Source organism: Spea bombifrons, chromosome 3 (assembly GCF_027358695.1).
Source record: "Spea bombifrons isolate aSpeBom1 chromosome 3, aSpeBom1.2.pri, whole genome shotgun sequence".
NCBI lineage: Eukaryota > Metazoa > Chordata > Amphibia > Anura > Pelobatidae > Spea > Spea bombifrons.
Genome location: NC_071089.1, coordinates 89,791,607 through 89,863,695, shown reverse-complemented (window position 1 = coordinate 89,863,695; position 72,089 = coordinate 89,791,607). Strand labels below are relative to the sequence as shown.

General features: G+C 39.1%; 3 protein-coding genes across 3 annotated transcripts; 2 read left to right on the top strand and 1 right to left on the bottom strand.

The window, feature by feature from the left end:
* The first annotated feature begins 6,204 nt into the window (after positions 1 to 6,204).
* Positions 6,205 to 25,021, top strand: SKIL (SKI like proto-oncogene). The gene is made up of 7 exons (XM_053459759.1): positions 6,205 to 6,345; positions 8,233 to 9,818; positions 17,903 to 17,997; positions 18,599 to 18,843; positions 22,037 to 22,197; positions 22,866 to 23,090; positions 24,253 to 25,021. Exons 2-7 carry the CDS (start codon positions 8,772 to 8,774, stop codon positions 24,412 to 24,414), a joined length of 1,935 nt encoding a protein of 644 aa, XP_053315734.1. The 5' UTR covers positions 6,205 to 6,345; positions 8,233 to 8,771; the 3' UTR covers positions 24,415 to 25,021.
* A 10,811-nt stretch (positions 25,022 to 35,832) lies between these two features.
* CLDN11 (claudin 11) lies at positions 35,833 to 47,350 on the top strand. The gene is made up of 3 exons (XM_053459534.1): positions 35,833 to 36,181; positions 42,066 to 42,230; positions 46,998 to 47,350. The coding sequence occupies exons 1-3, from the start codon at positions 35,956 to 35,958 to the stop codon at positions 47,231 to 47,233; spliced, it is 627 nt and encodes a 208-aa protein (XP_053315509.1). The 5' UTR covers positions 35,833 to 35,955; the 3' UTR covers positions 47,234 to 47,350.
* A 7,871-nt stretch (positions 47,351 to 55,221) lies between these two features.
* Positions 55,222 to 69,020, bottom strand: SLC7A14 (solute carrier family 7 member 14). The gene is made up of 7 exons (XM_053460773.1): positions 68,609 to 69,020; positions 64,117 to 64,353; positions 61,679 to 61,896; positions 60,384 to 60,530; positions 59,052 to 59,260; positions 57,886 to 58,763; positions 55,222 to 55,757 (listed from the first exon to the last, which is right to left on the bottom strand). Exons 1-7 carry the CDS (start codon positions 68,910 to 68,912, stop codon positions 55,438 to 55,440), a joined length of 2,313 nt encoding a protein of 770 aa, XP_053316748.1. The 5' UTR covers positions 68,913 to 69,020; the 3' UTR covers positions 55,222 to 55,437.
* Between the last annotated feature and the right edge of the window lie 3,069 nt (positions 69,021 to 72,089).

Here is a 72,089-nt window from a genome sequence, read left to right as displayed (position 1 = left end):
GCGTTGTAAAAGAATTAATGATGAGAGGCATACATCACTGGATTTCATGTGAGAGGGGTATGTAACAGAAAGCAAAGGCTCCTTTCCTTAGTACAGCTTGCAGACATCCTTTGAAATATTTACAAAACCAAATGTAATTCTATGAACACAGTCAAGAGAATCTATACGGTCTCCGTTTTCTCCGTTGGCTGAGCGTCCTCGGGAGTGCTGGAACCTCAAACATTCAGAAGATGGTGAATAATACTGACTTTGATTTCATAATAGAACAGGCACTTGATGTTGATATAACTGTTCCAGGTTCCTCCTGGGGTAATCTCTTCACATATTTTACATACAAGGTTGAATTTATAGGAATAATAAATTATAGTAATACAATATGAAATAAAGAATATCTATGCAGTGGAAATATGATGTCTTGTTTTTCCTGCATGGAGGTTTGATTGCAGGAATGTAGTACGGTTGTATTTGAGAAGGTCCAACATCCATCCATGTCAAAGGGGTCAGGTGTAGAAGTGTCAGGTCAAAGACCTTTTTACTATATCCCCATTCTTTTTTTTTAACATGTCTTTTATCTAATGTGTCATGGCTGAGAAATCTTAATACATTCTTCAGTATCTTCTGTTAAAGGGTCTGTTGAATTCTAATTAAATACGTGGGCATGAGATGCTTATGGCAATGGTCAATGTCTTCTATAAATGTATATATCTTTTTATTATATTAAAAAATGCTCTACAACTGAAGATACTACATTAGCGTAAACTGCGCCATTAACTTGTGCAGGAAATCTGAATGATTAGGATTGAGGAGTAAGTCTCCTGCACAGCTGAGGGATGTGGAGTCTTGAGGGAGTGGAGCCAAGGCTATAGTCAACTGTCTCCAAGGTACATAAGGGTTTTCTACCCCACAGATTAATGCCCATGGCTCCTGATTAGTGAAAGTCAGTTCAGTGCTGTTCAAGGCTGCTTCTTGGAAAGACGTGATTCATCATAATCTCTCAGGTGTTGGCATGTAGGAAACGTAGTATTCCTTTTAACAAGCAAGACTCTAGGAAGCACTGTAGGAACCATGGCGTTACTCGATAGCTTCAATCCCGAATTCTATGCAATTGTTATGCTATGTACTTCTTGTTATGTGTCCTGTTTACCCATTGTACAGCTCTGCGGAATATGATGGCGCTATATATATCAATAAATACTAATAATAAATATTTTGAATAATGATACCCCGCAGGCGAATAAGGAAAATGTTCAAACTATTTCATATGAGCTCTCACAAAACAGGAAAGGGAACAAGAAGAAAAATGCACTTCCTCATAGACTAAATAAAACACATCCCCTGCTTGCCAAAGCTCGCTCGCTCCCATCTAGTGCTGGCTCAGAGTTCCAAGTGGTCTAACAACACCCCCACTCTACTTGCCGCGGAGAGGGCACTCCCATTGTTTTTAATGGGAACACTTTCCTGCCACTGAACCACAAAAGGAGCGAAGTGGTAAAGACAAATAAACGCTATCAGTTTCATTTGATTTGTTATAGAAAACCGGCACACGTCATTTTGAATTAACTAACCAAATAAGAGCAATATGCATACATATAGGTAGAACGCACATACTGGACATTTTTAGGGTGTGCAGGATTTTAAAGGTGCTGTTCCACCTGCTTAACATTTGTAACAGATTACAGCATTAGACACTTTGGTGTTAGTACTGTTGAAAGCATAAAGAATTATCAGGTGATGCTTAGTCTCATTCTGGACATGACTCATGAAGTGTCATGCGTTCATAGTTTGTTGGCATAAAAACTGAAAAAGCTTATTAAAAAGTGAGTGCTGTTTAAATGTTAATTATTAATTTAAAATAACTGGATAACATAGAACAAAAGTAAAGCACATCTTCTGCCGATACAAGTCTACAGCTAAACATTAACCACTGCTCAAGGGTAAGCAAGTTGGAGACCCATCCACAGTTGCCATACATTTCAGCCCCCCATGCGGAGGGTAACATATGCATTATAAAGGGAAGGGAGAGTTCCCATATTAACCAGGGGGTGGGCATCAGACTGGCCTTATTACATGTATAGCCCTTATTACATGTATAGCCCTTATTACATGTATAGCCCTTATTACATGCCTAGCACCATCTTGAAGCTTTCCTCTATGAGCAACCAAGTGCATTTGGAGGAGATATAGCTTGCCTACGGTACTGGAAACCCTTGGGCTAGCCCTGGGTTGTCATACATCTACAAGACAACAAGCAGGTAGCAGAGAGGGGCAAGTCTCTACAAGTGTTTACCCTCATAAGCCCCTTGGGAAGTGTGTAGCTATAGCACTGCTCTCGCCAGGCTTACATAGCTGCTGGCTGCCTCTATAGATTGCCTGTTTGGCATCTCTTAGCCACATCATATCCTTCAGAGGCAATGGTCTGAGGTTTTCTACTTGTTGCTATATTATTTCTAAACACTACATGGCCAGACCACCTTCCTTTTCTCAATAGCTATTTTCTTTCCAATTTTTAGAGTGCTTTGGTACTCTCACGTTTTGAATGATTATCACCTAAGCGGGGGTTCTGTTGGTGGATCATGTCACGGCTTAACGACTTTGACACTCATACACATGTCAGTCGGGGTTATTAACAGCTGTAAACAAAAATATTTAGAACTCAAGATGGGAATGTTTATACACAAAATATTAGACACTGGGATTTCAGTTCACTGAAGTGGCGTAGTATTCACATAAATCTGTATGACACCTCAAAAAGGTCCATGTCACACCTCTAGTAGAGTCCTACAGATCAATGGGGCCCGAAGATATCTATATAGTACAGCCTTCTATTCACTCGTAGCTCTGCCTGTAAGGTCCACTTCACTGTATCCATGCCAGGACTGGGCAAACATATTGGAACAATTGTGGCAGTGAGCCAGATCAGAAAACACGCAGCACATGGGATGTCCTCTCTAGATGACAGCTGGCTTCATCCCACAATTGTCCCTTTTCTCCATTGTACCTACTATGACAAGACAGAGGACCAGCCGCCCAGTGAGTGACATGGTATGTCCAACCATTATACAGCCATGAATGAGGAGTGCTGCAGCTCTCTGTATAAGGGGTTAGCTATATCAATTAAAAGCTAATTATTTAGCAAATATTAATTAGAAATTTTTTGTTCAAGTATCGTCGTATTGTGCTCCTTGAAACATCCACACCGTCTTTTCCTGAGTAGCCTGTATTTCTCCTGAGGTTACCTGTGGGTTTTGTACCCAGAACAATTCTTCTGGCAGTTGTGGCTGAAATCTTTCTTGGTCTACCTGACCTTGGCTTGGTATCAAGAGATCCCCAAATTCTGCACTTCTTATTAAGTGATTGAACAGTGCTGACTGGCACTGACAATGCCGGGTCTACCCAGTGACTAGCGCCCACAAACTGCAATATAATTTTCCTTCTGTGGTATATGGGATCCCCTTATCTCATTCATGTACAGCCACGGTGAACAATGTGCTTCTGAGTAGTTTTCCGGACTTGTTTTGCATCTGTATAGAATGATGTTTACATCGCAAAACCAATGGCCTTAAGGAAATGACCACAAGATGCTATTACCTGTCCAGGAGAATACCGAGTGTTACGCGTGGACTGTATGTATGGAGTGTTACGGGGTTTGAAGGGAATACAGACGTGTTAACAGGTAATCCATATGAGTGATATAAGCCATGTTTAGTTGAATGCATATTTTATTGAAGTTCCTTAAACTAATCATGCCAATTATTACATTTTCTGCTGCTTCTTAGTTCTTTTTTGACGGCTATAACATTAGATATATAGGTACAGGGCTGGCTTTTGTCTATATCGGGCACCTTTTGTATACAGACACTGGTATACATGTCCCCCCGTGAAACGTGCCATTGATGAAATCCTGGGAACATGTAAACAATGAAATCTGAGATAAACCAATTAAACTGATGTCTTGTTTATTCAACCTTTTCTTTGGGATTCAATTTGGCTGCCGTGTCTTAATACACATATTTTACTGTCTCGTCTTCATGCAAAAGAAGGACGCTGGTTGTGTGCGCCGGGCCACCCCGCTGCTTCTGTTTGTTCTTTTTCTATCCTCCGACGTATTGTTTGCCATTGTGTCTGTATTTGCCTACGCGCTTGTCACTCTTTGTTTGCATTTATTTTGGCCTTAGCGCTTGCACCTTTTGTCTCCCAACCCGGAATGTCAGTCATTGTAGACTAAGAGGTCGCTCTGTGATTATGTGTCCATCTGTTTGCGGTTAAATCCCGTGGGCTCGTTCGCCAACAAACATAAGCTGTGTGCTGTCGCGTCTGTAGCCCTTTAATTCGTTTATACGATTCTTGCTCGGTGACGTCCTCGTGTTCCAGGATGTCGAGTGTCTAGATCGGCCTGTGTGTTTGTTATCGGCTTGTATCTGGGTTACTCATCAGCTGGGCGAGGGCACGCGCTTGTGTATGTCGCTCTCAGATAGCAAAGGGCAGACAAAGGGGACAAAGGCTTACACATGCACAGTCACACACACAACACAAACAACAAAAGAGACACAACAAAGGCTGCGGAGAAGACAAAGCAGCTGGAGTTAAAAGGTCTGTTTAGGCAGATGCCAGACAGACACACCTTTGGGGAAAGATCTCAGATAGACGCTTAAGCACTTATTTCACCCCTTCTTTCATCTGCTCTGTATTACTCACCCCTTGGGTGGTGACAGGTAGACAGAGTGTAATAATTATTTGAATATCTTTTGCTTATTGTCTAATACTTTTTATAGGGCCTATATATCACATTTTATTTAGTGGCAAGAAAGCCAACTTTGGTTTCCTAACGGTAGAGGTGAAGATATAATGGTGGAAGTTCACAGATCCATCTTGGAGTTTGGGGAGGGCATCTGTGATTAGCGGGGTACGGTTCTGGGGTCCTGAAAAAGAGTGATCATATGGCAACACCGCATCAAGCAGTGGTGTATTCTGGCCTAGGCTCTCCTGGCCGATCAGGCACCACCGTTCAGAGGGCCTGCTAAAAGGGAAGTCACTGGTCTCCCCAACTGGCCCACTAACACTATGGCACAGTCCTCCACAGTTGGCCTCTGCCAAGCGCGTCCTTAAACAGCAGAGTGCTGAGATATGATGTCATAGCCTGGGCTCACAGGTAAGGAAGGCAGTGCCCAGGTGTGGGCACTGCCCTGGGCTAGGCTGAACATACGCCACTGACCACAAGAGGCCACGTACAGTATATCAATACATATAGCCAGCCGAAAGACACAATTCTAATCACCATAGTAATCTATTACTCGGTCCTCTCGGTGGCCCAGCTGGGCTTGGCTGCTGTGTGCCAGAGCGGACCCCCACATTCCCCATCGCCAACTGCCTTGTTACTGCCCATCAGTGAGATAACAAGTGGAAGCCTCATAAACATTTTCTCCCAGACTGCAAGTAAGTCAAAGGTTTCTCTATAAAACCATAAAACTATTCATACGGCATATTTTCCATTCTAAAAAGAAAACCACCCGCAGAACCATCATCATTTATTTAGGAGAGTTTAGGGAAGAATGACGACTTTTATTAGTGAATAATTACAATCAAATATCAGACAGGAGGTAAAGACGCAATGTGAAGCTGCATTCTCTTTGTCGATGAGACGCAACAGGCATTAAAGAAAATATTGGGATAGCCGAGGCAGTTGCGTGATATTCGCAACACGTTGATGTAAACACATCAGCACAAATTGTATTTAATTATTAATATTAATAATTATTCATTAATTCCTGATACAAAGGCTCAGACCTTAATAGGTTCTTATTTTAGTGTTAAATTCAGGACAGCTTAATGCTGTTCCCCGCTGAGTTAACCTTTACCACCTCTGCTCGGTAGCTGTTCCATTTATCTACCACCCTCTCAGAGTTTCCTATAAGCACAGCTAAATGGAAAACCCAGTCCATATGAAGCGTTTTACTACTAGTGACTTTTAAATAATAGTAATTGGGGTCGCTGTACTGGGAAAGTCCATGATGTCTGTGCCTCCCCCAGACATTTATCGCGGCAGCGCTCGGCTCCCTGACACTTCCAGTCACAGAGACGCAGCCATACACGTCACGTGACAGACCCGTCTGCCCTCTGCTCACCCCTCCCCCTCTCCGCCCCCTCCGAGCGACGTCACTGCTTCCTGCGCACCGTAGCCCCGCAGACAGAGCAGACAGAGCCGACAGACGGCAGGAGGGAGGCGGCTCGTGTGCAGCGGTGACGTCACGGGCCGTGTACAGGGAGGCTGGGGGGTGGGAGGCTGGCTGACACCGAGCCAGAACGGCATCGGGAACGAGGGGAGAGCAGTCTGACTCGAAATGCAAGGTAAATGACGTCTACGGGGCTCTACAGTTTGATTGCGGGGCAATGAGGCTCTTGGGAGATGGGTATAGATCATTGGGGGTAACTAAAGGACCCCGTGATTGCTGCCATGCCTCTTTACCTTGGCACTAGGCATCGGTCCAGAGAGTTCAGGTGTTGGGCAAAATACCTCAGATGGCCACCAGCAAGGGGCAGAAAGAAACCTATGGCAGGTGGTTAGTAGGGAGTGAGGGGCAGGTGAGTGGACACTTACTGTGATGTCAGTGAGATGTCACCAGCAGGGTGGGTACACATAGGGCACTTGTGGCACTGATAAATGGGAGGGCACGGGGTAATGGTGCGAGGACACTGATCAGGCTTGGAGTGCCAGGCTTGTGGGGTTACCCCAGTTCCCGGGCGTACGGATATTTCTCGCGGGTAGAATTGCACCGCGGAGCTGGCGTAGCGGCTGGCTTCCAACGAGGAGATTAATAAGGGCACCAGCTGTGTTATTAGTTGCTGGAAGGCACAGACCATTGATGATGGCATGAGCCATATGCAGATTCCTGGGCATTAACCAACACCAGGCTACGAGGATGGATCCGTCGGTCAGAAACAGAAAGAAGGAGCCCCTCAACTGTCTGCCCAGTGAGGGGCTTCTGCATATTTTGTTCCTCCCCTGTAAGGGCGATCTCGATTAACGGTGTAAACAGCGATGATTGAATGAAATGCCAGTGATAATGGGGATTCCCTCGTCCCATTGTTCCCTTGTCTTATTAATGACACAGTGTGTGCTGCAAGCATCCTCGCCGCTCCTGTTCAGCGCTGTTATGCCAAGATGTCAATTTTGTGCGTTGCTCGTGACCACCAAACGAGACCGTTTTGCTCAGTAACGGTGATATTAATGAAGCACTGAATTTAGATTTGAAGTGAAGAACGGCCGGTCAGCATCGCTTGCCTTTGTTTTTGTGCATAGCTTAGCGGCGCCCCTTAAGCAGCCGTGTTTAGATTGACCGTATATTTCTGCCGTAGCAATAATAATAAACATATCTTCTAACCCCTGGATGCTGCCGTTACTCCAGAAAGGTGTGATGCGCATGCATAGCCTGGGATCGTCTGCAGCGTTGGCAATTAATGTGAATTATTTTAACTAATAAATGGAATTTTTTTTCCTTAAATCAGCCTTTTGGAGGGCAGAAGCAGATCCTTAATGATTATTCGTATCCGTTGTGTTCGGAGGCTCTCGTGGGTATTTGGAGTTGTTCGAGCACGCGAATGGTTAACAGCCTTGGGGGTAGTAGAGGCAGGGTGATGTTTACAGTTGCACTGTCAGGCAGGGATAGCGGAAGCTTCTGGGGTCAGGCAGTCGTCGTGTCTCTAGCTGAGTTATCAGCCTCCTGCTGGACTGCAGTGAACTGTTAGCTGTCTACACAAAGATTATCACATGACGGCCTTCAGGGAGATTTCCGCGTATTCTCTCGCTCTCCCTCCTCCGTTATTGGGGTTTTTCCAAGTATCTACGCTTGATATTCTGCCATTAAAAGGAAGTTTTATTGCATCCTGGCGATCGATTATGCGGCGCCCATAGTGATGCACAGCATGGCTTCGATTACCAAAAAAACGGAGGCTTGGCATATGACTTGATGATGTGTAGATAATGTAAGCTTATCACAAAGGAGATATGTCATGACCTTCTATAACAACAACGTCTTAACATATTTTTAACCCGTGAACCCGTGATGCGCGGCTGACTGTGAAAACGGCAGCAGGCTTCTTTCTGCATCACGTGTGTTCGGTGGTACCCATAAAAAGCACGTTTAAAGGTAGACGTCTTATGTTATAACAGTGTGACCTTGAGCAAAATCAGGAATATTATCAATGTATTTTTTTTATTTTTTTTCTATTTTTCAGATAAGTAAATGGCAGACTGGATTGTAACGTACCACGAGAAGCCGAGCGCTGGTTTATCTTCCTTCCGCATGTAACTCACGTTAGCCGGTGCTTGAAAACACAGTCGCCATTGAAAGATCCTTTTTTCCTACCGGCTTCGTTCTGCTCGCTGTATATATTAACGTGGATGCAAGTTCGTAACATTGTGACCAAAAAAAAGCCGCTACGCTTCAGATCAAAGGAGAATTAACTGTACCTGGGCACTTTGTAATATATGCACACCGCACTCTTTCAAGTCATATAGATTTCACGTGTTTTGTTGAACAGGCGATTAACATTTTTTTTAAAATTATTATTTATTTTTACATTTTCTTTGTCTGGGTTGGTAATAGGAAATGGAAGTTGCATGTTAAAGAAGCCTAATATCTATTAGTTGCAATGTAGTTCCATAAACGGAAAAAATATATTTTTTTGGCTAGTTGTATTGTCGCTCCTTGAACGCAAAAGGGGCCATAAACCATTTTCTTTGGATTTTTTTGGGTTTGTAAAGAAATTTAAACATGGGGGAAGACGGGAGTCCCCCGTTGAAGAAGCTGGCTAAGGACATGGACATCAGCACTGACGTTCCCAATGTTGTAAGTAAGGTTCTGACTATAAAGATGGAGGTAGATGATTATAAAGAATCGCCAGGGGAGGAGAATCGGGACGGTGTTAAATCAAGCGGTCTCCCTGTTTGTGCAGCTTCTGAGCTGAACCCCGGACTCAAGCACACATTGGCACAGTTTAATTTAAGCAGTCGAAGCTCGTTAGGTGGACCTGCTGCTTTTTCTGCCCGGTTTTCACAAGAAAACATGTCCCCTACGGTGTTCCTGCCCCTTCCATCCCCTCAGATTCATCCCGGACCCCTCCTCATTCCATCGGACAGCTCAACGGAACTCACGCAGACGGAACTGGAGGGGGAATCGATCTCCTGTTTTATGGTGGGAGGAGAAAAAAGACTCTGCCTACCTCAAGTCTTAAATTCAGTTCTCCGGGACTTCTCACTTCAGCAGATTAACATTGTCTGCGATGAAATGTACATCTATTGCTCGCGGTGTACTTCCGACCAGCTCCACATATTAAAAGTTTTGGGAATCCTTCCATTTAATGCACCCTCCTGTGGATTGATAACCCTGACTGACGCTCAGAGACTATGCAACGCTCTTTTGCGACCACATACTTTTCCACAAAACGGTAGCTTGCTGCCCGCAAAAAACTCTTTGGCGCAATTGAAGGAGACAGGTAGTGCCTTTGAAGTAGAACACGATTGTTTGGGGAAGTGCCAAGGTTTATTTGCACCTCAGTTGTATACCCAGCCAGACGCCCCGTGTATTCAGTGTCTGGAGTGTTATGGAATGTTCTCTACCCAGACGTTTGTCATGCACTCTCATCGATCTCCAGACAAGAGGACCTGCCACTGGGGGTTTGACTCTGCCAAGTGGCACTGTTATGTTCATTTGAGTTCGAAGCACCTGGACTCGCAGGATGTGAAAAAGATGAAGCTTCTGTTAAAGGAAATGAAAGAGAAATTTAGTAGGAAAAATCAACCTAAGAGGATCCAGCCCAAAGTAAGTCTTGACCCACTTTTGTATTTGCCATGTTTGTCAATACACAATAACGATGCAACGTATGAATGTAAAAAAACAAAAAAATCTTGGCAATGTTTTGGATCTGTTGACACAAGCGGTGGTGTATCTGTACAAGGCTTTTGTTATCAAATTTTAATTTAAAAAGTAGTTTGTAAAAATGTAACATAGGTCAGCTTTGGGCGTTCTAGAGCAGGTCTGGACTGGAACCGGGTGATTGCCTGGTGGGCCAACGTTGCTGTATATTCACCCGGTCTGCCTCTCCAGGGCCAGATTGGGTCCTACAGTGTGTGTGCCCACTGGCTAGATATGCCAGGCCATACACACCCTGAGAATAAAACCATGGCACACGACCTGTCAGGCGCCCTGAGATAACTGGCGGCTGCCAGCCTTGAAGTGCCAGGGCAGCCTCATCGTCTCCAGTCTATGTGAGTTCTATGTGGCTGGTGATTCAGTGGTCAGTGGCTGTGATTTGAAGAACTTTATCTTCACCTTATGACCTGTGGTTCATGGGCCATTATCGAGGACAAGAATGTCACTGGGGTTTGTGCTTCCAACTTCAAAGTTAATGGAAAATCATGGTGCTATATAAATAAAATTAATAATTATATTAATAATAATATCATGTGTTAAAGTCTAACTGCAACTCACCTTTTAGTAAATAAATCTGTTGTTTGTCAAGTTACCCAATTTAAGGGCTCTAGTAAATAAAGTGGTGTTCTACTCATCACACAGAATTAGAGTACATTTTAATTTAGCGTCTTGGACTAATAATTCAGTACAATAATTATTATTCAATCCCTACTTTCTTCTTTCTCCCCCCCCTACTTTGAGTAATGTTATCATTGGTTTAACTGACATTTATCTGGACTGATCTTATAAATATGAAATGTGCAACCACCAACCCATATGTAAGTGTTACGAATGATTTACATTTATCTTCAGGGTTCCGCTTTACATCCAAGGTATTCCGTTGTCGATTTGTTTTGAGTAAAACCATAGCAGACTATAATCTGTCACAGGGTTTCTATGTGTATTACTAATGCAAGATCTTGTCACATGCGGATTGTAAATTTGCAAGCAAAGCCCTTTTTAATCGTGTAAGCGGTGTGTCTCTGTCAATTTGAGTCTGCCGTACCCCCTCGCTGTAAATTCTTGGTGCTATATAAATACATCATCAGAATAATAATGTAACCCGTGGCAGCACGATGTTTAATTAATGCCCTCGCTCTGTGTCAGAGCACAAATGTATTCTACTTTGTTTAGGGATGCATCCTGGAAAGAATCGGATAGCCTCTTGGGAATATCTTGCTGCTGTTCCCATTTATTTTTGCTCTATACAGTAGTTAATTAAAATTGTATTTTTATATTTTTTCCTGGAAATTTTGGAAGATGAACTAAAAAATATGAAGTGGCTATTTCTATGTTGTGTCTTATTGTAAAGCCATGGAACTATTTTCTGGGGGTAATTATCATAACCAAAGCCCATGATGTTATTCCTGCTAATCCATCAGGCGGTGGCTTCCCAGTATGTTGGTTCCTCAGAGTTGGTGCTACTATAGAAGAAGAGTAAGCAGCCTCCTGGGTCCCACACTGGATCAGGTCCACAAATGGGACATATACATTATCTAACTAATAATAATAATAATAAAAATAGGTCATTAGTATTACATTCATCAGTATATATATTTTGTTGCTGGTCACATCTTTGCCATTGAATGTGTGAATTCTCCATTGTTCTTTCTGGTAGGATAGCATGTAGACTCTTCTGAATGCTACATCTGAAAGTTCTATATTTTGCTACTTATGGATAAAACTGTGGTTTATCGTTAAGACTTAGAACAGCTAGCAGCATCTTGATTTTATAGGATTCTCTTGAAATTAAGGAGATTCCTATTGTATCCATAAGGATGAGGGTTTCCACACTGGACGCATTGACAGCTGCCCAGCATGTTGAGTACAGGGGGTTCACAGAGATATGAAAGTAAATGCTGATGGCATCTATGAGGAGGGTTACTTTGACTACAAGTTGGGAGAAGGAGCTGAGGCAACATTTCCCAGGGATGAGCTACGCATGGTGGGCTTGTGGTTATTTTCGTAAACGCCCAATAATATCGCATCTTGGGTCCGCCCTCCATAAATTCAACATTTGCTCAATAAACTTGATGGTTTTTCAAACATTTCTCATAACCATGCGCTAGGAGCACAACTGTTCAAAAAAAGCAAAGCATCCCTTTAGGTGTTGGTGAACTACCGTACATATCCCATTATGCACAGCTTGCCGACAGGATAACCAAGCATCCTGGGGAAAGTAGTTCAAGTGGTAGAGGGCCACTCTTTGCTAACCCCACTCATGTTACACGCATTTATCAGCCCAGTATATAAACTTATCAAAGTGGAACAGTAGACCATGAAGGTTAATGGCTTTCAATACCATCTATCAAGTTGTATTATTTAAAGGGCTTTTGAAAGCCAGTCTGTAAGTGTTTGCATATAATATAAATGCAGGGTATGTGGTGTGTTTATATGTATGCGCCACTCTGCCATCACCCGGCCAAAGTAAAGCAGGCAGGGAGCTGATAATGTGCAGCTAGAAAGCTTGGCTGCGTTGGTTTGATTGATGAATGCTGGCCATAGGCTTTTCTTCTGTGGAAACTGGATTAGAAGAAAGGAAGAAAAACCGCCATTGGTATCATAAAATGTTACATTACATTTATTTATATAGTGCCAGCAGATTCTGTAGTGCTGTTGCAACAGTCGGTAAAAAAAAAAAAAAAATCCAAATCCCAAACTGTAACAAACTGCTACAAAAGCAGAAGAGGGCTCTGCTCTTGTGAGCTTACAATCTAGTCGGTGGTTGAGTGGGAAGTGAAAGAGTAGGAGAGGACTGCTTGGATGGGGGTGGGTTGGCCGAGTCAGGATGATCTGTAGAGGTTGGTGGTTGTTCAGATGGCTTGATTAGGATGGTTATAGAATAGGTCACACAATGTTTTTTTACCCATTTGCAATACGCGTTTATAAAATAAGTTCAATATTTCTACAAACAAATGAGGAAATGAATGTCTGAGTAAAGACACTAACGGGCCTGAAAGTAACTTCCAGGAATTCACGGACGGCTTTTGTCGCGGACTGATGCCAGCTTTAAACCCACATGTTTATGTTAAACAAGAATATTGGGTCTGGTACTAGCTATTCATTAATGAGTAATAATTAAAACGAGATAAAAGTGAGAATGTTTTTCTTGTATCGGCATGTATTAAATCCCTTTGTTGTATTGGAGAGGGCCTTTAAAAGAATCGGTACCAATGCTGAAATGTGGCTCAACCCGCTAATAATTTATAATTTATAATTGTTAATCTACCAATACAGCCGAGGTGCGCACGCAGCCAGCCTCTTTTACGCGTGTTATTTCTATGAATGTATGAGATCGCGGGCCTCTGTCTATGTACATTCTTACCAACACTTCCAAGGGCAGTCCGGCTGATTTCTGTGACATTGCTGTAAGTCACAGGATATGCACGAGATCTTTTGCGGAAAAAACCCAGCCCTTGTGTGACAGAACAGATCGTACCGTGCGCAAACGTTAGGACAAATAGCAGCGTGTCTGTGTGTGTGTGTATGTATGTATGTGTGTGTGTATGTGTATATATATGTATATATATATATATATATATATATATATATAATCTATCTATATCCAATTAACGTTATGCTGGGCTTCCTCCCGTGTATCGGATGTCGATGTGTGTTGAGAGTTCAGTCCCGAGGTCTTGACTTGGTGCCAAGATATACTTTGCATGCTTGTGTCTGGTCTCGGGACAGCTTGGTTCTGTTTGAAAGGCTACCACCACATCAAAGCAGAGCTGCTTATATAAAATAGTCTATATAATCAGTGCTTGAGGATAATCTACTGTCTGTACACTTTACTTTAAGGTAACAGTGTGTGTCCTTAACTTAAGTGACCCATATTATTTTATTTATATATATATATTTATATAATATATATATACTGTGCCAGGAACACTGGTTATTGCCATAGAAACTGAAAAGGCATCTTTGTACGTGTTTAAACCTTCCGATCTGCTAAGCTGTTTTGGCTTACCATAAATAGAGTGCGATTTATTGTTCCGTCTAAGTGGAATAGCACCTTTAGGTCAAGACGAAGGTAAACATCCTCATGTTTGCGGCGTCTGGAACGTAAAGGGACATCTCCAGCCATCTCATGGACTTTAATGCACGTTAGCTGCCTAGTCATGTTTTCACTCTTTCAAATGACATTACATTTATTTATATAGCGCCAGCAGATTCCGTAGCACTGTACAATTCAGCAACCCCCCCATATGTATTTTTCCTTTTCTCCACCCTCTAGCTAAATACGGCTGATTTGTTCGACCAAACAAATTTATGTTATATGCTTCCCAAAGGGTCAGCTTCGGCACTGGCTTGGCGAATGCTCCCAACGGGGAGTCTGTTTAGACCCGGAGTGCATGCCTGGAAAGTGTTGTTCCTTTGACTTTACGTATTTTGGCATGATCAAAAAAGGGTTTTTGTTTTTTATTTTTCTCTGGATGGGGGTGTTTGAGAATCTGTTGTGTTCAAACGGGGTCTTCCATTTGTCTGTACTGGATTTGTAAATGATGATTAAGAAATGTGGCAGTGCAGGGCGCATCACCCACGTTCCTACACAACACAAGCAGCCTGGGGCTACACAAATATTTGAGGCTTTAGTAATATCTTGTGGCACTAGAGGCTTTGTAATCAAACCCTGCAACACTTTATGCTTCCCCCCCAAAAAAAAAAATATAGAATGGCTGAAAGTATTTTTTTAAATTATTTTTTATTTTTTACTTTTATAGACTGTTTCAGCCACGGTGTTTTTAATACCCAGGTATCGATCGGAAACATCTAACGGTAATTTCTGTGGTCTCTATAAAGAGTTTAGCCCGCAGACAACTGCTAAACCTTGTCTGAGCTTTCCCAGTGATTTAAGTAATTGCTTTGCCAGGCTTGACACAAATAGACTCTCATTTAGATCTTATTTTATTTAAATCCCCAGATCATCGGGCTCGTGAGACTAGAACATTATTTAATAGTTTTATCCCAGACAAACCTTACCAAGACCATAACTGCTGAAAGCAATATTTATTCTTGCAAAACTAAAAAAAAAAAAAGGAATTAAAACCTTGACCTTTACGTTATTTCTCCGTGCCCGACTCACGCCGGTTCCCCTCACTGTTAAATAGGACGAACTAAAGGTCCAAAACATAAAAGTAACATTCAAATCCTATACTGTAAAAAGGACTATACTCTTCTTGTTGATGGCAGAAACATAGCTGGTTTCCTTTTATCTCCCGTTGGATCTTTTTGTTGAGGTACGGGAAGTATTGGAATCATGGAAGTGCCGGTTTCTTGCGTCCCCGAAGGTGGCGTCCGTTACTGTTACGCGGCCCGGTGTATAGAGCTGTCGGGCAGGATCGCTACCCTGTTCACTTCTTATCTGGATATTGATTTAGACTCCAAGACTCTGCCTTGCCAGTTTAATTGTGTAATAAAGAACAAGGTGCTTACAAAGGTTACTAGTTGAGCAAGATTCTAACTAATCTACGTAATCACATCTGATTGTCCGCATGTAATCCTACTCATAAATTAGAGATGTTTCCGACATTTACAGACAACCATATAGGCTGCCCGGCAAACGCATTTGCTTCTGTTTTTTGGGGGTTTTAAAGGTATGCGCAGAGCATCCTCATCATTTGGCATAAAGGGACCTTTTAAGACCATTTGGTCATCTGCATCTGTAAGGTTGTGCTAGGATTTTTTTTGTCCTTTCTGTTAACTGTATCTTCGTTACATCCAAAAGTTGAAGAATGATTTAAATGTTAAAATAAAGCACTAAGAGATAATGGAACTGAACATTCCTTAAGTAATGCCCGTGCACATAAAGTGAAGATTGCAGCTTTCTTCACTTCACCAACTTCTATATTAATATACTGATAAAATATGACAGCAGAATAAATATTAGGCAAGGATAAATGATCATCGGTTGAACAGTAGGATAGCTTTTGGTGCTTCTGAATAACACCTGCAGTTAATCCCTCATCAATAATACAGAATTTGGAAGAATGGCAACTTTTCTTGGTTTTATGATTGTTCTCTGAACCAAGAAGCCTTTAGCTAATCATTTTGGGGGGGAGTTTAGAATCTATATGCTGTTTGGTTCTCCATCTTCTATTGAAGGAACACTTCCACCACTTGATTGTCCTCTGTCCAGTTTGTTTCTCTTTGTACCAAACAAGAACAGATTTGTCTCTGGTCTCTTGAGTTGGATGTTGGGTTCTTAAGACATTTCTCAATTCTGCCTCCTTGGAAGCTCCACTCTGCATCGAGTCATCTGAAACCTTAGCCTGTTATCCTTCAATTTTGTGAGATAAATGGGGAAACTAGGATTTCCACCCAAAAGATGTTCACTGTCCTGAATACTGACGCTGGCTTAAGTAGAGACCCGTAACAGCATATTCTGATACCGCTGGGACACATTTCTTCATATTTTATATATATTAATGTTTGAAAACAAGAGATTCTCTGGCCCATCTTGTAATACCCATAATTGGGTAACAGTAATTGATTTTGTAGTGGCACATTGTTGTCTTATTGTTCCAATTGCTGCAATTTAAAAGAATAAAACCCACTATTGAGATCATGGATGCACAAGCAGTATGGACCATGTAGTGCAAGCCACATGGCAGGTACACTATTAATCATGGTATACTATAGTGTATGGTGGCAGAGGCAAAGTAGACAACTGTAAATCTGTAATATAATCTAGATGAACCCAAAGACCTATGTCTAATAGGCACAGTAGGTACTTTAAAACCTCCAAGTGGATGTCATCAATTAAATCCTTTCATTATTAAGTAGGGTGTCCAACACTACAGAAAAATATGTAATTGTATACCAAGGGGTATTATTCGGAAGGGGCTCTTCCATTAATGATATTTCATTGGGACTTCACTAGCTATGGGATCCTTGGACCAACCACAAAAAAGCATGGTTCTTTTTACCTAATCTGTAAGAGCTAGCTGCCAATTTGATTGTTTGTTTGAATAACAAATATTTTTCTTTTCATAAGGTCTTATTGATTTAAAACGGTCACAGGTGTAAACAGACTCGCATGTTAGACAGCACAAATGTCTGGTCAGATTCCCGCGTAGACCTTTGTTGACCTTAGAAAATCCATTTGATCTCCGGGAGCGTGCAGAATGCAAATTACACGGCGCAATAGTCAGTAGTAACGTAATAAAGCGGCATGGCAATAATGTCACATGTAGTTGCATTGGAATCGTGGGCACGGGGAGAATCTGGGAAGGCTATTTTGTCTGACAGGTGTTATATTTCCAAAATGCTGAATGATCAATGCTGCAATATCTGGCAGAATTTTAAATATATATATATTTTGTATTTAATTCATTATGGGTGCATAATTGACTGTTCTGTAATGTCTGTAATGAGTGTTTTTATTAATTAAAAGGAGAATTTCCAGCTTCCCCAAACATGGATACATATTCAAGTGGGGCACAAGGCTAACGGCTGGGGGAGATGCAAGGAGTACGTGTGTACGATTCTGCTGAGTGCGTCCATGCATTTGCATACAGAAAAAAGTTAATTTAAACCATCCGCTCAGCTATCATGTGCGTGTGAGTGCTGGAGTGTATCTATAATTGCCGGGGAGATTATAAAACTCATTTAAAAACTCCAGAGACTGGTTCTTATGCCATTACTAATGTGCTCAAAGATAAAGTGCCTTAATCTGCATATTTTGATGGATTTTGGATGGGCAAAAAGAGTCACACGTTGGTCAGCTGATGCCTGGTGTCTCCTCAATCTAAGTTCTTCATAACAAGAATCCTCCCCTCCAGTTTAGTACTGTCAGGGGGTCTTCCAGTAGAACCCATGGTGTACCACATCGAGTGTGATCAGGTTTTATATAAGCTTAAAGCCAATGTCTACTGGTGAAATGGAACCATGGAGTAAGTGCCATGTTTGACGCTGTGCTACTATTATTGCAGGTTGAGCATGTGCAGACTTTGGAATTGCCATCCTGGTACCCAGTCATTAAACAAGAAGATGATGTGACAGGCCGACGGCAAATGCTGCATCCAAGGTAACAGAATGATTTTTAGGACTATGTATATACCCTCTATACTGTGATATTATCAGGGTGGGTATCGGGTGTGAAGTGTTGGAGTGCGTTTATATCTGTAGGTGTGGGTATGCTCTGAAAGACATTAATAAGACATAGATTCTGATAATGCTGAATTGGTGTATTACACAACCCAATGATAAAAATAGCATCACGTGTCTCACTTTAACCTTTATTATGTTAAATTATTTGTTAGTAAGTGCGATAACACTTAATTTTTCAGCTGCCGCACGTACAGTTATGCCATTTGGACTGCACTACACAAATGTTTAGGGAATACAATATTATATTGGTTACACCTGCTCATTTGCAGAAATAATCCAAAATGAATTCTTAGAAATAAGAATTTGAACCTCGGGGAAATAGAAATAAAATCGGGATCCAGATATATATTCCACTTTTGCTTAGTAGCTTCAAATTCCGTGGCTAGTTGCATAAGCTGCAAAATCACATCTCGTAATCAAGGTTCGGAGCCCCGAGGGATGCATGCTTTGCTTTCATAAATGGTTTTAAATCCTTCCACTGCAGGATGTGAATGCTTATATGCGTTTTATGTTTCCAGTTACTATCTCTACATGTATGATAAAGTGGTTGCACCAAATGTGTCCCTCTCTGCTGCTGTAACACAATGCAAAGAGGCGAAAGCAGACAGAAAAGAGACGGATGCCAATAAGTCTTTGCCTGCTGAGTCAGGGAAGCAGACTCGGAGTAGCAAACCCAAATCGGCTAGCTCGTATCCTGACCTTTCTTTAGAGGAGCAAGAGAAGGTGGATCTAAAGCTGGGTATACGCGGCAGTAACAGACCACGTAAGTACACCTTCTGATGAACTGTTTTCCCAGGATTAACTTGTTGATATATGCAAATCTCTTTCTAAATGTTGGGGCTTCTGCTTCACATTGGGGTGAATCGTGGTGTATATGAGCATATGGGGACTCCCAATCTCCTATTTTCTTTTTCATTGTGGTTCTGATGGTACTTTTAATCTATATATACTGTATGTTACCCATTGCTTGTCTGCCTTCTGACTAAGCAGGCTCACTTGTGATTTTTGAGCCACTTGGTATTAGGGCACCCGGGTTTGCTCCACATGTTGATGTGGTGCAAATAAGTGCACATTGATGACCTGGGTTTTCTGTTTGCCTTGCGCTTTTAACTTGTTATTCTTCCTACTTAAATATGCCCTGGTGATGAGAGAGGGCCATGAGCTGGGGCCTAAATTGGGACAAAATCACTTCACCTTTGGGTTGCATGTGGTTTTGATTTTTGGTCACTGATTTGTTTGAGACACATTGAAAATGGCACGGCAAAGCTGGGTTCCCAAAGACTTCTTGGTGGGGGAGATCGTTGAGCCTTTTGGCCACCATCCTTCCTTGACCCAGGTCTGGGAGAGAAGAAAGAAGATGATGATTGGAGACCTGATCTTCCTGTGGCCCTGGAGCACTTTGTCACTTTTCTTCACATTGGAAAATTGTAGCATGGCATCATGAGCTTCAAGAAGAGAAAAAAAATAAATCTATATTTGTATATATATCCATGCCTTCCTCATAGTCTCTCATTCATTGAAATAATACTTCCTTTTTTAAGATGGGAGAAAAAAATAAATAAAGCTTGGTGTGCTCTTATCCCGTCTCAAAATTCTGAATGGCAGCATCGCCAATTAGAAGTTTGATCTAAATGGAACATTTCCATGCTAACTCCAACAAAATCTATTTCAAGTTTCATGATGCTGAGAAAATTCCAGATCATGGGTTGGATCAGATCAAAGTATAATTATCAATGAAAAAATATAAGCCCAACGTGCATTCTCAGTACAACACATCCTTCTGCCGGGGCACGCAGGTCATTCAGAGTGACATCATGTAAAACTAGTGTTGTTTTGTACCCCTTCGCCTGGGAGTATGTGCATTTGATGATATATTTCATCGTAGACTGTTGCCTCTGATTTTTTTTCTCTTTAATAGAGGATAAGACGTTCTTTTGTGCAGCCGTCAAACACAAGTTTTTGATGAGAATCTCCTGTTCTTGACGCATGAATTTCACATCTTAGATGTTTTGAGACATGGTGCAGGTGTCTCTGAATATATTGCCTGAGGAAGAACGTGGAAAGTGTTGCAGAAGGAAAAAAAATCCTCAGAAATAATACTAAGAAGTCACCAGGCTTAGGAAGAAAAAACATTCACTTAATATTCTTTTGAAACATTTATATAGCGCCAGCAGATTCTGTAGTGCTAGAGAAGGAGCGGTAGAGAAGGAGAATGGGGCCCTACTTTGATGTGGTAGAGCGGGAAGAGAGATGTTTGGGTGAGGATGAGCTGATATGGAGAACAATATGTGTTAATCTTGCGGGTAGACGTGGCAGATGGTTTCTTTGGCACGCTGGTTGAGGGTATTAGGAGGGAAGGTTCTATGCTTCTCGGAATAGGTGGGAAGGTCTGATAGCACGAGGTAGGCAGTTTCATAAAAGTGGTACAGAACGTGAAAAGAGAGACGTTGGAGGAACAAAGCAGGTGAGTAGAGAGATATAGGGTACCCTGTAGGTCAGGGTCAGTGTATAGGAAGCCATTGGAGTGATTGACACCATGGGGCAGCAGATGAAGAAGGGTGGAAAAATAAAATAAATCCAGTTTGGTTGCCATCTAGCTATTGCAGGACTGCTGGCTGGCTAAGCATTTAAGAGTTGTGGTAACACAAGACCAAGCGAGGAGCTGTAGCTTTGGGCCACTCACACTGCAGCAGTAAAAGATAAACTGCTTTCTCCCAGTATTTGCCTTTTTACTGTTCACTCTATAGTCTTTGGCATAAATTTGAAAAAGATTTAAGCAATCATAGATCATAAAAGATGCAGAGGATATATTACTCCGAGCATTTCCACTTTATTGCATTTCCAATATCCCCTTTCCAGGCAGAACTATGGTTTAAATTGCAATCCTAGTTCATGGTTAGCGCTGAATTATAAAACCGAGCAGAACTAAACAAAATAAAATCTGTAGAGTCTATTCCTTATCAGTGTTGCCTGTTACAATTAAATTACAAAATATACATTATAAAATAATTTGCTTAGCAAATGATTGGGTGGACAGTTTGGCTTGTGATTTTCCCATTCATTGTGTTAGAGTTAACGTCAAAATGTGTTCATCCATCTGTGTGTTTCATCGTAATGCATCAGTATTTACATGTTAATTGTGATCTTTGCGCTCTTCTTAATATTGGAATCTGTCAGGGGGGGATCTTCTATACAAACCAGCGCTTGAAATAGAAGGTCCACAAATTCCTCAGTTTAGTGCATTGCTTGAATGATTAATGCTTGGCATCTGTTTAATTGTCTCAGTCTCGGTCACCCTTAGGGACTCTCTGACTAATGAAAGCCTATGGCGGAAAGGTCTGCATTAGAGAAGCGAGACTTTATTATCATTGCCATGATGAATCAGCTCGGTGGCTTATCAGGAGAAGTCGCCCAAATACCCCATGCCTCAATGATTACAGCTACAATACACATTCCACAAGTACCTTGGAAGCTGAGTAGCTTGACATAAGTGGCTTGACTACCGTTTAAACCGCTATCTATTAACATTATACTTGTACACGACCAATGAATGCTACATGGTGATGCGGGCTCTAAGGCTCCAGAGCACCCCTTTACAGTAAAATGTATTATTATTTATTGTTTTATATAGCGCCAACTAATTCTGTAGCGCAGTACAATGGGTAGACGGTACATGACAAGTAGTATGTAACATAACAAATTGACTAACAGAGACAACAGGTGAGTATTAGGTTTATGCCAGCCTATTTAAACAGATGGTTGTAATAGAGAAGTCAGAATTGTGTTTTAGCACCTAAGACATGATATAGTGCACTGCTTCTCTAATCCCAGACACCTCTGGGGCATTCATGTGTTCTTAAAAGATCTGCTTAGCTGCTGTTAACGTTGATGCCTTTGAAGTCGCGTGAAGCGATGTGTGAAATCCAGCTCTCAGTGTAATCTTGATCTTGTTGCAGAGCAAAGTTCTCCAGATGGAGAGAAAGATGGACCGACTGGCAATAAAGACGGTGTGTGCGAGGATGACAAGGGTCACATTTTGGAAGAAGTGGTGAAAACATTCCTGAAACAACAAGAAAAACTCAACTACATTCTCCAGAAGAAACAGCAGATTCAGATGGTATGTGTGCAGGGAACCGTCTGCCATTCTAAGATTACAGACCAACATTTCATTTATTTAGTTAAGCATGACATGTAGCAGATCCTTAAAATTAGCCTTGCCAAGGTCTTGAGTATCCACAGACTTCTTATTGAGTCTCCTCCAAGCTTCCCCAAGGTTGCATAATTTGGGTAAAATGTCTTGCAGTGCAACCCACAGAAGGTTTCTCTTGTGGACCTCAACAATAGAGTAAAATGAAAATTATCACTTTGGCATAACAGCGCACCATAAGTTATATAGTTATATCAAAACAAATTCATTCTTTACTTGACACCGGACATAGTCACTGCCAAATGAAATTGCCAAATGAAATTTGTCGGGCAAGGCTCATACTAGACCTTAGTAGCAAGGTGAAACTCAGCCCATAACTTTTTTGAGCTGCTAAGGATTTTTGGGGCCTTACACTCCACATTGTTGGTAATCATATGTTACATGGGTGTCATGGACCAAAACCCAATGCTTGGCATTATATTATCATAGAGCAAATAAAAAAAACATTTACCTGTTTTTTTCCAGTGTTTATTACTGTTTTTAATTCCTAGATCTAGAATATGGATGACTAGCTGCAGTTTTTTGATAATTTTGCATTATCGTGTTTTATAATAAGAAAAAACTTCTCTCTCTGGCAGGAAGTGGAAATGCTGAGCAGCTCAAAAACGATGAAGGAGATGTCTGCGGAGCAGCAGAGCTTGCATAGGGAGTTTGAGTCCTTGCAGACAGAACATATGCAGAAAATGGAGGAATTGTATGACGAACAGAGGGACCTGGAGGAGAAGCTGAAACAAGTGAAAAAACAGAAATGCCTGTGCGATTCTACCACAGACCAGGACAAAGAGACACAATACGCAAACCAGGTGAGTGGCAAAGGTGAAAACACGCCAGAGGACACGCTGCTTTGATGCTTTCTTAATCTATGGGAACAGGCCATTCAGTTTGTGCGTCCGCCATTTTTCCATATTGGTGGCCATTTATCATGGAATCCATTGGTACAGTTATTTTTAAGATATTGGAGTTAGAAAAAGAGACTTATGTTGCTCAACTCCTCCTCAACTGCTTTTTCCTAAAGTGGGGACATATACCCCCGTATGCTTCTTGCACATGCGCAGTCGAACTGAAATGTCAATGTAGATATTTTGCTGGCATTCACGCATTGTCTGCTGCTTCATTGGAGTCCATGCCAAATCATGCATTCAAAATAAAATTCCAAATACAATTTGGAAACTATTTTTTTAAATTACTTGCAAGAAATCAAAGGCTAAATGCCAGATATGACATGCATGCATACTATACAAAACACTGATAAAGACATAGTCTTGGTTTACTGCACAGTTCCAAAGTCCAAGTGTGCTGGAAACCTGCTTTCCTCAGGGCAACCATTTTCTCAATTTTATATAATGTCGATTAGTGTTATATTTCGGTCCGACAAACCTTGAGCAGCCGTGTTTAAATTGAGCTATATTGGACCACATTGGGTTAGAAAGACTAGGTCATTGGGGCAAATGAACCACTGTGTGGTATATTGATAATAGAAAGCCACTAATGTGATTTGCCTCCCTCATGGTTGAGTTATTCATTTATATACATAAACACATAGCGTATATATTCATTTTTGTACTTTTTCTTGGTAACCTGGTATATGATAAGTGAAATGTTTACGTTCACCGAAGGACATTGTAATAAGATCCTTGAGATGTTGGATTAATACCTGCTTAGTTGGTTTTCTTAATATATATGGATAGTGGATGATGAATTTTCTATGCTTTTCACATTTCATGTTCTTGCTTAAAAGCAATGTTGTTGCGTTTGTTTACGAGAGCATGGAGTAAATCCGTATTTTACGCTGTCTGCTTCCACCGTGTAATCCTTTAACATATCCTTTTGTCATTGTTGTGGAAACACCTAAATTATCCCAATAATGCAGCGAGCCCATTGCCATTACAATTAACTTGTCACTTGCGACGATGTGATTTTCTGCTCCGTAACCAGCGTGCCTTGTGTCTTTTCACGTTGATTCAGCTGACAGAATTGCGGCAGAGACTGGATCAGGCCGAGGCAGACAGGAGGGAGCTGCAGGACGAGCTCGGGAGAGAGCGGGAAGCCCGAGAAAAGCTGGAGCTGATGATTAAAGAGCTAAAGCTTCAAATTTTAAAATCGACCAAGGCTGGTGACGGTGAATAGAAGACGAGTTCTTCTTCTGCCAGGACCTGGGATGGTTCGGTGGCTTGGACTAAAACGGGAGCCGACCTTCCGGCTGCGTGATAATGTTACGTGATAACATCTGTAAAAGGTGGTGAGAAGATGATGTGCAATTTGTGATACCTTTTGCTGCTGAGGCATCTATCAATGTTTTAATACTTCCAGTTAATTGCTTAAGGAATTTTTTTTATCTTCATCCAACCCTTCTTCATCACACGTATGAAACACGTCACTACTCACCAACCCACCTCACATGAGCAGTCTATCCTTGGGTTCATGGTTTGCAGTGGGCCCTCTCTTCTTCAGAACCATGTCTTCACTGCACTTCTTGGTCCCGTCTTATTCTACTATAATAAATATTATATATAATGTTACTTTTCAATGCCCCTCATTTTTTTTCCACATGATGCTGCTATGACATTTTTTCCTTTATTTTTTTTGTTCTGGGGTGTGGAAACGAGGTATTAACACAATCTCTCCTTAAAACCATATATACGGAAGGATTACGCCTTCATTATATGCTAATCAATTTGAAGACGCATTGGATTCAAATTCAAAATAAATAAAAAATCCTCTGCGAGTGAAAACAGAGGCGTCTGGAAATTCATGAACACAGTGAGAATCTCCCAGTATTTTATGGTTTTTTTATTATTATTATTCTTTTCCCATTTTATCTCCTGAATTAATGTTCGAAGCAGCTATTATCTGCGTCCTGAGATATTGGTTTAATTTTTTTTTTCACTTCCAGAAACTTTCCATTAAATATCCTTTAAGATTTTCTCCCGGCTTTATGAATTATTGAACTGGACATCAAATCAGTATGGATCGGTGAAGGAGATATGCATTGCATATATATATATATGTATGTAGTCCATGTCATCTTTTCCGTAAGGAGTAAATTCTGCTGTGGACTAAGCAGTAAATCAGGGGCCGTAATATTTAGATCACTGCTATTACTTGTCTGCTGTACATGTCCTCTGTGTATAATTTACTAGGTAATCTGATAAACAGGATTTGTAAGAGAGGACATCTGAGCGCATAAATAGACATGAAGAACAATGACAGAGAATGTGCCTCATTAACCCTTTCGAGTACCGTTGTGTTGCTGCAGTACACCTTTCTTCACATATGCCGCATGATCAGCCTGGAACTTATGTTTGCAAAGTAACGTAGGAAAAAAACGGTGGTAAAAACCAACATTACACGGCGGGCAGTACAGCAGACAAGGCATGTTTGGTGTGGCATCTCTCTGACCCTGTCATAGGTCAATATCGTTCACTATTTACCAAGTCATCTGGCTCTCTAGCAGCAAAAGGTATTCTCCTACTTTTCCTTTGTATCCCTATGTATTTCTTACTAATTTATACTTCAGTCGGATTAACAAGATATTTGTTATTCTGAATAAGGAGTCCGAGGTGTCCCCTTTTCCCCCCTGCAATTTAGTTTTCATTTTTTCCTTTTCTAGCATACTGAATTGCTTTGAAATCGAAGCCATGTTTGGGGCCGTTTGCCACGGCCGTGTATGTCATTTTTCACATTTACGAAGATTGACGAGAAAATGGATGCATTTAATAAGCGTTCTTGAAGGTTTTGGCTGTTCAATGGCCAACGTTCTGTGCTTCTGAGATGTATAAAGAGCAGAAAAGCGAGTACCCCGTTAGTTGGTTCAATATTGAATGCTTGGGTTTATCTTACCGGAATATCATGCGAATGTTTAATTATATATGCACAAATAGTATAAAGTAATGGTTAAACACTTTAATCATGTACTTAAGGTTTTCTGAACTATTCCTTCGTTTTCTGCCTTATCAAGCATCCTGCCTCAACTTTATCATATCATATTTATAGATTCCTGCCATACACAGGACACTTGCAATACTGCATATATATACGAACCACAGGGTCTCTGTAGCTTTGGACTGTGTCAGTCCCTATAATGCGATTTTCACATTCGAACGTTGCGTTCAATATAGTTTATCAAGTATCGTTCTGCGCCACTGTTTTACGTCTGAAATGTCAAAGCTCCTATCGCAGAAAAGCAATTTTTTCCCATTAATTTAACATTTTATTTTTTATTTATTACTATATGTTGTCATGACACCCGGCATTTGTGTTTGTTTGTAAATACAGAAATATTTTAAGTTGTAATAGATGATCTGCATAAAACGTATATGCGTTGTTTTATTTTCTACGTATCCATCTGTTAAATCTAGCTAGTATTGCCATAATTTAATTTTAAACTCCTCTTTTTTGGGGTTTAAACTTGTATATATATATTGTAAAGCTGAATCAATGTCACCAAGCTTCACATACCATTGCAGTGATGGCTAATGTGTGCATCCGACATCTTTTACATACCACTTGTAAAGACAATATTTAGATATTGTTACGTGGTGTATTTGTAAATGCATGCCTATTTTGTAAATTTAGTGAACGTTGAGATGCTATGTTCAGCTTTTTTGATACTGCCGCGATTTTTTTTTAAACTTTTTTTTGTTTTTGTATACTTGTGAAGGCCATCTTGTTTCTGTTTTTTTAAATTGATTTCACAAAGAAAAATCCCAGTTGAAAAATCCCAAGCCTTCTGCTAGAAGCGACCATGGAGAAATAAGTGGTATCGGGATGCAGGTTGGAAACTACCCATAGGCCATCAGAGCTGATAGGAAGCTTTAGGCTGCTGAATATATACTATATGTATATGTTTATATGGCAAACTATGGGAAACGTGTGCCATGAGTTAGGGTAAAGCCAAACGAAATAACCTCTCCAACACAGATCCTGCTTACCAAGGCAAGCTAGAAAACAGGTCCCCCATCAGAAGTCTTGGGTCCCTCTGTCCTGCCCCCTTGCTTGGCCAAGACCCGTACACAGATACTGGTCATACCCCCCTGAAGGCTGCCCTGCTAGAAAAAGTAGATTGTTTTCTTTCTTCTAAAGACTTATATTTATCATTTTTTAACATTTTAATGGTTGCTGAATGGTATCTTTTCTGGCTGCTTCTTAAAGGCATGGAAAAGGACTTCACCAATCCCACCACCCCACCACCCCTTCCTGGGTGAATTTGTGATTGATCTGTGAAGGTATTCGGATGCTCCTACAGAATATTAGGATGGCCAAGGTAGCTGCAATGGCAATAAGGAACTGCAGGGATGGGTACTAGAATGCTGGCCAAACTGCAGTGTGCAAAGACTGACTTACTCAGGGATGCAGGAGCCAAGCACTTTGATAATTACGTGCATCCAAAACACAGCCCCTTGAGGCGTAATATATTATGACTATGATGCAGGCGGAACATAATGTGTATTAAATGGCAAAATCTCCTATTTTTGTACAATTTGGTAAGCTATTTCTTGCTAGGTGTAGGTTTAGAGGTGCAATGTGTCTTAAGTAAGAGGATGAGAGATACAGTTTAGCCATAGCCACCTTTTAAGATGAATAAAGGCATTTTTAGTAAAAAATAAAATAAAAAATCTTGTGTAATTAACCCTATAGTTCTTGCTAAGAGTGTCTTGATAAACATTTTAGTGCATCGATATATTGCACGTCCCTCAAAGGGTTAACGTAAATCTGGCTTCACCTTTTTATTTTCTAAACCTCTTCTTTATATGCTGTACTGAATTAAAATACATAGGAATGCACTGGATTTAGAGTCTTGTGCCTCTTAATAATTCCACTTTGTTCCCAGTGCTTTAAATGCAAACTTATGCAGAATATTTGGGGGTGGGGTCCCCTTTCGGTATTCAGCGGTAACTGAATCCCCATATCTGTTGGCATTACAGCCACTATAGGTTCTGTGATATCGATGCAATGCAACTCACAGCCAGTATGGTTTTTAAAGTGACTTGGCAATCATTTTGGATTTATACTTCATTATTTATTAATAAGTCTCCTTAAGTGAATCGATGATCAGTTAATTAAGCAAAATAGCATTGGCTATTAATATAAATACGGTGTAGCCGATCAGTGGAATAAAAACTAAACGTGAATAATATGAGGTTACTTATTGGCACAATGGGTCATTTAAATAGTGGCTTTCAGATTTTTTTTCCAGCAGTTGGAAGACAAGATCCCACATTTTGTCACTTACAGATTGGCTGAGGATCATGAGAGTTGACAAATAACCTTTAACCTTTGTTTCGCCTTGATAACTGGCTAGCAAGGCACTGACTGTTGCCATGAGGTCACCATAGTTCCAACACAGTGAGCTCAGTCGCCTCTTATGGCCACATGGCTACTACCTGGTAAAAGAGTTTTGTTAAAGGAACGGTCAAAACCTAGACGCGAATGTCTATTTATACCTTTAACGACCAAAATATAAGGCTATTAATGTTTGAATCGAGGTGAAGTGGTTAGTCCAGCATTATGAATATTGTGTTAATTATTACTTTTTCAGCAATATTCATTCTAGATTTTAAACACAGCCATTTTTTTGTTGCTATATAATAATCCTCAATTATTACATCATACAGCCCAAAACAATATATTAATTAGTAATTATTGATAAATCTTAATAAAGCCATAAATGTTCCAGTATTTCTTTTGCTTCATTAAGGAACATTTCTTTTTGTACTAGGGCACGCATTATTCATATGAACCATGGAAGAGATACAGAATACAGTGCCCATAGAGCTTTGGAAGTTTGGGTGAATTTTACCAATTATATTTTCACAATATTTGGCCATTAATCCTTTACTTTCTATGTTTTTTTTTTTTTTTGGAGTAAAAAAAAAAAAAAAAAAAAAGTTTGTCCTCCTTTTTGCCCCATAATTTGAAATTATGCTTAAAAAAAATAAAACCCATCACAAAGCACTTTCTTAATAGATGGGACGCAAAACCCGCAGGACAGCACTAAGACCGTAATGCTTACTCGTAAACGCTAATGTGAAGGCCATAAAGTGGAAAATATGGAGGGGGGGGATTTAATAATTTAAAGCTATATCAGATATTTATTATATTAAGACTATTCATGTAATTTTTAAATGAAGAATTTCAGTGGAATTTTTTGGTTTAATATTCTTTAACTTTTTTAATATACATTTTTAAAATATTTTCGACATTTTGTGTGTCACACAACTTATGTTATTTTTTATATATATATAGAAATATTTAAAATTTTACAGTGCAAATCAATTAGCCAGATGACATTCTATTTATTTGCTCACTTTATGAGGCTTTTATCAGTTCCCTTCGAGGCTGAGCATTGAGAAGTTTTCTTGGTAATAAGATGGTTCTGGTGGATCTGACACTTATCTCCATACCAGCGCGCAGGATGTAATGCGAAAGGGCGCGGGGGCAATGTTTTAGCGTAATAAGATGTTCTCGTGCAGTGTTGGCCATGAAGATATCCCCATCCAAGATCTTATCTTTTGAAACAATGAATATCAATGTAATTGCATTCGGGCAGATAATCATACATCTGAAGAGCCACTTTATAACAACGCTCCCTTATACGCCATATTTGTGTTGTTATTCTGAAGACCTTGTTTTAATGAGCAAGTAGATGCAGAACAGACTATAGACTTCACGATAACAACCAGATTGTTTATATCTCTTTTTGGAAATGATTGGTTCAAAGAAAAATAGGTTTATTATAATCCTTAAAACCAGAATATCTCCAACCATGATTTCAGTGGTTGAGTGTTTTCGTCTGATATGTTCTTTACCAGGAACAATAACATAGACACCGATGGGTTACTCTCCTTGTTGTTGACCACGCAGTAGGTATGGTCTTGCACGTACTCATGTTTTTTGCTACCAAGAATATCCTGAAGCCTCCAGGCACCTCTTCTACAGCAGCTTATGTTCTGAGACCTCATTAGATGCTAGACCCTTGGCATACTACTGCAAGAGTACATAAGGTCCCTTTCTTCAAAACATATGCAAACCTTATCCATTAGCAAGTATAACATGCATTTACCCGTATATTTATATGTACAAAGGCAAATCGCCTAAGTACTGTGCACATTTTCTCTAGCTAAAAGCTGCAAGTCAGTAACCAGCATTGCAACAAAAATATTACAATGTGAGTCGATAAAAACCAGCATTACGTGGTACTTGCTTTTCAGGATCCAGAATTTGTAACACTATTATAATGTATTTATACATTGTGCAGCTATGTACAATTCAGGTGTAATGACACTAGACACAAGTGACCCAGAAATCACATTGCACCCAACACTAGACGTGGCTACGGTTTTTAACAAAGTTAAAAGAAAATATATAAAGAAATAAATAATGCTAAAAACCCCATATTGAAAGCCATAATTTAGATTAGTGAAGAACCAATATTCTATGTGCTTTTGTATTATTCCTTCTTTATCGCAATCTTTTTTAACAAAACTCGATTTATAGTCCTTTTTTTCCCTCTTGTACATTCAACCAAGTGGATTAATCATTTTTTGTGTTGTGATTGCCACCCATCAGTCACATTAAGGATGTACAGATGCTTTATGCAGTCGTGCTGAAATACGCTTGCGGTGATAGTGTCGTTTTTTACATTTTCTTTTGTACATTTTGCTTGCCCGGCAGCGCATGAATATTGTCTACTGCTGCTTCCTCACCTTGATATAAAGCCCCCCATAACCTGCAGTTTTAATGCAAATTTGCACAAGTAGTTGGCTATTAGGAAAGAGAGCTCTTTCGGAAATATCTTTGTTACTGGGGGCGTGTGGTGGGGTAAAAAAAAAAAAAAAGAAACATTAAAAAAAAAAAAACTTATTTTTCAGCTGGAGTGATATTCCATTCTCATGCATATTCACGCAAAAAGTTCTTTATGTCGCATGGTAACATACTTTATAATGTGAAATATTGAATAACGAGCATGTGCAAAGTGTGCAGACTTTTGTAAAAAAAAAATAAAAAAAAGTTATTATACATGGAATACATAGGACACTGAGATCTCTTTAGTTGCAATTATTTACCAAAAGGTGTCTCAGTGCCACGATATTTGTGCAGATCATATTTTTAACCTTTTGCGTGCTAGAAAGGAGTGAACAGTGCTTTCCTCGTCCGCCTGGCACCCAAAGGGTTAAGCGAACTGTGATTGTGAATTACACGACTCAAAACTGTCCTCTACCTCACAAGAAACGAACAGGTGTTTTTTTATAGGGTTTGAAACAAAACAAAATGCATATATCTGGTCAATCAGTTTACAAAATGTGGAATAATATATATATATATATATAGATATATATTGCAACATTACATACTGTGCTTTCTGCTTATACCTCAAAATGTATTTTTGTGCTGTTCTTCATTGTCATTTCTTGTAAATAACCAATACAGATGGTGGATTAAAATCTTAATAAAATATATAACGTGGTGACTTTCTGATGTGTTTTTTTTTTACGCTCCAATAAGGCACAAGCAAGATTCCTACTTAAAATAACCTGTGAATAAGGTTTATGTGCCCTTGTTCTGTGTGACGCCAGATGTAATTCTGCCAAATGTCCCTTTTTAGTATATATAGTGATAGAAACGTCTAACATGTTTTTATTGATTAGACAATCTGGATAATACTTGCAGTGTTTCTTAGCTATGCAAAGTGTTAATTGTTTGTGTTAATTGGAGAAATATCTGGAAGGCCTGTTGGTTTCCGCACGCCTTTTAACAAGAGTATACCGGAATCCATGTCAGTGGGAAGAGACGGGAATCTGATGGAAGAAACGAGTTTCTACAATAGACATTTTAGTAATATAATAAGCAATGTGCTGTGCTAATAGTCTAATAAACTAACTGCATAGAGCTATAGGCGAAGCTGAGAATTTGGAGACGCCGCTGGTCCACAGTAATCGACAGAACTTTCCCATTATTTCCAATAACACTGTTTGAACATTTCTTGTTTGTGGGTGATGTTTTCAGACAGCTGCGTATTAGCCATAAGAAATATTACACATATAAACATATTAGCTGTGTTATCTTAGCTCAATCTGTTGGACAAACTTCCCCACTCCTTATCATTGTGCATTGCTGTTAAGTAATAGAAAGGCTCGGTCCCATTCACTCAGCCTGGTGCTCTGACTAACAAAGTCTGTTGAAGAGCGTATTTAATTGGACGAGCAGGTCTTAATTAGCGTTGCCATAAAAAATCAACTCCGCGTGGTGATTGTTTAGGGAAAGTCACCTGCAAAATGACACGACTGAAAGCAATGGCAGCTTCCAGGTCTGCAGATAAAGGACTTTTATTTGAACTGGATGAAACAAACCCAAAATGTCTTCACTGCATTTTATGCTCAAAGAAAAGCTATCCAGAATATACGGTAACTACATGCCAAACGATGCCTTAGTTGCTATACCCAAAAGAACTATTGCCTTATGTATTCCTTAGGACAATAGAATAGAGTCGTGAAGTTCATAAGCACTTCCAACTCTAGTCATAGAATCAGAACCGTTAAGTGTTTGGTTTTAACTTCCATATTGTCTCTGTACAATAATTATAAAGAATGCTCTTGGGGTATTTATGAATGCTTATGCTGCCCCCTTGTGGCTATAACTGGTGTTACATTATATGTCCAATTCCCTAATCGCATTAACTTTGCGTCTACGTGTTGTTTTTACACATTATCACATTTTATTGAGATGCTAAACAAGGCGGGTGGGCTGCACCAGCTAAGCTTAAAGAAATGAAACTAAACTTCTATTCAAAGAACCAGGAACCCACCGCATTTAGCCTGTAGTACTATGCGGTTTACTCAGTAGCGTCAATTTAACATGTCACAATCTTCTCGCTTGTGCTGTTCAACCCGCATAAGTCATCAAAGCAACTCATAGCACTCCTTATTCTCTGCTGACTTTGGATTTGGCCTGGGTGCATTTTAGTTCATACCTACCGTGTTTCCCCGAAAGTAAGACAGTGTCTTACTTTCTTTTTATCCCTAAAAGCCCCACTATGTCTTACTTTCGGGGTATGTCTTATATTGGGAAAAAATTGAGAGTGATGGGAGTTATGATGTACTTTTAGAGCATAATTAGATCATGAAAAAGACATTGGAAATGGTACAGCATAACACCCATCACTCTCACACACTTACCAATCAACACACCTACCAATCCACACGTATACCAATCCACACACATATACCAATCCACACGTATACACAAATCCACACACATATACCAATCCACACACACATACACCAATCCACACACATATACACCAATCCACACACACATATACACCAATCCACACACATATACACCAATCCACACACACATACACCAATCCACACACATATACACCAATCCACACACACATACACCAATCCACACACATATACACCAATCCACACACACATATATACCAATCCACACACATATACACCAATCCACTCTCACTTAATTCTTTCCTACCTTTCCTTTCTTCTTTCAGCTTCTTTTCCTCCTCTTCGCTCCTCTTCTTCAGTTCTGTCTTCTTCCTGGTTCAGAGGGCACGGACAGCGGTGGGCGCGGCTTCAGTGTTGTGCGCCGGGATCTGACAAGAAACCCCGGCGCACAACAGCTGTTGCCGCGCAGATCACAAGGGAGCGGTATCGGAGGTCATTAACAGACCTCCGGCTCCCTTGAGTGATTTTAAGCCGGGTTGAACCCGGCTTAAAATCACTCAAGGGAGCCGGAGGTCTGTTAAAGACCTCCGATACCGCTCCCTTGCGAGCCTGCTCCTCCAGCGGCGGACATTACTGTCCGTCTCTGGAGGGGTGCCGGGTGCCGCAGGTTGGCACCTCCTGGAGTGTGGCGCCCTGTGCGGTCGCACACCCCAAAGGTCGGCCCTGCTCTAAGGGGCCGGCCTTAGGGGTCTGCGGCCGCACAGGGTTTAAATAAAAACATCGGGGGTTTTTTTCAACTTTATTTAACATCCTCCATGTTAAATAAAGTTAAAAAAACTTTATTTAACATGGAGGATGTTAAATAAAGTTAAAAAAAAACCCCGATGTTTTAATTTAAATCCTGTGCGGCCGCAGACACATAAGGCCGGCCTTGGTGGGGACTTCCCGGCCCCTTAGAGTGGCGGACCCGGCAAATCCCCCGTGTTTCCCCGAAAGTAAGACATATGTCTTACTTTCGGGGTACGGCTTATATTAGCCGACCCCTCTGAAACCCCCGATACGTCTTACTATCGGGGGTGTCTTACTATCGGGGAAACACGGTAGTAGTTTGGCAACCCATGACTGTAGCCGGTGACATTAACCTGTGATCCTGTGTGGCCCGTTATGATGATGTATTGAGTTACATTATGTTTCTCTAGTGGTGGCACCAGCAACACATCTGTATCATGATGTACTGCTTGCCACTATTAACAGGGAGTGTGTAAAACTGATGCTTGCTGGCGGTGGGGCACCAGTTGTCCATGTGGTAAAGAAAGGCCTTGTGGGTGTCAGAACTGGTCCTTGTTCTAATAGCTCCCCAGGAAAGAAGTCCCTTTGGGATGACTATAACCCCCTAGTCTAGACACTGCAGGCATTTAAGAGGACCCTGCTGTACCTTCTATGAAGCTGAAAGGCACTGGGGCAGGACAATTCACTAGCAAGTACTGGTTATCTCATCTCCCAGGGGATATAGTATGTGGTTTCGGGAGAGTACTGGTTGCACTCTATGTGACAATAAAAAGGTAGTGTGCAGGTCATCAGGTGGCCGCCTCGACATTCACAGTCCGGCCCTATATATATTTTATATATATATACATATATACAGTATACACACACATACAGATACGTGACTGCATCTGCTTGAAATCTGCTCAAGCGTAGCACACGAAATCAAACAATGTTTTAGGAACGAAAAACATTGCAACAAAACCAGGCTGAAATGTGATAAATTGTGCTTTGGCTCATGCTCAGAATCGTGTCGTTGCACTACTACTAATGGCCACTAGTGGTCACTGTTTGTACGTGTATTATTAACACCATTAACCAGCTAAAACCAAGATCCGCTCTTTGATCATGATATTCTTTTTGCTTTTTAATTAGAAAAGCAACTTTTATTTCCAATAATACATTTTAAGCATTAGCTACAGAGTAAATAGTTTCTGGTCCAGCATAATCATATGTTCTTTGAAATCGTAAATAGACATTTTACCAAGTTTTTGTTTTAATAATGTGACTAATACCAGTTTTTTAGATTGCTTCTTCCCACTGAAAATGATATCATGGAGGTGATGTGACCTCCTAGGATCTAATCTGAGTGAGTCTGCTCCCTATTGCACTAATTGTACCACTAATGCAGTGAAGGCAATCACAGCTTCCAAGAAAGTCCTCGCTGTTGCTCCAAGCGATTGGTTGAGCCAAGCCCACAGTTCATCACTGCTCCCCCTACATTTTTCTGATTGGTGTAAAAGTTTTTTGGGGTTTTCTGTTTCTGATAGTGGGTGGGGTAAAGGATGAGATTTCTGGTGGGGATTGAGGAAGAGATCAGAGCAATTCTTTTCGGAGGTCCTGAGAATTGGTTAAGGTCCCATTCGCAGCAGATCCTGAGCAGAAGAACCCACCAGTGTTCCAAGGACAGCGCTCCAGAGAATCAGAACGACTTGCGATGGCTGGCACATGTCTGCAGTTTTTTGGCTTCATCTCAGGCTTAATTGGCTGGATCGGTGTTATAGTTGCCACTGCCACCAATGACTGGGTACTGACTTGTGAACACAGCATCAACACGTGTAGAAAACTGGATTTGCTGGGATCCAGGGGACTGTGGGCAGACTGTGTCATCTCGGTTGGACTCTATCATTGTAGGCCACTATCTGACATCCTTACCCTGCCAGGTGAGGACTTACACTAACTCAATGAGATATGTCCTATGTATCCCCTGTTGCAGTTGCTTTTTCTGCCCCAGTTATTGGGAAATGCAGAAGACAGAACGTTCTTCTAGAGAACCCAGACTCTGATTGTATAAATTTATACTTGTATAAAGCTTATGACATATACTTGAAAATGTATGTCCTAGTTTGAGGTTCTTCATAATTCTAAAAAAAGATTTAAGGTCATATCACAGTTTTTTTTTAACCAATTCCAAGGGGGGTCTATAAAGTCCAGGCTTCTTAGTAAAGATGTGCAATGCTGACAGGTGCTTTTAAAATGCTCCAAAACACCTCTTCTAATGTTTACTGCTTTTCTGGTTAAAACCTTCTTGACCTACTTATGGGCATTTGAAAAGGTCGCTTTGCCAGCTTTATACAAACACCTGAATAATTAATAAACATCTATTTTATTTATCTCTTCTTACTCAGCTAAGAAAGGGGAAACATTGTATTAGATAAAAGAGCCGCACTGTCAGATAAAGCTTTTATCAGAAAAAGGTCAGGTGAGCACAGACTCCAAGTCCAACAATTACTGTATCCGCCAGTGTTTTGGAATTACTTTTGGTTTCTGGCCATCACCTTGGGTATTAGTGCAGAGGGTCTGATTTGGAGACTGTACAAATGTTATAATATGGAATACATAAAAAATATTGACTTTATATTAAGTTTCAAATCAGTTACATGCTATTATTATTATTATTTTAGTATTTACAAACTATGTATCAGAACTATATTACTAGAGCTGGACCTTGAATGACCTTTCATCTAAAACTGATCCAAACTTTTTTATAAAAATGCTTTACCAAGTTCATTTTTATTCTTAATGTGTAATTTTCTCCCCTGCTCTTTTTTTTCTAAATATCCACATTTGAAAGAAAATATAGAAAATGATTGTGGAAAAAAAGTATAGAAAGGGTAGACGTCTTGTGATGCCAAATTTATTTCAGATAATCTTTTAAGGTGTTGGTATCACTGTTCCTTTAATTTGTGGGGATGAGGAACATCACAAAGATTTTCCTTTCTCCCAATAAATCAAGAAATGCATGACTTTGGTAGCATGTCAGAGAGTCAAAGGGTGTATGAGGGGTGGCTGGGGGATGGAGTTTCATCACATTATGATTTTGTAACCTATAGATACATTTACGCAAAAGAATAATGTCTTTCCTTCCCATGATGTCCACCTTTTTGTAAGACAACTGGGTATGAGGGTATCATAATGTTCTACAGTCCTAATTCATTTATTAACACATTTGGAGTTGTTTCTGTACAGATTTAATGTGACTTTTAGGACTGTAGAACATTATGAGACCCTCATACCCAGTTGTCTTACAAAAAGGGGACATCATGGGAGCAAAAAGGGAAATCCATACATATTGTGAGTTAATATACTTAATTCTATTGTGAGAATAATATAGTACAAAAGACATTTCTTTGAGCAATAGCTTCGTTTTAAGCAACAAGATGAGAAACAGAATTTGACAGCAGAATAGAACCATTCCGTCCGTCTAATCTGCCCATTTTTTCCCTAAATCTCAGATCTTATTCAATCCTTAGTCTAGTCTTAGATTCAGGATAGCTTTATGTCAATCCCATACATGTTAAAACATCTCTTACTGATGGGAGGCTGTTTCATTTATCTATCACTTTCTTTGTAAAATAAAACTTCCTTACATTAGATCTAAACCTATAACCAATACAATTTAGACTATGGCCACTTGTTCTAGAGATGTTCTTGTTCTCATTAAGAGAGAACTATAGATTTGTGGTTCTCAGCTTTTTAGGCATAGCAACCACTTCTTGAAAATGATAAATATGCACCAATGTGTCTTCTTGTGCGGTGTTATCAGTGCTTTTGAAGACTGTTGGAACACATCAACATAAACTTGCAACTTACATTTCCTTTTAACAGTATAAACCTTAAATGATACTTTAGAGATGCTGCCTGCAACTTTATATCCTTACAGTCAACCATAATTGTTTTCTCATATAAGGGCCCACATGTCCCATATTGCCAGTGACAGCGCAGTGTGTATTCACTAACAAAGCACACATTTGCACCAGTTTTATCAGTATTATCAGGGATTCTTCACTTTTGGGAGACTTTACGATTCCGTTGTGTATTGGCGTAACATTTCTGAATACTTCGGTGCATTGTACATTCCCGTCGTATCAACTGGTATGAGCTGGACGGTACAATCAATATGCTTTGTGATTTGTACACATTGTAAAGTACATGTACTTCATTTACGATGTCATTATTATTATTGATAGCATCAAAGTAGCAACCTACGCTCAGAAGACTCCACAATCTCTTTCCTCAGACAGAGAATAAACATTGTGTCACCGTAAATTGATGACATCTCTGTGCATATAATATGATCGTTGTCCATGTCAAGAGAGAACTGAAACCTTCACAGTTTACCGTGTATAGTATAGCCATTTTATTTAGTCGGTATAATTGTTTCAGATATATTTTAAATGCTTACCTCTGGGAGGTTGATATATGTGTCTCAATATGGCACAATGAGCATTATCTAATCAACTAGGTTACCTCTCCCCGCTCTCCAAAGGTTGCTTGTGCTAGTGATCATCAATCAGCAACTTATTAGTAGGGGAGAGATAACATGATGGGGAGGAATAATCAAACAGATCCTGAGAACAGAAAGTAATGTCTGCCTCCACGGTATACACATAAAATGGGTTTTGTAAAATAAATCTGTAAACACCATTACCTACATTTACTTAGAGTACTGAAAAGTAAAATGTAGGCTCTAAGATGTAGAAATGTAGAGTGGCCGGTCTGCTCTATAGCAGCTACGCAAAATACCATGACGTGGAGAGACTGGAAACTTGGAGGTAGCCATTTGGTAGTAAGGCCTTCACATCAAGAATAAAAAATAGCACAAGGTAGAAAAGTGAAAGTTGGGTTAAGTGAGTCCTCTAAATGTAGTTTACGTGTTCATCTCCTAAACTGCCAGTTATATGGGTCTGTAAATTAGCTGGAAACATTGTTAATGAGCTGACCCTCGTACTATTTCAATTATATACTACTAAATCACCCATCTAACACATTCAATACTGTTGGGAATGGCCACCTACATGTAAACTTGGGCGACCAGTATTCTTTTGGGCCGCCTGGAAATACTGATGAGATGGACAGCTTGAGAACCAGGCTTAGCTGTATTAAAAAAACATAATAATAAAACAGAGTAACCCATGGTATACCCATAGTAGATACTGGTGTTGCCATAAAATCCCAATCTACAAAATCTTTTTTTGCCCCAAATGGCAATAGATCCCAATAGAGACCTGGCCATACATGACGGGAAGCCACCAAAGCCAATCTGGATGCTTATTCAGTGTCTAAAATGATCCAGTTCTACCAAGGTTGAACTTTTAAGCCGAAACTAGGGTTGCCAATTTTTTAGTTTGCGTTTAGATCAAATTTATTATTTCAACTCCAATTTGATTTCTTTATTAACTGTTAGTTTTATTTTTTAAGAATGTTCCCAAAAGGGTAATTTTACTGCAGGCCCTTTATGGATCATCTGTGATCATTGACGTATTTATTGATGCTGCCCACCCATCCGCTCTTAGCTATTACATTACAATTACCCCTGTCTATAAAGAAATATTAGGTTTACTGACCACTGTAGCCTTTTAAAGAAATTAAGTATAATTAACTTACATTCAATTGTATCTGTAATAGTGATACCTATATTCCACTCTCTTAAGGCTCTCTCCCCCCCCCCCTCTATATATGTGGACAATTTAAGTCACTTACAAGGCACTCAGATGTTAACAGAAGTTGTGGATTGAGTCTACATTTGTTCAATCTCCTGTTTTGGTCATGAGGTTTAACAGTTTTATTGAAGGACACATTTCATCAACTCATTGTCTTCAAAGTGGGCTTCATCCTCCCTTTGTGGTTCCAGTGTCATGTTGGCTTTTACATTTCTCCCTATATCCTTTTTAGTTGATTACCATGTACACATTATTGATCTGAAGTTTAAAGGGATGGCATCAGCTTTCCTGTTCCTATAAGCTAAGAGAGGAAACACCCCAGACAGCGATTCACATTTATTTCCCTAGGAGAGGCTGAAAGTTTTTCCTTTTTTTTTGTGGTTCTGTTTCCCATAAAGCAGATGTGGCAGGAAACCAATCAAATGGGAAATAAATCAAACGCCATGAACAAAGGCAATTCAAAGGCAGGTAAAAGTGATTAGACACAGGCTAAACAACTATTCCGTGCCATTAGTAATTCTCTGATGACTTTGAAAAACATGAAACGTCCTCCATAAATGAATCCTGGCGCATGATCCTAGCCACGTTCCTGGAGAAAGATGAAAGATGTGAAATGTTTCAATACAAGGCAAGTGGCTTTGGTTGATCATGTATTTTGTGTTGCCAAGCTTAGGAAATGATGGAATTAGTGGGTTTTCGTCTTAGTTGGTGCTGCCAACCTTCTCTCAGCAGGTCCATGACCTGCATCATCCCTCATTCCAAAATACACAACGTGTACCACACCCTATATAATCTGCCATTTCCTATCAGTGCCGGCTACTGGAAAATAAAGGGACTTAATGCTAGTTAATCACATGAGATGCAATCTCATGAGGAGGAAAAGCAATAAAGAAACCAGGATATGACCACCAAAGCCAACCGACTGCAGCAAACCAACCGAGTAATTCAGTGAATTTCGGTGAGCAGTGGATTTATTAAAGTGCTATAGCCTCTGATCGAGAGACACGCACAACGTAAGCAAATGCCTGCTGTACTACAGCCTTTACACAAAGCGATAACCTCAGTGAGGCAGATAGGGACTGGCTGTTACATTGTACTAGTTGCAAGAGATTACTTTAATTTACCGTCCTTCAAAGGGAAATACTAACAATGATTAAATAATCTTAACCCTACTGAGTGTGTAATACAGGTGTAAATAATACTAAAGAATAAAATACTGTATATTGCGTATTCATAACATGGCCTGATACAGATGTGTAAAAAAGAATATAAGTATATTTATACAATCTGTTTTGTATTAAATTGTAGAAAACAAGGTTCTATATTTTATAGTAAGTCTCCACATTACATACATCCAATGCAGACCTACAATCATGTACTAGCTGAGTAATGATTTAATATAAAATGCTAATATATATATATATATATATATATATATATATATATATTTATTTTTTTTTAAATATAATATTATAAATCATTGAAACAACCCTGAAATATTTAACTGACTTCTGGCTACAATTATACTTTCGGTAAAAATATAAATGGCCCAACATTTGTCAAGATTGTTTAAGATTTTTTCAGGACCAGCCTTGGATATCTAGTTTTTCTTGGTATAACATTCCTATGTGTTCCTGTCCAAGACTTGTTTTTGTTGAGCAGGATATACAGAATTTATTCAAATGTAATCTCAAACGGAGTTACTCTAATGGAATATGTTCTTTAAATCATCTTTAAATAAAAAAAAAAGTTTAATTGAATATTTCAGCGATGAAGTATAGTGCACCCATGATTAAATAGCATTGTCCCAAATCAACCAGACCTCTTTATCCATTTATAGTAAAGGATTTGAGTGGAAAGAGGTCTTTCCAAAGGAGGGTTTGCTCATTTCCATTGTTTGTCTTTAAATTCAATTTATAGATAATATTATATGTGCTGTTCAGTAGATTTAACGTTTTGGTAGGCGGCCGGTCATATTTAAGGCTCATCTGTAATTGTAAAGCTAGGTGCATGCACATACATGACGTCGGTGATATGCAGGTGTATGGTCAGATGACTGATTTTGCTTATCACGCTCTAACATGCTTCCTGTTGCTGTTGAAAGCTCACATCCAGGCAGCCCGGGCACTGATGATAACCGGCTCTTTCCTGGGACTTCCGGCGGTGTTCCTGCTCCTCTCCTCCCTGCCCTGCATTCGCATGGGCCATGACCCAGGAACCGAGAAGCACAAGCGCTTTCTGCTGGGAGGAGTGCTGCTAGTCATCCTGGGTAAGTCAAAGAGCAAATGGGTTTACATCTTTTTGGGGGGTTTGCATTTACATTGGCGCAGATAACACAGAATGATCCTCTTCTTCGGCATTCAAAACATTTTGAAATATCCAAACCTGTAAATGCGCCATTCCTCTTTTTGTGCCACAAAAATCACTGACAAAAAATGAAAATAATTTTTAAAGCAATTTTTGTATAGTAGAGCTTCTCCCCATAATATCCTTTTTACTAAAAAAACAAATTTCAGTAAAGAAATATATATATTTTTTTTCATAAAGCTGTTGTGTGGATGGGGAATGAGTAGCGTGTGGCGCATGCTCAAAACTAACTGGCTTTACCTTTAAGCCCCACACCCTTTCCTCCAGCGAGACCCTAAAAAACATGGCATACAGGCCTTGCCTTGCCTGCTTGTCTGGGCCATGGCCAATTTGATTTTGAGAGGGTCTCGGATTATTCACTGGCTTCCAGTGGACCTTGGTTGATCATTGGCCATAATGTGGACAATATCTTTCTTCAACGGAAAACTGAGGCATTTTCAGGTCAATGCGGATCTAAAATGATTTTAAAATAGCGACTTTCATTCAGACGCACTAAAGCTTTTTCCACGTTCAGAATATAAAAATAGGTGGACATCGGCTGTATCATCCAGCCGGCCTAGTAGGTAAATCTAGATTATGTATTTGTAACAGGTAATAAAATCCAGCCAACGTTATGGCATGATTCCTCATGGAAAATAATCCAGCCCGGGCCTTTATAGATACAATGGAACTGTCGGAGATATCGGAGAAAGTGAAAGGAATATTAGCAGGTGATTTATACAATAAGCCTCCGGAGGCAGCTCCATCTTTTGCCAGACATTGGGGGCCGTGTTCGGAAGACGCTGCAACATCTATGATTCCGTCAAACATCTCTCCAGACCCTCATATAAAAAAATTATAGTTGTTTTGATATCTCTGACAAAAGATATAGTAATCCTGTACAAGGGCGCTGAATATCAAAGATAAAACAATTCCCCAACCATCATTTTAATACATTTGTCAGAACGGCTTTTTTTTTACATTGCGTTAGGAATAATTATGAATTTTTATTAAATCACAATATTCCCTCCGGGCCGATGATGTTGCTTTGTCTGTACTTTGTGCGTATGACAAGCTATCATCTAGCTACACGCTGCTGATCCTTCCCGATGCACTCAGGAAAGAGACGAGTAACGCATTTGGTAATATGAAATAGTGACTCATGAATGACTCACCACTCCGCCACTACTGGGGAATTAATACTTTTCCATTTCGGCACAATGTAACCCTCTCGGAAAATTAGCCTAACCCTTTCACTGCCAAACCGTCTACATCGGTTTTCATTTTGGAGGCGGTGATTGCTGCCGGGTTTCCTCTACCGCAGCCCAGCACCCAAACAGTTACAGCGATTCAGTATGAAAAATACATTTCACGTGATTGATGTCAGTCCCATTTCTTCTTAAATGCATTTTTTTTTATTCTGACTTGCATGAATAGGGGTTTTGTGTCGGTGTGATACTATCGTTATATTTAAACCAAATAAATTACTACAATGTACCTTTTCTCTGCAAAAGGCAGCTATTGGCTACAGAATATTCATTCCAATGTACCATCAACCATGTTATACAGTTTGCCTTAAGGAAATGTCACAGCAATTATATATATATATATATATATATATATATATACCGTATTGGCCCGAATATAGGCCGCACTTTTTTCCCCCACTTTAAGTCTTTAAAGTGCGGCCTATATTCGGGGTCTAGCGCCGGGCAGGCAGCGGGGTCAGGATACAGATCCCCCGCAGTGGTGCAGGGGACCTGTATCCTACTGTCTGATACGCTCAGACAGCCTCCCCTGCCAGCACTTCCCACGAGGGGGAGTGCCGGCACGGGAGGCTGTCTAAGCACATCGCGTGGACGTTCACCAGCAGGGGCGATGCGCCGCTGCCGGTGAACGTCCGCATGATGCATTTTACATCCCCCCCCCGACTTACCAGAGCAGACTCCCGGGTGTCTTGCAGGGCCGGCGGAAGACATCTACGCAATACGCGTATACAACTTCTGGTGCCGGCACTTCCGCTGAGTGGCAGCATATCTCGGGGTGGGGGGACAGAGTGGCAGCATATCTCGGGGGGGAGGGACAGAGTGGCAGCATATCTCGGGGGGGGGGAGAGGCCAGAGTGGCAGCATATCTCGGGGTGGGGGGACAGAGTGGCAGCATATCTCGGGGGGGAGGGACAGAGTGGCAGCATATCTCGGGGGGGGGGGAGAGGCCAGAGTGGCAGCATGTTTTTTTTCTTTAAAAAAGCACCAAACTTTTAGGGTGCGGCCTATATACGGGGGCGGCCTATATCCGAGCCAATACGGTATATATAGATAGATATATATGCTAAATCTGTTGCCACCTTCTAAAAAAGAAAAATTCTGCCCCGATTGATGCATGATGCCAAAGGAGTTCTTTACTCTCCACGGATCCTGGTATCAGAGGATAAAGCTAATTCATGTATCCTCTCAGCAGGTGATATAATAGCCAAACGTTTACGCCTGATGGAACCATTTCTCAACTTTCCATGATACATTTCTTTTTAAAAGCGCATCAGTGGAAATTCCACAAAAGCATTTTTCCATGGAAAAAAAATGGTTCTTTTTGTTTAGATGAATATCAACAGCGCCATAGGAAAGGGATTGTATTATCTAAAAAACATAAAAAAAATATAGGCAGCAATTTCCATTAACTCTGCTCTGTTCCTATTGGAACATTTACTGTACATAGCATAGTTCAAGAAGAAAAATAAATAATAATAATAAAAAATTGTAAAACTCCCACATCTGGGAATCAGTACTGTTTTAATACTTTTTGGAGATATGCTTTGAGGCCAGGCAATAATATTACAACTAAGGAAACAAAGAAAACAATGGAATTCATAACATTGCTCTATTGTGGATGTTATTTTTGAGTTAAAGGAACACTAACATTGTGCTTTATTCACTAAATAGAGATATCTTATGGGAGTTTCAACTCCCTCGGTTCAAAATGCATTACGAAGAGCTGGCACGTTTCTCCATCAAGAAGAGCTGAGCTGGACCTGTATAATCAATATGTTAAGAGACTTCAGAGAAGTCACACTGATTTAACTATACATTATACAGGGCCAGTCAAGCTCTCCCCGCAGCAGAAGCTCATTGGGATTGGACCTTCATAATGTATAGTGAAGTAAATGAGCTGAATCGCAACTCTTCTTGAAAACTCTGCCTTTATGGGGAGAAGAGGGAGAGTATTTGTTGGTCATAAAGTCCTAAACTAAAACTAAATAAGACAAAGCCTGAAAACAAATACATCTCTGCTGTTGCATCCGTAATAACAATATGCATTGTTGACTTTAAGTGGCAGAGAGTAACAATTCTGTAAGCAGTTCATCTGTTTTTAAATGGATGATCTCAGTTCTTGGCAGTGTTCTCCTACAACTGTGACAATAAACATTTGTCACAATCACAATCCATGCCAGTATGTAGGCTGGGTGCAGGTGTTAAGGTTATGTAGCTCACTGTTTTAAGATTATATTCCAGTTTAGCTGTGCTAGCACCAGTTTTTCCCATTAAGTACCCATAATAACATAACTTCTATTTTTACAAGAGCACTTTATACGAGAAACTTTTGGCCCATCAAGTGCCCTAAACTTCTTAAATGGTGACTCCAGCCATCATATTAACTTTAATGCATATAGTAGTTGAGCGGTCCCTTTAAGTTTTCTTGAAGACTACCCCTGCAAATGCATGGAGGGATTTTGGAGAACCCCATAGGTGCTTGGCTCTTTCACCACCCCAAGGTACTTGGCTTCCAGGAGATCTGTTCGGCTGGACACATCTTCTGCTGCCTGTGTCCTCGTGTGCTCACCGCCCCGGGCTGGATTATGGATGACTAGGTGACGGTATTAGTAAGTATCTGGCCCTACCAGCCACCAGGCATCTGCCCGGCATGCCAGACGCATTGTAAAATATTCAATAAGTAATGCATTCTTGAATTGATTCAGAATTAATTATTTAGCAGTGCTCTGGGTAGATAGATAGATAGATAGATAGATAGATAGATAGATAGATAGATAGATAGATAGATAGATAGATAGATAGATAGATAGATAGATTTAAAAAAAAGGAACATATTCAATATTTCCATGTGGTTTTACTTTTCTAAGCACATCATTGGGAAAATGTATTCTTGCTTAAGAAGGCATTACAGAATTCTACAGTGAGTAACCTTAAATGATCCTTCTATATACATTAAAGATGAAAAACATAACAATAAATCGTTTTTTTAGGGCTGACATATGCTAGACCAATGAAGATAGAATGAGTAGCTCCATCCATATGTGACCATACTATCTTTTCTCATTCTCCTGGGTCTCCTCATAACTTTAAGTATGTTTAACTATCGCTATATTTTAAGTGGCAGGGCTGTACTAAATTGAGCAACTGGATACAAGCAAATCACCACCATCTGTTCTAATTTCAGGTTGCATTTTTAAAGACGGAAATCAAAGTACTGATAATTTTAGTTTATTTTAGATAAAAAAAAAAATTGTGACTCCCCCCCCACCATCTATAAATCCAGAATGACTTAGTGTTGCTTTGAAAAGTGCCCTCCTACCAAAACCACACCCTTATGTGTAATTGTTTTGTGGTTGTAACTGTGTAGCCTATATGTAGATATCTTACATGCCGTGGCTTTATTTCTCTGTTCTCCTCTGTAGCTCTGGCCACCATCATCGCCACCATCTGGTTTCCAGTTTCCACTCACAAGGAGACCACCATCGTGACTTTCGAGTACTCCCTGTATGCCGGCTGGATTGGGGCTGCATCTTGCCTTTTTGGTGGTATAGTAATTGTGTGTTGCACTGGAGAGTCTCAAGCGTTCATGGAAAACCGCTTCTATTACTCATCTCAAGGTTCTGGATCACCAACCCATGCTAAGAGCGCAAATGTTTAGGGATCCGGTGATCTCGTGTTCTGACTGATTTGAGCCCTTGTTACGCTGTTGCTGGTGGACCAACATAACTTATGTTCCTCTGACTTTTATCTGTGCATGCTGTTCTTGAACATAAAACTAGACAACAGTCTTTATACCCATTTAGGGTGACACGCCTACACCGTCTATTTCATTGGTGCTTTTCATGGATTAAATAGAAGAGGAAAAATAATATATTACTAATTCCCTGCCAGAGGACGTAGCAATACATCCATTAATTTGATGGCTGATTTAGCAGCCACATCCTTAGAAGCAAAACACTCATTCTTTTTTCAGTCTCTGCATTGTATTAGAGTATGTATGCATATTAAATCGTTTTTATGTTTATTAGAAACAACAAAAATGACCTAACTGTGTTCCTGTTGAGTGAAATAGCGTGTTCTTCAACCTGACTGTTACTGTGGCCGATGGTTGATTGATGACGTTTAATTGTGGTTGCTTAAAGTGACAAAGTACATGTAAAACGTGGTAAAAGTTGGAAAAACTGTAATAAATTTGTATCTCTAAATTTTCATTCTTGTATTTCTGTACAAAGCCAAAACCCTACTCACATTAATTGAACTATTCATTTTAATAATTTGGACACCAAATGGATGTACCCATGTGGTGCTTATTATTGTGCCGCTTAAATGGTTAATGAACATTGTATAGCCCTTCATACTGAAACAATGCTTTGTGGTCTCTATTCATACTCAAATAAAGGCGACGTAGTCTGAGTGTGTAAGTTACAATGGCTGTTTTCAGTTCGACACACAAATCTCTCGCCCTGTAAACAAAATAAACAATACCAATATTATGTCAGTTTCTTAAAGAAACAGCATGTTGTGAAAGGAAAATGCATCATCTGTGTATAATGTTATTCCAACCCAGTCCATTGTTAGTGTCTGAGTTTTCAGCCCTGTTGTAAATTTGCGTTTCCCATTTATTGGATTCAATAGATAAAACTTAATTTAGACGATGGATGCGTCTAAGAATGTTCAAAACGAGAAGTTTTTGAGTAGTTTGTCTACGTAAGGGTTTTATCTAGATTTATTTGTTCAAGTTTGATACAGTTGGTGTATGAGTGTTATATACCTGGGATCCTGGGATCCAGAGATTTACAACGTGGCATTGCTTCATATTTGGTAAATAACTTTTCATTTCTAATATGGCTCTCACACACAAAGTATAAAGGAGAACAGTATACTCTATAATAGACACGGAGCATACTGCTTCCATGAGCATTATTTCTTAAAACTCATGGTGCTTAGCAGTTGTTCATATTATTTATTACCCATGATGCTCACACAATCATAGGCATGGTGGGAGTTGGGGTTCGACAACTGCTGGATGCACCCAAGTTGCTAATCCCATAGTGACAAATTGTACCATAACGAGATCTGTCTTTTCATTCATGTACATTTACCTTCTTATTTACATTTAGCATTGTAACCAAATGTCTCATTCATCACATTTTATTTTTGGCACAAAATTGACCAATGATTTCATTTTGTTAAATATGCCAAAAGATCAGCTATGAATATTTTGGTGTTCCAATTTGTCTTCTGAGCCATGATTGGAATAGAGTGATCTTTCTCTACCGATCTCTGTACTTTGGAATATGTAAGGTGGTTCCACAGCAACCCTACCATGGAACAAGTGATGGGCAACGCTCTACCAAACGTACGTATACACTAACATGCACACCACAGAGATTGGCAAGTCGTCCAGGACCTTGGCCACCTTTTTTCGGCTAAGCTTTTGAGACTTTACATTTTCTTGCACTCACAGCTCAGGGGAGGGGATGACTTTTTTTTTTACTATATTCATTCAAGCTAGTAGTGTTAAATACTGTAAATATTATCTTTTTTTGTTTGTATATAACACTTGTTTTATAAGAACTCAGTAATATGTAATTCTTTAATTTTGTACATACTGCTTTAAGGCAATGCAATTTCCTAAGTTTTATAAAACCTGCTTTATGCATGTGATTCTGTCCTTGGTTTAATTATGTAAAAACTCAAAAATCATGTGTTATAATGACAATAGACCAGTATATATATATATATATATATATATATATATATATATATATATATATATATATATATATACTGTATATACACCCACACACACCCTGGACCCATCTCAATATCTTTGGTTTAATTCTTAACCCTCCTTAAAGCACAGCTGTTTGACGTGGCATGTCCAAAGCAGTGAGTTAACTGTAAGTTTTCATGTTTAATGAAATTATGTTTTAATATCTGATATCAGTCTTAAAGGACTGGATTTGATTCCAATTAATCCCATACTGACAATTCTTCAAAAAATGTACTCGCTGTTCAATGATATTATTGTAAAGTAATATTATTGTCTGGATTTTTATAAATAAATAATATTCAGCAGATGACTTCAAGTGTGTGCAATTATGTGATGTAAAAAAGAATGTATATAATGTATATAAAAGCGAGAAGTGTCTTTTCATTGTCACTGCTAATAGAGACTGCATCAAGCATGTGATATCACAAACATATTGATGTGGGGAGAATTATTCCCATCATCCCAGTGATTTAATAGACTACCGCTTTGCATATTCCGCCCGTACTATGACATATGGGCTCTGCCAGTGTCACCATGGGAGTGTACCATATGTGAATTTATGTATATTGCTCTTTATTCCTTGATAATAAATGCTATTATAAAAAACTAACAGACCGCTGCAAAAATCAGGAACCCTTTAAACAATAAATAAAATCATGGAAGGTTCACCATCCATCTCCTCTGCTCCCAGTGTTGCGGGTCAAAGTAGGGGCTGGTAATTTGCCTCCATTGGAAGTACAATTTAAATTACAGTACTATACCATATCATTATAATACACTATTAAAATAAATCCAGGAGGCCCTCACCCTGCTAGCCTTAAGCTAGAATAACATCCCTCCATGTCTTCCATGCCCAAAATATCTACTGGGTACAATACAAATGTATTAACAAACGTTGGAGGGGATGTTAAACGGAGGTAAAATCCCTATATCCTTATTTGCAAAAAAATATCTATGTGCAGCCAGTTCTTTAATTTAAGACAGAACCTGATCTACAATCGTTAAATTAATTATGTAATTTAAATAAAAAAGGCACACAAAAGTTTTATGCATTTATTAAAATATACACATTTTTCATAAACTGTGTTTTTAAATAGTAGTTTTGAATCAGTAGATATAACACACAGTCATTTGAAAATGTCACTCCATGATATATTTATGTTTTTTTTTTGTCTTTTTTTTTAAATTTGCCATTGCTTACATCACAATGTCCCATTGTCCGGTGCACCAATGGGCTTTTGTAAAACACAAAAATAACAAAACTCTTAACAATACAGCATTGTCGGTTAAGACTTGGAGAAATAACACAAGAGGACATCTGCAAGAACGCCATACACAGACAGACCAAAAGAAATTTGAAAGCCGACACTGTAACGGAAAAACAGACTTTTCTACCAAAGTGCCTTTAATGATGCAGAGTCTTATATCGGAGCTCCGAACCCTCGATGACATCAGCAGCTTCCAGGTTAAAGATATCTTAATGCTAATCCATCATAATGTTGAGGTAGACGTTAGGAATCTAATTTCGGTAATTTGACTAGTGCAATATTTTTATATCAGATATAGAAAATTTATTTTAGAATAAATAACTTATTTTTTTATTATGTATTATTATTTGCATTTTTGTTATGCCAAAATGGCACTTCTGGATTATGCAATCATTTAGTAAGAATTGATGCTCATATTTTGTATTAGTGGTGGAGTATATTTAGATTTGGATATACATTTATTTCAGTACACACCACTACCAATACAATAGTGCCCAAATATATGACGATTGAAGTCTTAAAAGTATATTTGTGCTTAATAGGATAACATGGGACACCTATTCTTATTTTTTTACTGTTTAGTGAAGGTGGAAAAAGTTAATAAAGGATTTGTTTTTGTAAATAACTATATCTATATCCTACGTCTACATGATACATTAGAACACTCTACACTAGAGATAGTGCAGTGTGGAATCTTTGGTGTCTTTTAGAAACAATTGTCCACTGCGGTGAGCTCTAAAAAGATCGCCCTATAAACCAATTTATTAAAAATTAGCTTTATCCTGGTATCTAACACAATGCTTTATCTTAATCAACTGAGCATAAAACCATTTATTTGTTCCATGATGGTCAAGCAAGTTTAAAGATATGTTTAATCATACATTTTTTTCCATATTAAAATGATCTTGTGTATATTATTACATAATAAAAAGATCTTGCGTATAGCACTCTTCCCATGCCATATTTCTTTGTAGTCTGCATCTCATCTACATACCTGGGGACTTCCCATGGCTTCCCCCTAGGGATCGCCTCTCGCCTTAAGGAAAATAGCCTTAAAATTGGACATAGTGGTCATAAACTGTGAGAGAAGCAGAATGAAAGGGACAGAAGAGGACATTACCAACTTCAAATTGGAGTTCGAGGTCCGGTAATCAACTCTGGATTGTTAGGTTTAGGGCAGCAAGGAAGATAATTATGTCATGGCCATTACCCTTGAATATAATTTCTTTGGTATAGGAGCCTTATAATGGTTGTAAACAAGATGAAGCATATGTATTTTGTTTTAAACTGCTAATTGTGAAGAAATCAGCATTAGTAATTGCCTGAAAAACTGCTCAGCCACATGCAGCCACTTTTAGTTTTTTATTCTTGGAGTGATGAGATTAATATGGCAACCCATTACAAGTCTCTCTGGAACAGGAATGACTCATTTCAATGCAATTATCTACTTTTGATTTTCTTTCCTAATGAGGCGCTTATACGTATAGATTAAGACACTAATCTGGACCCAACTTCCGTCAGTGGAGTAAACAGGAAGACGAGGTTTAGACACACATTATATAGCACCTACACCAAAGACAGACTTGCTGTTTTATATACAACAATATATATAATTAATTTTTAATTTAGATGTAAATTGATAAGTAAACTGAATCTGGTCCAAAAAATGTAAAGAAAACAAAGCATGAAGTGACATGGTTCTCAGCTCTCGTTTATGAAAAACTACAATCTTAATGAGTAACAATGTTCATTAATGTAAAAGTTTAGACATTGAATTAAGGCATTTTTAAGCGTTGCTACATTGCCCAATATTCACAATATGTAGTCTTCTATTTGACCTCTTCTGTGTTAAATTGCACTTTGGAGAGGCTTATACTCTAGTAAGACACATAAAAATAACATGTATCGTTGGATAAACCGAGATGTATTGAAAACCAATACCCCTTTATATTGTCTGGTAACTCATTTAGGAACGGTCAGTTATTTCTCAACAAGGCGTCTGATCGGAGTGTCATCTTATAACCTATTTAAATACAATTGACTGCAATAATGGTGTCCTTTTGTCTTCATCCACCCAACAGCTGGTCCCTCTATCCTCACGCCTGGATCACATTGATATAATCTATTACTGCTTTATACCTTATTTGTGTAGTTGAGTATTAAGCATGGCAGACACTGCATAACAGTGATATGGAAAAGAGTACTATATACATAGACGTTTGCAATATCAGTATCATTCAATCGGGGTCATTGTTGTCCAGGATTCATGTGCTAAGATAAAGACATCAAACATTTGGAACCATAAGAGCAGAAGTAGAGTACCATACAACAAGTGATAAAGTAACATGCAAATATTACCAGACAAAAGAAAAACTCCAACCATGTAAAAATATATTTAGACTATATATGTGCTGCATCAAAGTGTTGAGCAATGCGGAATGCTGAATAGTAAACCGCTTCTACCACCGCTTTCTACCACAGGATGCACATGAGGAGCGCAAACCTAATCCGTCCGTTTTTCACTGGCTTTTAGCTACAGAGGTAGGACAATAAGCGATAGTTTATCTCCATGCATGCTGGAAGATTGTGTGATCCATCGTAGAGTGACACAAATATTGGTCCAATAGATTATTTTAGAATTAGCTCTACACCTGGACATTACAACGTTATAGGAAAGCATGTACACATCATTATACCCATCCCAAATATAAATGATTTCAAAGGGCACTTAAAGAGGGGCAGACACCCTTTTACAGACCCTCTCTCCAAGCTCTCTACAAACTTAAGGTCTCTTGACCAGGTCCATCCCTTTGTGTGAGCAGCAATCAGGTAAGTAATCTTGCTTCAGTAGCTGTGGATTATAACTCCTATGATATATCTGAGGTTTCCATGTCCGACTATTATTATGGTCTAACATGCTGATGAAGTTCATGACTTCTAAAGGTACCTGATAGGACGTTTATTTTCCTTATTTTATAGTGTTGGATCTTGACCGCTACCTCAATTGCTTCCATGTGCAAAGAGTATATTATCTCTAGACCATTTGGCACACTGAGTTTTTGAACTAAACTAGTATTTTAACCGCTAAAGAAAGCCTGGGCAGTAGTGGTAATAATGCTATGTAACATGGGTTATATTTTAGATCATATATGTATCTATATATGTATATATAACCCAGCCTGGTAATGTTGAGTATATATGAATTAACGTACTTACAGTAATTATACTAACTGAACCACAGAACAATTGACATTCTAACTTTCCCTTCAAAACTCGTGTCTGGGTCTCCTTCCAAGATAACCCTTGGTGTTAGTAATTCGGATGCACTTGAATGGCCCATACCTATGATCAGGGCCGGCCTTAGGGGTGTGCGACCTGTGCGACCGCACAGGGCGCCATGGTTGCAGGGGCGCCTGACCGGGACTTAGATTAAAGCATCGTTTTTTTTTTTTTTTTTTTAAACTTTATTTAACATCATTGATGTTAAATAAAGTTTAAAAAAAACCAAAACGATGCTTTAATCTAAGTCCAGGTCAGGGGCGCCGAGCGGTTGCTCGTGAAGTTCTCGGCAACCGCTCGGCGCCCCTTACTCTCCGTGACTCCGTCGCGGTGCCAGCATCTCATGAGCGCCGGTATAGTCCGGCGCTCAACATGAAATGCCGGCAGAGCGAGAAGACGGATGCCTCCCGCTCTTACCGCAGGACTCCGGCAACAAGGTAAGTGGGGGGGGTTTGAAGGGGCAGAGGGGAGGGGTAGTTTGAAGGGGTAGAGGGGAGGGGTAGTTTGAGGGGGGGTAGTTTAAAGGGGCAGAGAGGGCGGGTAGTTTGAAGGGGCAGAGAGGGGGGGTAGTGAGGGGGGGCGCCAGAGGAGTAGTCCGCACAGGGCGCCACAACGCCTAAGGCCGGCTCTGCCTATGATTCCACTGTGCACTATGGGTGTGCAGCAACAGGCTTTATGGTGGACATTTAAGTAGAGGCCCCATAGACACCAATAATTTTCACAAGTCTTTTCATTGACAAAGGTGTCCAGGTACAGATGCCCTGCCTATCTCACCTGATCACCATTGTATTGTACGCTCTGCACTACATTCCTTAAACCCATATTATATCTCATTTATGGGCCATTCTAAAGAATATACTAATAAAAAAATCACCTTTCCATCTCTGAGAAATCGAATTATTCGAGTTCATGTTATGAGTGCACTTTTTACCGATGTGTACCTATTCACTCAGGTTTTGATTAGTCCTTTGCAAGCCTTCACTCTTCCCCTGATACTCCACTGCCTCATTCCTTACTGGGTGGGACACTTACCCTACGGTTTAATCTATTCTTGTCTGAAGAACTTTTTGTATTTTTTTTCAGAATCACCCTCCTTCTGGGTCTGCCCACTTTGAACCAGTTACCATGTGCCTTTTGGAAGCCTCCACATTTGCTTTTTATCCACCTGATGTACCCCGCCTGTCATATCCAGGCACCTCCAACACATTGATCTAAAATATCACTCACATGCCATTGCATTATTGCCATCACATGACTGACACAGATTCTGAATTAGAACCCTACCCATTGTCCTATAAGTAAAGCAGATGATGACCGCCTAATTTGTAATATATTTGAAAATATGCGAAATATAGAAACAGCTGAATGTTTGAAGGGCTATGAAATTATTCTCATGATAGAAAATATGGCAAACACTCTTAATAAGCAGTATTATGCGGTAGACAGAAGAAAAGTCCCTACACAGCCCAAGAAGCTGTCTTATGTTGGGCCAGAGTTGAGGAGCATCAAACACACACACACACGACAGGTTTGTTTTTTTTACTCTGCAGAGTAGTCAAGCTCATCATTGGCGATCAGCGCATCCGAGTCCTGTTTATGTCTCCCTTTGCTTTTGGATCTGCTGTTTGTCCAGGCGCTGTCCTGAGCCTCTGCAGAATGCTGATAGTAATAACCTTTGCTTTCAGTATTTTCCCAGTCCTGGGTTTTTTCTCCTTCGGGAGCATAAGAGTATCCTTCATCTACGGAGAAGGTGTCATCTACATCATAGCGCTGATAGGTGCTCTGATGAAGCACTTCTTCTCTAGCACTGATTTCTAACGTACTGTTCCACATCCCATAACCAAAGTAAATCAGCAAACCTGGAAATTAAAAAAGAAATGATCAATTTTCAGTAGAATTTAGTAGAGATTTGGGGCAGACTTACATGTCACCTGGTTAACTACGATGGTTGAAGATTGACAAGCGTCCTTTATACTATTTAAAATGTCACTTAGGGTAGATACCTTCTGTATCTAATTACCACATATATGCAACATGAATGATCTTTTGGACGATGTCCACATTTGGAACTGTGAAAGTGCACACAGCAATTAAACTTTAAAAGCCCTTCCATTCTTTTATTTACCTTTCCATGTTTTCTTGCATCCAAATTTGAGAATTTTGAGTTTTTGAATCACATATGTTTTTGTTTGTTGATGTGTGTTACCGTGATATTTAGACACAACAGGAGGATTTTGTTGTGCCTGTGATGTAAAATTCTTTTATCGCTGACAGGTTTGCATATTAAAAATGCATGACGAGTGATGAGAGAAATCTCTAGATACGGAGAGAAGCCTCGGGACTCGCACCGGCAGATGGTATGTGAACGAAAGGTTTAGCTCATGGAAATTTAATGAAGCTTCAGGTGAACCTGGTCATGGAGAGCTTTCTTGCATCAGCCTAATTAAAACAGCAACTAGATGCTCAGATAGGCCAAGTTTCATGAGTTGTCTGTCAAAAAATCATTCTGTAGGATGTATTAATTGCTATTTTATGTGCACGGCACTTTGATGTTACATTATGTATGCATAGTTCATTAGTCAAAGATGCAAGTAAGTGTCTTCAGTGGATAAAGGGCCTGAGAAAAACAGTTTTTCATTAACCTACACACACGTGGCTCTACCAGGATGGAGGATTAGCAGTATTACTGTGCTATTCATATTATTTATCAGCTTTTTGGTGTAAGAAAAAAATATGTCCTACTATTCTTGGTTTGATTTAGGATACAATTGGTAAAACGCCAAAAGCTGCCTGTGTTATATCATATCGGGGGCCAAAATGACTAAATAAATTGATGATTGCAATTATCCATGAAGAGTTTCAACCCATCAGATACGTTTAGCAAATAAATCCTAGTGAACTCAAGCCACAGCAGTTGCAAACTGCTAATTTCTTGAAATAATCTTCAATTTAACTTAAAAACCATTCCTCAAAAATTGCAAACATGGAAGCCGTAACTAAAAATTCCTGATAAATACGCAGAACCAGTGATGTTTTTGTGACAGACATCTCAATGCCAACTAGCCAGTCATATACGGGAGAGAAACCCTTCCAATGACATGAAGGAATCCCAAGTATATTATATCACATTCAGCTCTGGATATAGAATGGGTCTAGGGTGGATAGACTATACATTTTTAATTTAGGTGTAAATAAAGAAATGAGAAAAGCATTTATAAATTGCGGTATATTAAAATAAATGTGTTTCAGTAATGTAAATGCCTCAGTATATTTCTGGTCCATTGGTAAAAAAGATTTCTGGAAACGGAATACTATGGCAATGCACAAAATAAGCATATGGAATTTTGCTTATATTCTGTGTAAAGTCTAAAGAAAAAACAATGATTTATCGTTTTTTTTTTTGTGCCACAAAGAATGAAACATTGTAAAACGCAATGGAACAGGCATATATTTAACGAGCCCTTTCTTAGAGGCGCATTGGAAGAAAAGTGTATGGGAGTTAATTGTAAATCTACCTGCTATGGCTTTTCCCCAATACATTTTCAAATATACTCCATCCAGTGGAGCTTAAAAACACAAGGACCTGCTTCAAACCAATTCCACTATTCCCTAAGTCTGCATTCATCCCTTTTATAGAACATTACACCAAAAATAAGTACATTGAGTTCACCGGCGCATTTCTTTTCGATGTATGCAGTTGCTGTATCCTCATATAGGGGCTCGGATAAAGCAGTAATGAAGAAACTGGTAGGTCATTGGTAAAAATGCTGCTTAACAAACTAAGGTTTATTTATACTTCATCTTTTTCGTCTTATTAAAATAATTTAATTAATTAAAATAAAGATGTCTATTCTTTGATGGCTTATTGTCACACAGATTACATTCCATGGGTTAAATCTATGTTCCTGTACCAAAAAAGAAACCTTAACCTTATGTTAACCTTAACATAACACTGAAAAATAGCATCAGAAGTAGCCAATAACTTACCTACAAAACACCAGACAGCAAATCGGATCCATGTAATGGACGATAGTTTCAGCATCAGATATGTGTTTACCAGCATGGCAAAAGCAGGCACAAATGGGACACATGGTGCCATGTAAGGCAACTTCTTTGGGTTCTCTGGTTGTTGTAAGATTACAAAAACCAAGGCAAAGATTAGAAGTACCATAAAAACTACTAAAAGGACAGCCCACCATACTTGGTCATACACGTAGTCTGCACCAAAGATAATAAATGAGCAGAAGATGAAGGCCAAGATGAACAGAAGCATAACACAGATGGTGACTGTACGACCAGTAGCTACGGTTGGGCGATCCATTTTGCCAGGCAATCCAAGACGAATTCTCAATGTATAATATCGTGGTCCGATAAGTTTCTTCAGCTTGATAAGGTAGATGTTTTCAGACCCATCTGCCTCTATTCCTGATGTCATATCAACTGTTCCGTAATTTGGGTGGTTTACATTGTAATTAGACTTATCTGATTTACCAATTAGCATTTCGTTGTCTCCAAGGGATGGTAGATTCTTCGCACCGCAAGTGTTGGTAGCTGGGCCACTGAATTCCTCTCCATCGCTCATTGGTGAGCAAGCTTCCTTCTCACAATCCGCAAGAATCCCTTCCTTCTTTTTTGTGTGCTCTTCAGAAAGAAACTTTACAAACCCATCAATGTCACTCTCAGGTTGGTAGCGTAATAATAAGACGCAAACAGACACCAGAGTGTATGCTAACAAAGTGCCAATTGACATCATTTCTATGAGATCCTGGAGACTGACCAACAGAGAAAGGAGAGCCGCTAAAAATCCAGAGACAATACATGCCACCACTGGAGTTTCTGTATATGAACTGACATGTGACAGAAACCTGCAAACCCAAAGAAAAATATGTTTAAATCATTGCCATGAGAACAACGTATCAGTGTCTCATTACAATTAAGCAAAAAAATGTTTTAGACAAATTTTCACATGAATTAAGAATTATTTCTCTGAAAGGGTTGAGGCTTTAGAAAGCACGAGGAATGATGTTTCTAATGCTGGATTTAGCTACAAAGTATTAAATTCATTGCAGTCAGTGGAACAACACCTTTAAAACGCAGGGAGGCAACGTGTTACTATAAGTAAATGAATAGTAAATAAAACACAGCATGCTGACCTGAACAAAAGTCCATCTCCAGCCATTGCATAAATGACCCTGGGCATGGGGAACAGCGAGCCAAAAAGACTGACCGTGAGCCCAGCCACAGATCCTATCGCCACAATGAATTTAGCTGTGTAGAAGTCATGGGCGACAAACATCTCCATTAACGGGGATTCGGAATCAATCATATTGTATGGCACCATTAACGTTAATATAACACTTACCTAAAAAAGATAAAGACGTTACACACATATAGGTCATAGATATCATGTAAATGATATTTAATCTGAAATTGGTTGTATTGTATATTTAGAGAATAACATGAATCTCGTCACATACATTCTATCCAATGGCATGAAATGCACAAAATGTGCTGGAGTAAAGCAAAACAAGATCAGATTATTGACACATTTCTTTGCTAAAGCAAGAGTCCTGCGACTCTACCTTCCCTGTGTTTAATAAAAATGGAAGCCTGTGAGGGTTGGCCATTCATCAAGCAAAGTTACGTTTAACTGCTCCTAAAGGTTGAAATTCCATCCTTAGTTAATAAATCCCTTTCTCTCTCAACATAGACATAGCTGATCATATCCAGGTTACCTAGTGTTTACAGCAGCTTAGCCAGTGTCAGGCTCTGTGTTTGCGTGATGCGCAGTAATATGCATCTAATTCCCTGTCATGCCTGTGCCTTACTTTATGTTTCTCTGTTCGTTGTATTTAACCTTCCACACCCTTTCCTCTGTTTAGTTCCTACCTGTTACACAGTAAGTACCTTGGTTCTGTTTTCCCTGTTTTAGTTTTGGTGTTCTGCTTTATAGTTTAGATCTAGTGTTAGGACCGGCCTAATGTGAAGTACCATGAAGTGGTGACAAGTTTATGGCGGCACGATAAACTGAACCTTCACATGTTTTGCGTTAGAGTCAGTTCATAGAACTACTCTATCTGGTTTGTTTCTATCTTTGTTTTTGTTTCATGATTATCTGTATATTGGACTCCCGATCACACCATCAGATCTGTGGGTTGTCACAGATAAGGTTTGAACAGTTTCAGGTAAAAGAAGGACCAATAGAGCTAAATATAAAACATAACACACAAATAAGATTTAGTTGAATAAAAAACTGCTATAATAAACTAAGAACCTATTTTATAATAACTAGGTTGTAGTTAAAGCAATAATTAAAGCAATGTAAAATGAGCCCCAATGCACATTATACATCTCGTAGCAGCTGGAGAGCTTCTTTAAGAATAGCTTGAAATCACATAATGATATCTCTTAGTAACATTAATGACAAAATAAATATCGTATTTCTACGCATGTCTACATATGAGAAATGACTGGGTAATACTTACAGAGACATATGCTGTCAAACAGGTGATCAATGAGGCAGTGATGGCATATGGAATAGAAGTATTAGGGTTCTTTGCTTCTTCCCCTGTGGTTGCTATGATGTCAAACCCTATGAACGCATAAAAGCAAGTCGCAGCACCTTTTAGTACCTGTGAAGAATGAGATATGAGTGTATGAGATTCATGCGGTCACACAATCCATATTATGCTACAAACCATTCATCAACAGCTATAAATACTGATATGGAAATACTAAAAGTTCCTTGGTGCTTTAATGCGTTGGTGCAATTAATAACTGGGAATGTTACATATTTATCCGTGTTAAAATGTATATTGAATAACTGAAGCTATCTAAGAAATGGAATTTGATTCAGTTTGCACAAATAGGTAAATAAACAGAAATTTTTCCATTATTATACTCAATTTGTAATAATTAATAGTTCCATAAAAAAAATAATGATATAATTTAAGGGATATTTAATTAGTTAATTATTAATGTGATTAATTAAGCAAAATACTAATGTTTTTTAAGCAGCTAGGAAAAAATAAATAAACTCCAGATGCTGTGGCCTGCAACTCCGATTCAGCCACAGGCTGCAAGTTGCGCAACTGTATTTCGGGTGGAATACTAGGGTCTTCCTGGGACAAGGTTATATAGACATATAATTCATCCAGCTTTGGCTCATTCATTCAGCAGAATATATATTTAGAATTCCACAGTCAACATTTTTAAATGATATTTGATCGCTTGCCAAGTCTGTTCAGCGTAAGCCTGGATGGTATCCAGTTTGAGGACCGTTCACAGAATTAAAATCTTCTCTGCTCACAAGCACCTGTTTACAGCTAATTTACATAATATCGGGAGAGACGCCACCCAAGATGATACAGTAGGATTTCCAAATCGCAAACACATCAGTTTAAATTACAGGGAATATATCATATAATCAGTGTATGTTTTGTAACTTTTATCTATGGCAGTGATTTGTTTTCATTCGCTTTGCCAAAATGTATGGTTTTTATTCAACTGTAATCCACTAATTGCAGAGATTTTGCATGCGAGTGCATTTTGCAAATGGTCCAAAATCTTAAATTATGTTCAGCCTTGGGGGCAATTGCCCCTCTGCCCTACCTATCCAGCACTCACCTGTTGTAGCACACTATTGTATTAGTTGGGGGGAAAAACCCTCAATCCCAGCATTGTTTTTTTCTTCTATTCACTTTAATTTCCCACACATACGGGAAACATGCTTCCATATTCCATATACTGTATCTAATTTATCTAAATCGCCAGCACCTACCCCCGACCATCCGTGAGGAAGAAAATTTCCTTCCGACCAGTTCTTTCCATTGACGAAAAACAGGCCTGCTATCATAATGAAGATCCACACCGCCAAGTTAATTACATTCAACACGTTATTAAATCCAACTGAATTTTTTACTCCAAGGGTGACGATTATTGTCACGATAACGGCAATGACCAAAGCAAGAAGATCTGGATACGATTCTTCTCCTTTACCTAAAATAAAACAAAGTCAAGTAAAACATCAGTTGAGAAGCATTTTTTTGTTGTTTTGATGCCAAAAAGTTTTGGGGAAAAAGTAGGAATTTGCTTTCGCACTCTTTGAGTAAACATAATAGGGCCTGTAAGAAGGGCCAACATGGGGTCACTTGTATGCGCAGTTGAATCTAAAAGCTTGTTTTTAAAGATTGAGCTATGCATTATGACTGGGATCCTAACCTTACCCCAACTCAGCGTATGCTAAATTATTATTATTATTTATTATTGATTTTTTTATACAGCGCCATTATATTCCGTAGCGCTGTACAATGGGTAACAGGACATAACAAGTAGTATGTAACATAACAATATGACTTACAGAAACAACAGGCGAGGAGGGCCCTGCTCAAACGAGCTTACAAGTATTGCTTGTATCTTGTCGTTGAGAGATTTGGTGTTGTGTTCTAAGTTGGTTTATTTGTTCTGCTTCAATATTTTATTTGTTCATTTGTTTGGTTCCTGTGTCAGGGACAGTCTAGTCAAATGGCATCTTTGTGAATTTCCTGTGTTTGACAAGTTGTTTCCACAATTACATTTTGGTATTTTGTATGGTGGCACTGTCAGGAGTAAAGTTACTTTAGTTGAGAGTCCATACGATCATTACCATGTCCATGGTATGCCAGTAAATATATCGCCAGGGAGTATTTACTTTTGGTATGAGGTATATAGTGTGTATGAGTCGTTGAAGCTTGGTATGAGCTCGAGCATCTTGTAGAAGTCTTAGCTATGCTCATAAATCTGTAGGTCTGAAATGTCATTTACATTAACCTTTAACAGTCCTCTGAATTCTTTGGGGTTAGTCACTAAAGGGAGAGCTGCAGGGGAGTTGTAGTTTCATCTCCTTGGCTTCAGTATGAAGGCCCATCCTCAATATACTTCTGTTACAGGAAAAGCTTAGCTGGCTGCGTATAATGCATAGCAAAGTCAATGCCGTTTCTTCAAATTCTCCTTAGCTATTACGTTATTCATTATACAGGGTCAGCTCAGCTCGTCATGTGTTGGCCCTTCATAACAAATACTGAAGTGAGGGCTGAATATGAATACCCAACTCTTAGTGAATAGACCTTCTTTAGTACATTCCCAGAGAGCAACCTGAATAACTATCCTCTTTTATATAGGTGGCATCACCACACCAGACTCCTTTCCCACATTTTTTTTTCATCTGGTGTTCAAGCTGCATCTCATTTATAAAATAACATTTTGCATTTTGTTTCTGATGACCCTTGCCAAGTTATGGACACATATGTTGTATTTGGTGTGAATATTTGTATGTTTAACATGTCGGTGTTTGCTGTCAGGATTGTGTCTGATAAACAAACCTATGGTGTCATAAGGGCCCTTTTTTTGGATATTTCCAGAGACAAAACAAAATCCCATATTTACTGCAGCCACAATGGGAATGGTCCTTTAATTATACAAAAAAAGTTTATTTTTCTGTAATGTTTTGTAAGAACTGTAAAGCAACAAAGTGCAACTGGAAATTTTGGAACCACTCCCGAGGACACTCTAAGTGTGAGCAAGGTCGTAGTGAAGCAGGACATGAAGATGACCTGGTTAGATCATAAAGTAACGGTAATAATATTGTAGTATAAAATCCACAGATCATCTGTAAAAATATCTCATGGGAAATGAGCTAAAACAACGAATAAATAAGTATATTAAAGTAATTTAATAGGCCAATACAAAAACCATTCCAGCACAGCATAGACTGCCAGCCAAGGACAAACATATCTGGCACTATAGATTCTGTTATGCAGGATCAGACTGACCATGAGGTCGCCCTCTCATCAGCCATGGAGCAGGTTATCAGGATCTCCTCATCATAAGCATTGCACATAAACACGTCTCAAAGATGACTGAGACAAGACGAAAAATACATGTAAAACCTGGTTGTCTTCCATGATGTATAAGAAGAATAAGCTCCAAATCTGAATGGGAATATTGGTTATTACACTGTAATATTTTTTGGTCCCTATTTTAAATATCATATAAAACATCATCCTAGCATCCTTCCCCAAAACTTTTACCAACGCATGTAACTATGTCAACTTACATAACTCAATAAATAACATATTTTTAGAATGTAATCCAAATTGTTTAATGTATGCAACACATAAAACCGTAATAAACAAATGGTCTTTTTCATACATTGAGATAATACTTTCGAATAATTCTTACCCAATCCATTTAATGTCCCAACACTACTTATAATCCAGTGGCTGATAGAGTGATTTGCGAGGGAATCGAACATACTGCTGAGCGCACTAGCACCGGCTGCTGTACCGATCAGATACTCTAAGATTAAATTCCATCCGATGAAAAATGCCACAAATTCTCCAACAGTGACGTAGCTGTATGTATAGGCAGAACCGGTGGTTTTGGGGACACGAACTCCAAATTCAGCGTAACAGACACCTGTGCAAACAGAAATGTGCCAGAGGGTGTTCAAAAAATCACATAATTAATACATTAAAGTAAAAATACCACAATTTGTACAATATGCTTATATTGTATAGGCAAATTTGGCTGAATTCAGCAGCTGACATGAGCAGACCAATGTGCAATTAATTGAACACTAGCAACCTATCTGTAGAATCTGGGGAGATATGAATTCCAAATGTGGCCAAATATAGAGCCATATTCCTGAAAATGGACATTAAGTATAACACTGATTTCAAGTAATTTAAATTCAGTTTTTAAAACACATGGATGATATTGATAAAACAATGCTAGTGACATTTTGGAAATGTAGTAGAACCACGGAGGTCTCAGCAAAAATTTTGCTGTTTGGGACTTGGCAGCCTTGCCGGGAATTAAATCTTTGTACAGATGAAGAATGCAATTCCCAGCCATTTAATGCTGTTACCGCAAGACTGTGCAAAAAGATACACGTTCCGACAGTAAATGTCCTTGTACTCAGTGGAGGTAAAGTGCAAATGAGGGCCGTTTGTTGCTAGTAATCCAGTAGATCACTAACTGTCTGAACCACAGAATAAAGGTGCAAAGTATGCCCTTATTTCGTAGTGTAATCCATGTCTGCCTCGTGGCATAGAATTTGATTAATGTGACAAGGGATTCATTCAATTAAACTTATTCCTACATGTGGATCTCTAAGAATATTATTGTAAGAAAAGGACTGTACAACAGAACAACCCAAGGGGTTTTCTATTATATTAAATTATTAAATTACAGTTTTGACATTGTTTTAATATAATCCAGGCTTCATCATAAGACCTTGACATGCAAGAGGTTCAGGTAATACATGAAATTATATATTTATATGCACACTGATCAGCCATTACATTCTGACCACCTGCCTAATATTGTGTAGGTCCCACTTTTGTCACCAAAACACATCCCACAGCACATCCCACAGATGCTCCATTGGATTGAGATCTTGGAAATTTGAAGGCCAAGTCAACACCTTGGCCTTCAAACCATTCCTAAACCATTTTTGCTTTATGGAAGCGCACATTATCCTGCCAATGCCATCAGGGAATATCGTGTTCATGAAAGGGTGTACATGGTCAGCAACATTGCATAGGTGTTCTGACACATTTCTATCAGAACCAGCATTAACTTTGTCAGCAATTTGAGTTACAGTAGCTCGTCTGTTGGCATTCGCCCCCCACATGGATCAGTGAGCCTTGGCTGTCCATGACCCTGTCGCTGGTTCACAGCTTTTCCTTCCTTGGAGCACTTTTGACAGATACTGACCACTACAGACCAGGAACACCCCACAAGAGCTGCGGTTTTGGAGATGCTCTGACCTAGTCGTCTGGCCATCACAATTTGGCCCTTGTCAAAGTCGCTCAGATTTTTCCCTGCTTCTAACACAACAACTTTGAGGATGAAATGTTCACTTGCTGTCTAATATATCCCACCACTGACAGGTGCCAGTGGGGGGATATATTAGGCAGCAGTGGTCAGTGGTCATAAAGTTATGACTGGTTGGTGTATATATATAATTCACTCAATGTCATTTCAGTGGTGCTTATACTAATAATTATTGGCTGTGCCTTTTTTATACATCACATCCATCATATATCAGATACAGTTTAAACAGACATATGGTGAAAGGCCTTGCCTTTTCTTAATTGGATATTCATAATCAATTAGCTAAATGATGTATTGCATTGTTGGCTAACTATGAACTTGTATTAAAACATAAAAAAAAACATGACCTTTTCTATAAGGCAGCAGTTCCACGCATCCACTCCCCCTTATTTTCTTTTCTTTTTATTTAAAAAACCAACATTCCTATAGCAGATCTCCCCTGCGCCTTACCCAGATCATTGGTGGAACTCCATAATTTCATACTTTATTTAATTACTGTAATTGACTAATGTTATTTATTCAAGGATAATGTTTTTTCTTTCGTTATATTATGATGAACAATAACAACTTAATCAAATAATCATAATAAAATAATCCAGAACAAGCCTGCTGTTTGCTACCAGCAGGGTCAATACTGTGATTAGGGATTTGTAGTCATTACATGTGCAGTTGTCAGGCACAAATTTGGATTTTCTGCATTTATATTTTTCGTTAGGTTGCCTAGAAACAAATGTGATGGTACCAGTTGCCATATGACCCCTCTCACATTTGTATTATACTGCGCGGTGTTGTATGACAATATGAAGCAAATGGGATGAAGGCCACTAATAAGTAAAGATACGCCGTAAGTAAAGACACGTCAATGTATCACATGCCATATTACAACTGCTGGATATGATGGTTAGATTTTTACATTTATATATGATTAATTTATGGATTTTTATCTACTGTCTCTCTCTTTTAAAGCAAATGGCTGATGACAACACCCTCAACAATAACCACACTCTATGGTGCACTTTGTATCTTCAATATTCCATAAAGAGATGGAACACAGAATAAAATGTAGGTCAGCGATAGCCTCTTCTGCAACATAAGAGTTTATTTTTATGATGTCTCCCTGCTGCATTTTTTTGGATGCTCTATTTTTATACAGTGTAGCAAGTAAATAATTCATAGCGGTCACATAAATTCACACTTGATATATTACATATGTTTTGTCAATGAATTAACTAAAATTCAAATCCATAAACTAGAAGTATACAAGAGGAGACAATGAGACATTCTAGGACCAAATTCCTTATAAGATACACAAGGCATAAACCTAGAGCACTGGTTTCCGACAAGGGCCTTCTAGAGAAAAAGAGGAGCTTAGTTATTACCCATCCCAACCTGGCCAATGCTTTACTCTCTTTGGAGCAGACTTTATCTGGATCGCACTTCACTCCATATTCTAGTGAGCATTTAAATTCATATATTAGTCATTAGTCTTTTGCAATTACTAAATTGAATTCAATAACTAGCAATTTGCTAATTAATCTGATAAAATTAGGATTTTACAGGTTAATTTAAAAGTTAGAACTTGAATCAGATGCTCAGTCATCAATTCAATTAGAAACAGATTATTCAAATTTGTGCCAGGATCATCTAACATTGATGAGAATTTGGCGGAATATTTCAAATTAATTCAGATGTATCAATTTGGCAATAACCAAGCATGAATAGCTAACGATAGCTACCGAAATAAAAAAAAAAAAGCCAAAACATAGCAAATTTATGTCATTCAGCATCCATGATTATTGAGCCAAAACAAATGAAATTCACGTTCTATTAAACAGGACAAATATGAGTATGGAAATGAGAGCAGTGATTGAAATCTCCAGACTGGAGCAGTCACCGCTAATGTGTTAAATGTCGCCCCCATTTCTCTTTATTAGTGTCTGATGATGTATTATAGAAAATGAGAACTCTTCGCCATGGCCTCATGAGTCATGATAGGTCCTTGACATTAACAAAGACTATTAGATTTCATTGCAGACAGCATTGTGCGCACTTGGGAGAAAATGACACCTTGAAAAGCAAAATGACCAACAGCAATATAGAACATGAGTTGCAATAATCTGAAATCGTTTGGACAACTGATTAAGACTAATGGGAGAAACCACTTTTTTGTGTGTACGTTAAATTTGTGGACTTTAGAGATAACATGGCTGGTAAAGCTACATATAAATAATATATAATATTATAAAAGAACTTGTTATATAACAAAATACTAGCATTAAACTATATCTATAGTCGAAAATATATCTGTAAATTCCACTTACCGCTTTTGAGTAAATTTATAGTTGAAACAATATTTTAAGCAAGAGTTGGCTATAAAAGTCCAGGTGTTACTATTGTACATATTGTTTAATATTTATCTTGTTAATCTGATATATTGTATATATATATATATATATATATATATATATATATACATACCGTATTTATCGGCCTATAACACGCACTTTTTAAACCTAAATACGAAGCAGAAACCCTACCTGCGTGTTATACGCCGATAAATCCTAGAGCTGCACGATTTGCAGCGACGTCTCCCTCACTTCCGGTCCTGGGGATGGTGCGTGTTATACGCCGGTGCGTGTTATACGCCGGCAAGTACGGTATATATATATATATATATATAAAGCATTAATGTACCAGGATGTCAGTGTCATCAATAGGAAATACTGTGATTGTAATACATTGTACATAAGTGCTGAAGAATTCTGTATTATGTAATATTCAGAACCCAATAGTTAGATTGTTTTTGATAATATAGATAAAATAATACACTCACCTGATAATATTGATGCCACGGCTGCTATTATAAAGGACACAATGACTCCAGGCCCCGCCATTTCTTTAGCGACCAGTCCAGAAACCACATACATTCCTGTTCCAACACAGCTTCCGACCCCAAGTGAAACCAGATCCACCGTTGTAAGCACCCGTGCCAGTTTGGTACTGTGAGCTGCGGATCCACCGGCCCCTTCCAGCATAGACTCTACAGGCTTGGTGCGTAAGATCCTGGCATTGACGGCATGCCATGTGGCTCCCCATGGAATCCGCCTTGGGTCCATATACGACAAGAACCCGGTCATGGTTTCAGAGGTCTTCAAACAAATTCAAGGACGAGACTTGGGTACACGTCACAGCCCTTTCCTTTTAGCATTCAGTTTTTAGTATTGGTATATTGGACTACAGTTGCTTGAAATCAACACAAACCTGCATGATAAAATTCTCCAGATATCAAGATATTTAGTAACCTGTAAGAGATAAGATATAGCGTATTTAGATCAGTGTAATGTGCGCTGAAATATCTCTAGACTCTACCATACAATTTCTTGATGCTGAAATGATTAATCTTATTATTCTGTTTATTTGTACGCTAACAAAAAGCTATGATTATCTATTAGTTATCAGTGCCGGGTAAGCTGGCATAAACTCAAGTCTGTCTCAGCCTAGCTGGCAAGGCGGGATTAGTGTGACTTACTACATACGGTGGGCAAATGCCATATGGCTCATCTCCAGCTTGGCGAGCTAGATCTGGATTTCCTTCCGTTTGTGCCATGCCAGATACATGTGCTAATCGCCCATCAATGTCCTGTACACCTCTAATTCAAAGGGACCCACAAATATGATCATATACATCATACATTTTGAGTTTTTAAGTAATTTCCTCAAGCTACTAAAGCCAATGCCCACTAGTTATGGCCAGCTGTCCACAAGGGCCGCAGAATTTTTCATGATATTAACAGTGATTTAAGATAAAAGAACCCTAAGTAATATACAAAATCATTTTATCCAACATGCCTGTTTTAAATGTTTCCCCCCCCCCGTTAAATTATTCAAATAAAGGAGGAAAACATTTCATAGTAAAAGTGTGCCTATTCCTGCAATCTTTAAAAGAGTTAATAGTTTAATGGGATCTGGTAAAGTTTCATGCCACGTCTATTGTTTTAAAGTGCTGAAGAATTCACAGATTCTATTCTAGCATCTATGACAAAAGAGAAAATTACTGGCTATTGCCATAGCAGCATAAAACCATTTCTGAATGTTACTTTTGTGATTGTATTTATAACATGTCGATTTAAGTTTCTCTGACAAATCTATAAAAGTTCAATTTGAACAAACACAACAATATACTCTGCCGGACGTGTTAATTCCATAAAACATATTTTTTGGATTACCACACTTCCTCTAAATTATTTTTTGCCTGGAATTTATTATTTAGCAGAGACGTTCCTCTCCAAGGAGAGCAATCTCTCAAGATTACCACAGTTTAGTGCATATCCTACTGGGTACAGTTTTTTTACCACCACTTTTACTGTGTAAAGCCGCTGTTTCCTGTTGTTGTTATGATGTCACTGACAGAAGAATTCCCATATGCACAACGGGAGAACAAACTTACCAGTCTTTTGTTATAAACGGAACTCCAATAGGAATTCTCTGAAGATATATTAAAATTATGTTTCATTTGTATAGCACCAACAATGTATTCAATGCTTTATGTGACATTTGACAAATGACATAAGGTTAAAGATTAGCGTTGTTTTCTCTCTAACGCAAGCAGCACAATGCGGCGTTGCCCAAAAAAAGCTCTGTGGACTTGTATTAAAAAATTATATGTTAAGGTACAAGTGTAGTTTCCTGAATAATCAAACAGTCGAGCTATTACAAGACTTAATGGATAATTAGAACCTAACAGCAATTAGTCTCTGCAGCACATGAAAGCACATTAATTGGTGAGCACAAAGAAGCATATGGTACGAACAAAACAATACACTTAGCACAAATCAATGAGGACTTTGGAAATTCTAAATTGTATTCGGTAAGATTTAAGAAATTGTTTTATATTAAACTACCACATGCTACTGAGTGTCCTGGAATATGGATTTAAGAGGAGGGCTGGGCAAGGTGTAAAAGAAGGGCATTTGCCCCCCGGGCTGATCCATTTTAAAGTTTTTGGGCTTACAAAGCTTTGTTTGCAATGCCACATTTAACCACTAGGGGTAATCAGAGTAATTAGGTTGTTTACCAGCATTACATACTGACTGGATCCTTTGTGTGATGTCTGTGTTTTCTATGCACTCTCTTTTCGTGAATGTCTTTCAGCTATGCATCAGTTTCACTCTTTTGGCTATTCCTCCTTTTTTTGCTGACTGTGACAACTCTGAACAACTCTGGCAGCCTTGGGAAGAGGTAAAAGGACAAGCAATTAGTTATAAAGGTTTCCTAAATAGAATACCCCATTCACTTTCTCTGTCTGCCAACACAATTACACTAATTGGGAAAAAACACTAGCTACATTTAGTTTTAGTAAATAAATTTAATGGTGCTGAGACTGTGTAGGTGACATGCGCTGTAATTCACTTGCTCTGATGGCTATAAGTCACACTGCACAGTCAATATACTTGTGGAAAGCCTTTACTGGCACAATCCAAAGGATCCATATTTTTCTTCATGCCTAGGGCCAGAGACAGCCGTGTCCTGAATTGCGAACGGTAATTTCCTCTTCTGTTCAATAAACCATTGGCTTTCAGTATAATGCTTTATGATAAAAAGGCCGAGGAGATTGAGCAGTGTATGGCACTGTCCACATTTATGTGTTTTATGGCATCGCATTTTGTTGATGATGTTTAGAGCCGACTTCAGGCCACTAAAAAATTACAAGTGTGCTGCTATTAGTAATGATAACGGCCCAAAAGATTTATCATCCAGCTTTGTTTTAACAGAATGAACACATTTTCTGTAGCAGCCAAATAGGTTATAGATTTATTGATCTGTCTTTAGAAAAAGTACTGTCCCTGAGTGACGTTAGTGCGAGTTCTGTGTCTGTTCACATCTTGAAATGATTAAACAGAGCTTGGAACAAAAACTACCCAAATGGTGTACAGTTATTTCGCATTTTTGTATCCTGTGAGGAATACTAAATACCCAGATGCTGCCAGCCGCACCTTTAATGTTGAAAGGTATCCAACATTTACATTTTGTATAACCCCATTTATATACCTCTGTGTTAGTGTGTTGTCGCATATAGTATTGTCCCTGGGATATGTGCTAGAGTATGTTCTAGAGTATGTGCTAGATATATATGGTATGTATTTGACCATGTTATACTAAAATGCTGTGTTTTGCTACTTGAATAATACTAAAGGCCTTGAAGATCAATTGTACTTCCATATTTATTTATTGTTTATTTGTAACAAATTATATCCCCATCCCACCTCTGAGCTTCTTTTTGTGATAACGCATAACATGTTAGCTGATGACGTAGT

Coding starts and splice junctions, on each gene's coding strand:
- SKIL (XM_053459759.1), top strand. CDS start 8,772: ATGGGGGAAGACGGGAGTCCCCCGTTGAAGAAGCTGGCTAAGGACATG. Junction 17,998..18,598: donor CGGCAAATGCTGCATCCAAG/GTAACAGAATGA, acceptor TTATGTTTCCAG/TTACTATCTCTACATGTATG. Junction 18,844..22,036: donor ACGCGGCAGTAACAGACCAC/GTAAGTACACCT, acceptor ATCTTGTTGCAG/AGCAAAGTTCTCCAGATGGA.
- CLDN11 (XM_053459534.1), top strand. CDS start 35,956: ATGGCTGGCACATGTCTGCAGTTTTTTGGCTTCATCTCAGGCTTAATT. Junction 36,182..42,065: donor TGACATCCTTACCCTGCCAG/GTGAGGACTTAC, acceptor TGCTGTTGAAAG/CTCACATCCAGGCAGCCCGG. Junction 42,231..46,997: donor AGTGCTGCTAGTCATCCTGG/GTAAGTCAAAGA, acceptor TCTCCTCTGTAG/CTCTGGCCACCATCATCGCC.
- SLC7A14 (XM_053460773.1), bottom strand. CDS start 68,912: ATGACCGGGTTCTTGTCGTATATGGACCCAAGGCGGATTCCATGGGGA. Junction 61,897..64,116: donor TGGGACATTAAATGGATTGG/GTAAGAATTATT, acceptor GTTTTATTTTAG/GTAAAGGAGAAGAATCGTAT. Junction 60,531..61,678: donor TTCCTCACGGATGGTCGGGG/GTAGGTGCTGGC, acceptor CATTCTTCACAG/GTACTAAAAGGTGCTGCGAC.